The sequence below is a fragment of the Taudactylus pleione genome, unplaced genomic scaffold (genome assembly GCF_031769625.1).
Source record: "Taudactylus pleione unplaced genomic scaffold, aTauple2 ptg000201l, whole genome shotgun sequence".
Classification (NCBI taxonomy): domain Eukaryota; kingdom Metazoa; phylum Chordata; class Amphibia; order Anura; family Myobatrachidae; genus Taudactylus; species Taudactylus pleione.
The window spans coordinates 63,868,958-63,941,046 of NW_028284603.1; the positions used below are offsets into that span (position 1 = coordinate 63,868,958).

The 72,089-nt window shown below is 48.8% G+C and overlaps 3 protein-coding genes across 3 annotated transcripts; all 3 read right to left on the minus strand.

Moving 5' to 3' along the window:
* Positions 1–943: 943 nt before the first annotated feature.
* Positions 944–5,038, minus strand: LOC148518675 (uncharacterized). Its single transcript, XM_088477461.1, has 2 exons — positions 5,020–5,038; positions 944–2,610 (listed from the first exon to the last, which is right to left on the minus strand). The coding sequence occupies exons 1-2, from the start codon at positions 5,036–5,038 to the stop codon at positions 1,718–1,720; spliced, it is 912 nt and encodes a 303-aa protein (XP_088333587.1). The 3' UTR covers positions 944–1,717.
* A 2,409-nt stretch (positions 5,039–7,447) lies between these two features.
* Positions 7,448–8,995, minus strand: LOC148518676 (uncharacterized; the record flags this gene model as incomplete). The annotated part of the gene is made up of 1 exon (XM_088477462.1): positions 7,448–8,995. A coding segment is annotated over one exon (918 nt), but the record flags the coding sequence as incomplete, so codon positions are not given.
* Positions 8,996–14,085: 5,090 nt separating this feature from the next.
* On the minus strand, positions 14,086–31,076 carry LOC148518677 (uncharacterized). The gene is made up of 2 exons (XM_088477463.1): positions 30,830–31,076; positions 14,086–15,993 (listed from the first exon to the last, which is right to left on the minus strand). The coding sequence occupies exons 1-2, from the start codon at positions 31,074–31,076 to the stop codon at positions 15,101–15,103; spliced, it is 1,140 nt and encodes a 379-aa protein (XP_088333589.1). The 3' UTR covers positions 14,086–15,100.
* Positions 31,077–72,089: the final 41,013 nt, after the last annotated feature.

Below are 72,089 nucleotides of genomic sequence, written 5' to 3' on the forward strand. Positions count from 1 at the left end.
AACAAAGAGGCTTTGGCCCTGACTTCTAGCTCCTTATATAATGTCTCTATTGAAAACCCGCCCCTGCTAACGATAGGCTAACTCTAAACAGTAATTTGCATACATGCCGGCCCCCATCCTAGAGGTTTAACACACCTCTTTTCTTATGCAATCTTTCGGTTTCACTAAACCTTCTATCGGATGAGGTGTTGTCATGTGTGCAAACCACTTATCATACTAACATAAAATAAAGACACTGAGACGTGGATTTGGCAGATAACTTGATGGCGATTTATTGGAGAAATTAATATTATTTATTAATTCTTAAATTAATTAAGGATGTATGGTGGCAAAGAAAGGACGGCCAGAAATCAGCCAGATCTGCTATGCCCACACACAAACAACAAAAGACATAGCAGGCGTAGATCGCCCAGAGTGCATACACATAACCATGTAAACCATGTCAAACACAAAAGGTAACGCTCACCCTCTAACTTGACTACCCACCCGTTTAGGTGATGATACTGCCCCCCGTTAGGTTGGTACAGCCAACTACCAGTCAACGAAGGGAACGCCCTTAACTCATAATTGCACCCGGACTGGTGAACTGCCGTTCTTTCCCGCCACAGCAAGGTTCTGCTTAGAAAAACCGCCGCACCGCCACCATACCAAGGACTACCCCAATAACGCCAACACCCTAAAAAGATCCACAAGAAATAATGACACACCTTCTTCTGTCAAATGAACTCCATCAGCCCTATATAAATGACTAAAACGAAATTGAATGCCCTTATGGTAAATGACACGGCCATCATTGGCCATCACAAATTTGGCTACTGCAAAGTTAAGCTTCTTCCTAGCCTCATCTATAGCGGGAAAACTCCTAACCCCACGCCAGACCTGTCGAGGCACAATGCAAGACCAAAGTAATGTACACGAGGGCCAGGCCGATAGTACCCTCGCCAAATCGTTAATTATATCAAGTCGCAATGCTAAAGAGGACCTCTGTCCTAAGTCGTTGCCTCCTAAATGGGTCACCAAAATACGTGGCCTGCCAAAATTTTTTGCGTACTCTAACAGTCTAGGACAAAAGGAATGCCATCTCATACCCCTGAAACCTATCCAACGGATCCTAGCAGAATGTTCACAAAGTGGAGCATGATCTGAACTCATAAAGCTAGCGGCCCAGAAAATATAAGAATGGCCTATAACCCAAATGTCCTGCGTGTCAAAGAGCAAACCTAAAAATGGAGAAAAGCAGTAAATACCAAATTAGTAGTTGTAATAAAACAATAACATTTTATGGTGTATTAGTGGGATCTGAAAGAACAATAAGTGAGTATCTGCCAAAAGAAAAAGTTTCTATTGGTTGCCAGCTTTACTATTTAAAGTGGCTAGGACAAACAAAAAGACACAAAGGGGAAGAATGGGTGGGGGGACATTGGGAAAAAACATGTGAACTCGGCAAGAGGTAAAATAAAAACCTGCTGAGGGATGGACTATGACCTAATTAAATGTTTTGAAATTAGCCGAATTGAATCCGTCAGATCAGGCAAAAATTGTAAAATCCCTCAAGACTCCCATTGCCAGCAATGGCGAGTAGCTAATCCCGAGTAGGGTAGACAGGGGTAACAGACGAGACAAGACGAGACGGAACTTGAGACAAAAACAAGAAAACCAGGCAAGCAATAAAACATAACATTGAAAATATTACATTGCCCTATGGTTCCAAACAATCTTAATGAGTAGGTCGGATGTAACTTTTATAAGTATCCGATTTCCAACGTCCCAGTGACTTAATTTCCGACGGTGAGAAACCCGCAGCAGCTGCCGAAGTTGCGGCGCCGATCCTAAATGAGTGCGTACCAAAATCCTGAGGTGAGAGGCCTAAACCCGATACACACCGCTTCAGAAACCAACCAAACTGGTATTTGGTAAGCGGAGTCCTGTTCAAGTGCATAAGCCATGAACCAGGTACATCCGGGCGTAACAATGCGTAACGCATCGCTAACGCCACAGGGCAGATCCGTTCGTCCTTAGACGGACTCAACGAGAACCACCTACCCCTACCAGTCTGGTCGGTCTTTGACCGCCGTATCCTACAAAGCAAAGCTCGATGAGTGACCGAGATATCCGAGCAGAGCATGGTGGCATCAACCCGTTTGGAAGATGCCACCAACTCCGATACGCGCAATGCGCCGTGAAAAGCCACCGAAAACGCCAGTTGGATCAGGATCGCCTCGTACTCGGTAAACGCCACTTCGGGGACTGCCCCCAGCACTGCCGGAAGCAAATGGGCGTCCACAGGTTTCCTACGGTCAGCAACTGGCCGAGAGACCCGCGCCCAACCCTTTAAAGCCTTCGCAATCAGAAAGCTTTTAGTAAAGTCAGGTTGTCCCTTTAATTTAACATAAAATGCAATGCCTGCCAAGGAGCGCGCCACAGAAGCCCTGGATCTACCCCCCAAACGGAGACTCCAAATAAAAGAAAGCATCGCACGATGCTGACCCTTACCTGCCTGCCTGCTGCTACGGGAATAGTCTTCCCATTCCTGCCAAGCCTGACGATAAGCTCGCAAAGTGGAGGGGGCTAGAGACTGCTCTGCTAAGCCCTCCATGCCGGCTCGATCACCTGCCAAACATAAGAGGGGCAAAGCACAGCATCAACGTCAGCACCAGGGGCCAAAGATCGGAATCTAGCCCACTGAAAACGTGATAACGCATCAGCTATCCCATTCTCTACCCCTGGCACGTGTCTTGCTTTAAACATGATGTTAAAACGCAAACATGTCAGCACCAGCTGCGCAAGCAAACGCAAAACCAGCAGGGAAGACGCGCGTTGACGATTAATCGCGTGCACCACGCCCAGGTTGTCACACCTGATCACGATGCTGCGATTGCGCAAGCGTTCACTCCAGATTTCTAAGGAAACCATTATGGGAAAGAGTTCGAGAAGGAGCAAGTCCCTGGTCAAACCCCTTCCTTCCCATTCCTCTGGCCAATGACCAACGCACCAGGAACCATCAAGGTAGCAACCGAATCCCGTGGCGCCTGCCGCATCGGTGAACAGCTGCAGCTGCAAATTGTCCGCGGGTGGAGGCAACCACAGCCGGACACCATTAAAATCCTGCAGAAACGAGACCCAGACAGAGAGGTCCCGCTTAATCTCTGAGGACAAACGGAGTAAATGTCTCGGCTTAGTGACTCCAGCCGTGGCCCTTTCTAGCTTGCGCGAAAAAACTCTGCCCTTAGGAATGACCCTACAGGCAAAGTTCAACAGGCCCAGGAGAGATTGCGCCTGCCGCAGGGTAATTTTATTGGAAGCCGTGCACTCCTCTATGGCATTACGCAATTTGTGAACCTTATCGAGGGGAAGGCGACAGGCGCCCGCCGAGGTATCGATCTCGATACCCAGGAATGACAAGCAAGAGGCAGGGCCCTCAGTTTTGTCCGCAGCAACTGGGACTCCAAAATGAAAAAACAGCGCTTGCAAAGAAAACAACAAATAACTACATCTATCTGAACCAGAAGGGCCGACGCACAAGAAGTCATCGAGATAGTGGGCTATCCCATGACCTCCGCAAGAAAATTCCACGCACCAGTGCAAGAAGGTGCTAAATCGCTCAAAATATGCGCATGACACCGAACATCCCATAGGCAAGCACTTGTCTATGTAATATTCGCCGTCCAAGCGAAAGCCCATAAACCGGAATGACTCTGGGTGTAAGGGAAGCAGACGAAAAGCCGATTCAACATCTATCTTAGCCATCAGCGCGCCTGGACCATAAAACCTAACTACGTTCAAAGCATCGTCAAACGACTGGTACACCACCGAGGAAACCTCAACTGGTATGGCATCATTTACTGATGAGCCTGGAGGATAAGACAGATGTTGAATAAGCCTGTACTTTCCCGGAATCTTCTTGGGGACCACTCCCACCGGGGAAATCACAAGATCCCTTATGGGAGGTTCTGCAAAAGGCCCTGCCATGCGTCCTAAGGTAACCTCGCTAGCCACTTTCTCCCTAAGAATGTGAGGCAACTCGAACGCAGATTTCAAATTCCTAGGCGAACCTGTGTCAACCTCTCTGCAAATAGGTAACTGGAAACCAAAGCTGAAACCTTTTAACAAAAATTCCGCGTCCCGGAGAACAGGGTACCAACGCAACCATTTTGCCATTGCGGCAACGCAGACGGGGGATGAAGCTTTACTTAGAACCAGCGCCTTTTGGCGGCTGAGCAGGCTGTTGCTGAGCACCCGCCTTGAAGCACTTGGCAACTGGGTGGCTGCCACTACATCGCAAGCAGAGGTGACGAAAACGACATTTCCGACCCTGCGTACAAGTGGAATTATTAAAAGCGAAACATTTTCCACCGGCCGCCTGCTGCTGGCCCCGGACGACCTGAACTAGCTGATTATTCACGTTGTACGCTTCAAACGCAGGACGCAAAGGCTGCGTGACCTCGAGCCAAACCTCTACGTCCTTCCAGCCTAGATCCATCACCCGTCTGCTGTCCTGCTTGCGACGGAATTCTTCGTCGTACGCTCGCCAAGCCATGCCCCTGGAGGACAACTGCATGCTATGAACTAAATGGAGGTACCTAATGACGTTCAGGTGCTCCTCTGGGCGCGTCTCCAAATAACAAGCCGAAAAAATGCAAAAACCGGCCAACCAATTATTGTAAGATTTGAAAGCTTACAAACCTATACCACCCTTTGCCCTAGCCGCCTTAAACGCCTTCTTAGCTTTTTCCGTAAGTGCAAAAATATCCACATAGTCACCTTTGCGGATCTTACTGCGGCAAGTCGCTCTTAAACCTCGCAATACAGCGGTGTTGTCACAATGTACCCCTGCAGAACCTTCTAAACCCTTCTCTATTGGCTTGCGCTTATGGGTGCTATGCTTACGCCTTGAGCGACGCTTTGCCTCCAATTTTGCATATTTAGCTGCTCTCTTGCGCGCTCTGCCCGCGCTGTCCGCGTTAGATATAGAGGAAGCAAAAGAAGACGTCAAGGAACTAGAGTCTGAGAAAGACCCACCTGAACCCTCCGATGTCATGGTATCAGACGAAAATCCAGACGGCCCCTCCCCGACATCCTCGTCAACCAGCTCTCCTTCTTCGACCACGTCATCTGAAAAAGAAGGAAAAACACCGGCCGCCACCTCTGCGGCAGGCAACCTAGCATCCATATTGCCATGCCTCGAGTCTTGAGTGATCGGAACTGAGGGCGCACTAGTGCCCACGCTATGCTGGGCCAAGCTAGGAGCAATGGCTCTCAATGCTTGCGCCAGCTGCTCTACCTCTGACCCCCCCTGCGCCCCTACAGGAATGACGTTAGCAGGCGCGACGGTTTGAGTAGGCAACGAGCCTGCCGGCGGAGCTGCCAAAAATGGGGCAAGCACAGCCGCCAGGGTTGACAAAGCAGATGCGATGGCTGAGGGATCTGGCTGCGCAGCAAAAGGGGGAGGGGTGGCAACACTCACAGATGCAGGGGATTGCACCCTATTACTGGTACTAGAATTCTGAGCCCCAGCCCTGGGAACATGAGCAGGGGACAGACTGGATGTGGAATGGCTGTAATGGCTAAGCCCCGCCCCCCGCTCACTAACATGGCGGGCGCCCCGCCGTGAGCGGGGAACGGGAAGGACCATGGGGACACTAGCATGGCCTTGGCTGCTCCTAGATGGGGCTCTATGGCCCCGCCGGGACCTCCGCCTTTTAGCGGAGGCTGTGACCTGGCCGCCGGATGGGAGAGCGCGCCCGCGTGTAGGTGTCGCGGCGCGATCCCGCCCGCTACCAGCCGCAGTGATCGCGGGAGCTCCGGCCGCGCCCGGAGTCAGCAGAGCCGGGCGCCGGCCTGAACCCCGCGCCTGCATAGCAGCGTCGCCGGAGGCACCACCCGCCACACACACGGCAGGGGCCACCCCGCGACGCCCAGCATGATTGGCGCCGGAGACAGGATCCGCCGCATCCGCGACGGAGGCTGCTCCTCCACGCCTGCGCAGGCCCCGCTCCGTAGCGGCGCCTGGAGAAGCACCCGCCGCGTCCGCAGCAGGGGCCGCCCCACGCCGCTGGCGTGAGCCAGTGTTCAGGTCAGTCTGGAGGAAGCGGGCAGGGGGGGGCGCAGAGCGGCGGGGACGGGGCATGGCTAATGACAAAAGCGAGGGTGGACAGGGCCAGGTAAAGGGACAATAATGTGCTGCTATTTATTTATATAGAGCCAGGAAAGTGAGGGAAAGCAAAGTGTTAAATGTAGAAAATAGGGGCAGGGATAAGAAGGGAAGAGAATCTAGTGATGAAAATAAAAAAGAAAAGAATTAACAGACCAATATAAGGTACAGACTATCACTGACCAACTCTGACACTGACCACAATCTGGAACAAAGAGGCTTTGGCCCTCACTTCTAGCTCCTTATATAATGTCTCTATTGAAAACCCGCCCCTGCTAACGATAGGCTAACTCTAAACAGTAATTTGCATACATGCCGGCCCCCATCCTAGAGGTTTAACACACCTCTTTTCTTATGCAATCTTTCGGTTTCACTAAACCTTCTATCGGATGAGGTGTTGTCATGTGTGCAAACCACTTATCATACTAACATAAAATAAAGACACTGAGACGTGGATTTGGCAGATAACTTGATGGCGATTTATTGGAGAAATTAATATTATTTATTAATTCTTAAATTAATTAAGGATGTATGGTGGCAAAGAAAGGACGGCCAGAAATCAGCCAGATCTGCTATGCCCACACACAAACAACAAAAGACATAGCAGGCGTAGATCGCCCAGAGTGCATACACATAACCATGTAAACCATGTCAAACACAAAAGGTAACGCTCACCCTCTAACTTGACTACCCACCCGTTTAGGTGATGATACTGCCCCCCGTTAGGTTGGTACAGCCAACTACCAGTCAATGAAGGGAACGCCCTTAACTCATAATTGCACCCGGACTGGTGAACTGCCGTTCTTTCCCGCCACAGCAAGGTTCTGCTTAGAAAAACCGCCGCACCGCCACCATACCAAGGACTACCCCAATAACGCCAACACCCTAAAAAGATCCACAAGAAATAATGACACACCTTCTTCTGTCAAATGAACTCCATCAGCCCTATATAAATGACTAAAACGAAATTGAATGCCCTTATGGTAAATGACACGGCCATCATTGGCCATCACAAATTTGGCTACTGCAAAGTTAAGCTTCTTCCTAGCCTCATCTATAGCGGGAAAACTCCTAACCCCACGCCAGACCTGTCGAGGCACAATGCAAGACCAAAGTAATGTACACGAGGGCCAGGCCGATAGTACCCTCGCCAAATCGTTAATTATATCAAGTCGCAATGCTAAAGAGGACCTCTGTCCTAAGTCGTTGCCTCCTAAATGGGTCACCAAAATACGTGGCCTGCCAAAATTTTTTGCGTACTCTAACAGTCTAGGACAAAAGGAATGCCATCTCATACCCCTGAAACCTATCCAATGGATCCTAGCAGAATGTTCACAAAGTGGAGCATGATCTGAACTCATAAAGCTAGCGGCCCAGAAAATATAAGAATGGCCTATAACCCAAATGTCCTGCGTGTCAAAGAGCAAACCTAAAAATGGAGAAAAGCAGTAAATACCAAATTAGTAGTTGTAATAAAACAATAACATTTTATGGTGTATTAGTGGGATCTGAAAGAACAATAAGTGAGTATCTGCCAAAAGAAAAAGTTTCTATTGGTTGCCAGCTTTACTATTTAAAGTGGCTAGGACAAACAAAAAGACACAAAGGGGAAGAATGGGTGGGGGGACATTGGGAAAAAACATGTGAACTCGGCAAGAGGTAAAATAAAAACCTGCTGAGGGATGGACTATGACCTAATTAAATGTTTTGAAATTAGCCGAATTGAATCCGTCAGATCAGGCAAAAATTGTAAAATCCCTCAAGACTCCCATTGCCAGCAATGGCGAGTAGCTAATCCCGAGTAGGGTAGACAGGGGTAACAGACGAGACAAGACGAGACGGAACTTGAGACAAAAACAAGAAAACCAGGCAAGCAATAAAACATAACATTGAAAATATTACATTGCCCTATGGTTCCAAACAATCTTAATGAGTAGGTCGGATGTAACTTTTATAACTATCCGATTTCCAACGTCCCAGTGACTTAATTTCCGACGGTGAGAAACCCGCAGCAGCTGCCGAAGTTGCGGCGCCGATCCTAAATGAGTGCGTACCAAAATCCTGAGGTGAGAGGCCTAAACCCGATACACACCGCTTCAGAAACCAACCAAACTGGTATTTGGTAAGCGGAGTCCTGTTCAAGTGCATAAGCCATGAACCAGGTACATCCGGGCGTAACAATGCGTAACGCATCGCTAACGCCACAGGGCAGATCCGTTCGTCCTTAGACGGACTCAACGAGAACCACCTACCCCTACCAGTCTGGTCGGTCTTTGACCGCCGTATCCTACAAAGCAAAGCTCGATGAGTGACCGAGATATCCGAGCAGAGCATGGTGGCATCAACCCGTTTGGAAGATGCCACCAACTCCGATACGCGCAATGCGCCGTGAAAAGCCACTGAAAACGCCAGTTGGATCAGGATCGCCTCGTACTCGGTAAACGCCACTTCGGGGACTGCCCCCAGCACTGCCGGAAGCAAATGGGCGTCCACAGGTTTCCTACGGTCAGCAACTGGCCGAGAGACCCGTGCCCAACCCTTTAAAGCCTTCGCAATCAGAAAGCTTTTAGTAAAGTCAGGTTGTCCCTTTAATTTAACATAAAATGCAATGCCTGCCAAGGAGCGCGCCACAGAAGCCCTGGATCTACCCCCCAAACGGAGACTCCAAATAAAAGAAAGCATCGCACGATGCTGACCCTTACCTGCCTGCCTGCTGCTACGGGAATAGTCTTCCCATTCATGCCAAGCCTGACGATAAGCTCGCAAAGTGGAGGGGGCTAGAGACTGCTCTGCTAAGCCCTCCATGCCGGCTCGATCACCTGCCAAACATAAGAGGGGCAAAGCACAGCATCAACGTCAGCACCAGGGGCCAAAGATCGGAATCTAGCCCACTAAAAACGTGATAACGCATCAGCTATCCCATTCTCTACCCCCGGCACGTGTCTTGCTTTAAACATGATGTTAAAACGCAAACATGTCAGCACCAGCTGCGCAAGCAAACGCAAAACCAGCAGGGAAGACGCGCGTTGATGATTAATCGCGTGCACCACGCCCAGGTTGTCACACCTGATCACGATGCTGCGATTGCGCAAGCGTTCACTCCAGATTTCTAAGGAAACCATTATGGGAAAGAGTTCGAGAAGGAGCAAGTCCCTGGTCAAACCCCTTCCTTCCCATTCCTCTGGCCAATGACCAACGCACCAGGAACCATCAAGGTAGCAACCGAATCCCGTGGCGCCTGCCGCATCGGTGAACAGCTGCAGCTGCAAATTGTCCGCGGGTGGAGGCAACCACAGCCGGACACCATTAAAATCCTGCAGAAACGAGACCCAGACAGAGAGGTCCCGCTTAATCTCTGAGGACAAACGGAGTAAATGTCTCGGCTTAGTGACTCCAGCCGTGGCCCTTTCTAGCTTGCGCGAAAAAACTCTGCCCATAGGAATGACCCTACAGGCAAAGTTCAACAGGCCCAGGAGAGATTGCGCCTGCCGCAGGGTAATTTTATTGGAAGCCGTGCACTCCTCTATGGCATTACGCAATTTGTGAACCTTATCGAGGGGAAGGCGACAGGCGCCCGCCGAGGTATCGATCTCGATACCCAGGAATGACAAGCAAGAGGCAGGGCCCTCAGTTTTGTCCGCAGCAACTGGGACTCCAAAATGAAAAAACAGCGCTTGCAAAGAAAACAACAAATAACTACATCTATCTGAACCAGAAGGGCCGACGCACAAGAAGTCATCGAGATAGTGGGCTATCCCATGACCTCCGCAAGAAAATTCCACGCACCAGTGCAAGAAGGTGCTAAATCGCTCAAAATATGCGCATGACACCGAACATCCCATAGGCAAGCACTTGTCTATGTAATATTCGCCGTCCAAGCGAAAGCCCATAAACCGGAATGACTCTGGGTGTAAGGGAAGCAGACGAAAAGCCGATTCAACATCTATCTTAGCCATCAGCGCGCCTGGACCATAAAACCTAACTACGTTCAAAGCATCGTCAAACGACTGGTACACCACCGAGGAAACCTCAACTGGTATGGCATCATTTACTGATGAGCCTGGAGGATAAGACAGATGTTGAATAAGCCTGTACTTTCCTGGAATCTTCTTGGGGACCACTCCCACCGGGGAAATCACAAGATCCCTTATGGGAGGTTCTGCAAAAGGCCCTGCCATGCGTCCTAAGGTAACCTCGCTAGCCACTTTCTCCCTAAGAATGTGAGGCAACTCGAACGCAGATTTCAAATTCCTAGGCGAACCTGTGTCAACCTCTCTGCAAATAGGTAACTGGAAACCAAAGCTGAAACCTTTTAACAAAAATTCCGCGTCCCGGAGAACAGGGTACCAACGCAACCATTTTGCCATTGCGGCAACGCAGACGGGGGATGAAGCTTTACTTAGAACCAGCGCCTTTTGGCGGCTGAGCAGGCTGTTGCTGAGCACCCGCCTTGAAGCACTTGGCAACTGGGTGGCTGCCACTACATCGCAAGCAGAGGTGACGAAAACGACATTTCCGACCCTGCGTACAAGTGGAATTATTAAAAGCGAAACATTTTCCACCGGCCGCCTGCTGCTGGCCCTGACGACCTGAACTAGCTGATTATTCACGTTGTACGCTTCAAACGCAGGACGCAAAGGCTGTGTGACCTCGAGCCAAACCTCTACGTCCTTCCAGCCTAGATCCATCACCCGTCTGCCGTCCTGCTTGCGACAGAATTCTTCGTCGTACGCTCGCCAAGCCATGACCCTGGAGGACAACTGCATGCTATGAACTAAATGGAGGTACCTAATGACGTTCAGGTGCTCCTCTGGGCGCGTCTCCAAATAACAAGCCGAAAAAATGCAAAAACCGGCCAACCAATTATTGTAAGATTTGAAAGCTTCCAAACCTATACCACCCTTTGCCCTAGCCGCCTTAAACGCCTTCTTAGCTTTTTCCGTAAGTGCAAAAATATCCACATAGTCACCTTTGCGGATCTTACTGCGGCAAGTCGCTCTTAAACCTCGCAATACAGCGGTGTTGTCACAATGTACCCCTGCAGAACCTTCTAAACCCTTCTCTATTGGCTTGCGCTTATGGGTGCTATGCTTACGCCTTGAGCGACGCTTTGCCTCCAATTTTGCATATTTAGCTGCTCTCTTGCGCGCTCTGCCCGCGCTCTCCGCGTTAGATATAGAGGAAGCAAAAGAAGACGTCAAGGAACTAGAGTCTGAGAAAGACCCACCTGAACCCTCCGATGTCATGGTATCAGAGGAAAATCCAGACCGCCCCTCCCCGACATCCTCGTCAACCAGCTCTCCTTCTTCGACCACGTCATCTGAAAAAGAAGGAAAAACACCGGCCGCCACCTCTGCGGCAGGCAACCTAGCATCCATATTGCCACGCCTCGAGTCTTGAGTGATCGGAACTGAGGGCGCACTAGTGCCCATGCTATGCTGAGCGAAGCTAGGAGCAATGGCTCTCAATGCTTGCGCCAGCTGCTCTACCTCTGACCCCCCCTGCGCCCCTACAGGATTGACGTTAGCAGGCGCGACGGTTTGAGTAGGCAACGAGCCTGCCGGCGGAGCTGCCAAAAATGGGGCAAGCACAGCCGCCAGGGTTGACAAAGCAGATGCGATGGCTGAGGGATCTGGCTGCGCAGCAAAAGGGGGAGGGGTGGCAACACTCACAGATGCAGGGGATTGCACCCTATTACTGGTACTAGAATTCTGAGCCCCAGCCCTGGGAACATGAGCAGGGGACAGACTGGATGTGGAATGGCTGTAATGGCTAAGCCCCGCCCCCGCTCACTAACATGGCGGGCGCCCCGCCGTGAGCGGGGAACGGGAAGGACCATGGGGACACTAGCATGGCCTTGGCTGCTCCTAGATGGGGCTCTATGGCCCCGCCGGGACCTCCGCCTTTTAGCGGAGGCTGTGACCTGGCCGCCGGATGGGAGAGCGCGCCCGCGTGTAGGTGTCGCGGAGCGCTCCCGCCCGCTACCAGCCGCAGTGATCGCGGGAGCTCCGGCCGCGCCCGGAGTCAGCAGAGCCGGGCGCCGGCCTGAACCCCGCGCCTGCATAGCAGCGTCGCCGGAGGCACCACCCGCCGCACACACGGCAGGGGCCACCCCGCGACGCCCAGCATGATTGGCGCCGGAGACAGGATCCGCCGCATCCGCGACGGAGGCTGCTCCTCCACGCCTGCGCAGGCCCCGCTCCGTAGCGGCGCCTGGAGAAGCACACGCCGCGTCCGCAGCAGGGGCCGCCCCACGCCGCTGGCGTGAGCCAGTGTTCAGGTCAGTCTGGAGGAAGCGGGCAGGGGGGGGCGCAGAGCGGCGGGGACGGGGCATGGCTAATGACAAAAGCGAGGGTGGACAGGGCCAGGTAAAGGGACAATAATGTGCTGCTATTTATTTATATAGAGCCAGGAAAGTGAGGGAAAGCAAAGTGTTAAATGTAGAAAATAGGGGCAGGGATAAGAAGGGAAGAGAATCTAGTGATGAAAATAAAAAAGAAAAGAATTAACAGACCAATATAAGGTACAGACTATCACTGACCAACTCTGACACTGACCACAATCTGGAACAAAGAGGCTTTGGCCCTCACTTCTAGCTCCTTATATAATGTCTCTATTGAAAACCCGCCCCTGCTAATGATAGGCTAACTCTAAACAGTAATTTGCATACATGCCGGCCCCCATCCTAGAGGTTTAACACACCTCTTTTCTTATGCAATCTTTCGGTTTCACTAAACCTTCTATCGGATGAGGTGTTGTCATGTGTGCAAACCACTTATCATACTAACATAAAATAAAGACACTGAGACGTGGATTTGGCAGATAACTTGATGGCGATTTATTGGAGAAATTAATAGTATTTATTAATTCTTAAATTAATTAAGGATGTATGGTGGCAAAGAAAGGACGGCCAGAAATCAGCCAGATCTGCTATGCCCACACACAAACAACAAAAGATAGCAGGCGTAGATCGCCCAGAGTGCATACACATAACCATGTAAACCATGTCAAACACAAAAGGTAACGCTCACCCTCTAACTTGACTACCCACCCGTTTAGGTGATGATACTGCCCCCCGTTAGGTTGGTACAGCCAACTACCAGTCAACGAAGGGAACGCCCTTAACTCATAATTGCACCCGGACTGGTGAACTGCCGTTCTTTCCGCCACTACATAATTAACTACAACAACCTGCCAATAATTGCAAAGGGAAGGGAGGGTGGGCAATCTGGAACAAAGAGGCTTTGGCCCTCACTTCTAGCTCCTTATATAATGTCTCTATTGAAAACCCGCCCCTGCTAACGATAGGCTAACTCTAAACAGTAATTTGCATACATGCCGGCCCCCATCCTAGAGGTTTAACACACCTCTTTTCTTATGCAATCTTTCGGTTTCACTAAACCTTCTATCGGATGAGGTGTTGTCATGTGTGCAAACCACTTATCATACTAACATAAAATAAAGACACTGAGACGTGGATTTGGCAGATAACTTGATGGCGATTTATTGGAGAAATTAATATTATTTATTAATTCTTAAATTAATTAAGGATGTATGGTGGCAAAGAAAGGACGGCCAGAAATCAGCCAGATCTGCTATGCCCACACACAAACAACAAAAGACATAGCAGGCGTAGATCCCCCAGAGTGCATACACATAACCATGTAAACCATGTCAAACACAAAAGGTAACGCTCACCCTCTAACTTGACTACCCACCCGTTTAGGTGATGATACTGCCCCCCGTTAGGTTGGTACAGCCAACTACCAGTCAACGAAGGGAACGCCCTTAACTCATAATTGCACCCGGACTGGTGAACTGCCGTTCTTTCCCGCCACAGCAAGGTTCTGCTTAGGAAAACCGCCGCACCGCCACCATACCAAGGACTACCCCAATAACGCCAACACCCTAAAAAGATCCACAAGAAATAATGACACACCTTCTTCTGTCAAATGAACTCCATCAGCCCTATATAAATGACTAAAACGAAATTGAATGCCCTTATGGTAAATGACACGGCCATCATTGGCCATCACAAATTTGGCTACTGCAAAGTTAAGCTTCTTCCTAGCCTCATCTATAGCGGGAAAACTCCTAACCCCACGCCAGACCTGTCGAGGCACAATGCAAGACCAAAGTAATGTACACGAGGGCCAGGCCGATAGCACCCTCGCCAAATCGTTAATTATATCAAGTCGCAATGCTAAAGAGGACCTCTGTCCTAAGTCGTTGCCTCCTAAATGGGTCACCAAAATACGTGGCCTGCCAAAATTTTTTGCGTACTCTAACAGTCTAGGACAAAAGGAATGCCATCTCATACCCCTGAAACCTATCCAACGGATCCTAGCAGAATGTTCACAAAGTGGAGCATGATCTGAACTCATAAAGCTAGCGGCCCAGAAAATATAAGAATGGCCTATAACCCAAATGTCCTGCGTGTCAAAGAGCAAACCTAAAAATGGAGAAAAGCAGTAAATACCAAATTAGTAGTTGTAATAAAACAATAAAATTTTATGGTGTATTAGTGGGATCTGAAAGAACAATAAGTGAGTATCTGCCAAAAGAAAAAGTTTCTATTGGTTGCCAGCTTTACTATTTAAAGTGGCTAGGACAAACAAAAAGACACAAAGGGGAAGAATGGGTGGGGGGACATTGGGAAAAAACATGTGAACTCGGCAAGAGGTAAAATAAAAACCTGCTGAGGGATGGACTATGACCTAATTAAATGTTTTGAAATTAGCCGAATTGAATCCGTCAGATCAGGCAAAAATTGTAAAATCCCTCAAGACTCCCATTGCCAGCAATGGCGAGTAGCTAATCCCGAGTAGGGTAGACAGGGGTAACAGACGAGACAAGACGAGACGGAACTTGAGACAAAAACAAGAAAACCAGGCAAGCAATAAAACATAACATTGAAAATATTACATTGCCCTATGGTTCCAAACAATCTTAATGAGTAGGTCGGATGTAACTTTTATAACTATCCGATTTCCAACGTCCCAGTGACTTAATTTCCGACGGTGAGAAACCCGCAGCAGCTGCCGAAGTTGCGGCGCCGATCCTAAATGAGTGCGTACCAAAATCCTGAGGTGAGAGGCCTAAACCTGATACACACCGCTTCAGAAACCAACCAAACTGGTATTTGGTAAGCGGAGTCCTGTTCAAGTGCATAAGCCATGAACCAGGTACATCCGGGCGTAACAATGCGTAACGCATCGCTAACGCCACAGGGCAGATCCGTTCGTCCTTAGACGGACTCAACGAGAACCACCTACCCCTACCAGTCTGGTCGGTCTTTGACCGCCGTATCCTACAAAGCAAAGCTCGATGAGTGACCGAGATATCCGAGCAGAGCATGGTGGCATCAACCCGTTTGGAAGATGCCACCAACTCCGATACGCGCAATGCGCCGTGAAAAGCCACCGAAAACGCCAGTTGGATCAGGATCGCCTCGTACTCGGTAAACGCCACTTCGGGGACTGCCCCCAGCACTGCCGGAAGCAAATGGGCGTCCACAGGTTTCCTACGGTCAGCAACTGGCCGAGAGACCCGCGCCCAACCCTTTAAAGCCTTCGCAATCAGAAAGCTTTTAGTAAAGTCAGGTTGTCCCTTTAATTTAACATAAAATGCAATGCCTGCCAAGGAGCGCGCCACAGAAGCCCTGGATCTACCCCCCAAACGGAGACTCCAAATAAAAGAAAGCATCGCACGATGCTGACCCTTACCTGCCTGCCTGCTGCTACGGGAATAGTCTTCCCATTCATGCCAAGCCTGACGATAAGCTCGCAAAGTGGAGGGGGCTAGAGACTGCTCTGCTAAGCCCTCCATGCCGGCTCGATCACCTGCCCAACATAAGAGGGGCAAAGCACAGCATCAACGTCAGCACCAGGGGCCAAAGATCGGAATCTAGCCCACTGAAAACGTGATAACGCATCAGCTATCCCATTCTCTACCCCCGGCACGTGTCTTGCTTTAAACATGATGTTAAAACGCAAACATGTCAGCACCAGCTGCGCAAGCAAACGCAAAACCAGCAGGGAAGACGCGCGTTGACGATTAATCACGTGCACCACGCCCAGGTTGTCACACCTGATCACGATGCTGCGATTGCGCAAGCGTTCACTCCAGATTTCTAAGGAAACCATTATGGGAAAGAGTTCGAGAAGGAGCAAGTCCCTGGTCAAACCCCTTCCTTCCCATTCCTCTGGCCAATGACCAACGCACCAGGAACCATCAAGGTAGCAACCGAATCCCGTGGCGCCTGCCGCATCGGTGAACAGCTGCAGCTGCAAATTGTCCGCGGGTGGAGGCAACCACAGCCGGACACCATTAAAATCCTGCAGAAACGAGACCCAGACAGAGAGGTCCCGCTTAATCTCTGAGGACAAACGGAGTAAATGTCTCGGCTTAGTGACTCCAGCCGTGGCCCTTTCTAGCTTGCGCGAAAAAACTCTGCCCATAGGAATGACCCTACAGGCAAAGTTCAACAGGCCCAGGAGAGATTGCGCCTTCCGCAGGGTAATTTTATTGGAAGCCGTGCACTCCTCTATGGCATTACGCAATTTGTGAACCTTATCGAGGGGAAGGCGACAGGCGCCCGCCGAGGTATCGATCTCGATACCCAGGAATGACAAGCAAGAGGCAGGGCCCTCAGTTTTGTCCGCAGCAACTGGGACTCCAAAATGAAAAAACAGCGCTTGCAAAGAAAACAACAAATAACTACATCTATCTGAACCAGAAGGGCCGACGCACAAGAAGTCATCGAGATAGTGGGCTATCCCATGACCTCCGAGAGAAAATTCCACGCACCAGTGCAAGAAGGTGCTAAATCGCTCAAAATATGCGCATGACACCGAACATCCCATAGGCAAGCACTTGTCTATGTAATATTCGCCATCCAAGCGAAAGCCCATAAACCGGAATGACTCTGGGTGTAAGGGAAGCAGACGAAAAGCCGATTCAACATCTATCTTAGCCATCAGCGCGCCTGGACCATAAAACCTAACTACGTTCAAAGCATCGTCAAACGACTGGTACACCACCGAGGAAACCTCAACTGGTATGGCATCATTTACTGATGAGCCTGGAGGATAAGACAGATGTTGAATAAGCCTGTACTTTCCTGGAATATTCTTGGGGACCACTTCCACCGGGGAAATCACAAGATCCCTTATGGGAGGTTCTGCAAAAGGCCCTGCCATGCGTCCTAAGGTAACCTCGCTAGCCACTTTCTCCCTAAGAATGTGAGGCAACTCGAACGCAGATTTCAAATTCCTAGGCGAACCTGTGTCAACCTCTCTGCAAATAGGTAACTGGAAACCAAAGCTGAAACCTTTTAACAAAAATTCCGCGTCCCGGAGAACAGGGTACCAACGCAACCATTTTGCCATTGCGGCAACGCAGACGGGGGATGAAGCTTTACTTAGAACCAGCGCCTTTTGGCGGCTGAGCAGGCTGTTGCTGAGCACCCGCCTTGAAGCACTTGGCAACTGGGTGGCTGCCACTACATTGCAAGCAGAGGTGACGAAAACGACATTTCCGACCCTGCGTACAAGTGGAATTATTAAAAGCGAAACATTTTCCACCGGCCGCCTGCTGCTGGCCCTGACGACCTGAACTAGCTGATTATTCACGCTGTACGCTTCAAACGCAGGACGCAAAGGCTGCGTGACCTCGAGCCAAACCTCTACGTCCTTCCAGCCTAGATCCATCACCCGTCTGCCGTCCTGCTTGCGACGGAATTCTTCGTCGTACGCTCGCCAAGCCATGCCCCTGGAGGACAACTGCATGCTATGAACTAAATGGAGGTACCTAATGACGTTCAGGTGCTCCTCTGGGCGCGTCTCCAAATAACAAGCCGAAAAAATGCAAAAACCGGCCAACCAATTATTGTAAGATTTGAAAGCTTCCAAACCTATACCACCCTTTGCCCTAGCTGCCTTAAACGCCTTCTTAGCTTTTTCCGTAAGTGCAAAAATATCCACATAGTCACCTTTGCGGATCTTACTGTGGCAAGTCGCTTTTAAACCTCGCAATACAGCGGTGTTGTCACAATGTACCCCTGCAGAACCTTCTAAACCCTTCTCTATTGGCTTGCGCTTATGGGTGCTATGCTTACGCCTTGAGCGACGCTTTGCCTCCAATTTTGCATATTTAGCTGCTCTCTTGCGCGCTCTGCCCGCGCTGTCCGCGTTAGATATAGAGGAAGCAAAAGAAGACGTCAAGGAACTAGAGTCTGAGAAAGACCCACCTGAACCCTCCGATGTCATGGTATCAGAGGAAAATCCAGACCGCCCCTCCCCGACATCCTCGTCAACCAGCTCTCCTTCTTCGACCACGTCATCTGAAAAAGAAGGAAAAACACCGGCCGCCACCTCTGCGGCAGGCAACCTAGCATCCATATTGCCACGCCTCGAGTCTTGAGTGATCGGAACTGAGGGCGCACTAGTGCCCACGCTATGCTGGGCCAAGCTAGGAGCAATGGCTCTCAATGCTTGCGCCAGCTGCTCTACCTCTGACCCCCCCTGCGCCCCTACAGGATTGACGTTAGCAGGCGCGACGGTTTGAGTAGGCAACGAGCCTGCCGGCGGAGCTGCCAAAAATGGGGCAAGCACAGCCGCCAGGGTTGACAAAGCAGATGCGATGGCTGAGGGATCTGGCTGCGCAGCAAAAGGGGGAGGGGTGGCAACACTCACAGATGCAGGGGATTGCACCCTATTACTGGTACTAGAATTCTGAGCCCCAGCCCTGGGAACATGAGCAGGGGACAGACTGGATGTGGAATGGCTGTAATGGCTAAGCCCCGCCCCCCGCTCACTAACATGGCGGGCGCCCCGCCGTGAGCGGGGAACGGGAAGGACCATGGGGACACTAGCATGGCCTTGGCTGCTCCTAGATGGGGCTCTATGGCCCCGCCGGGAACTCCGCCTTTTAGCGGAGGCTGTGACCTGGCCGCCGGATGGGAGAGCGCGCCCGCGTGTAGGTGTCGCGGCGCGCTCCCGCCCGCTACCAGCCGCAGTGATCGCGGGAGCTCCGGCCGCGCCTGGAGTCAGCAGAGCCGGGTGCCGGCCTGAACCCCGCGCCTGCATAGCAGCGTCGCCGGAGGCACCACCCGCCGCACACACGGCAGGGGCCACCCCGCGACGCCCAGCATGATTGGCGCCGGAGACAGGATCCGCCGCATCCGCGACGGAGGCTGCTCCTCCACGCCTGCGCAGGCCCCGCTCCGTAGCGGCGCCTGGAGAAGCACCCGCCGCATCCGCAGCAGGGGCCGCCCCACGCCGCTGGCGTGAGCCAGTGTTCAGGTCAGTCTGGAGGAAGCGGGCAGGGGGGGCGCAGAGCGGCGGGGACGGGGCATGGCTAATGACAAAAGCGAGGGTGGACAGGGCCAGGTAAAGGGACAATAATGTGCTGCTATTTATTTATATAGAGCCAGGAAAGTGAGGGAAAGCAAAGTGTTAAATGTAGAAAATAGGGGCAGGGATAAGAAGGGAAGAGAATCTAGTGATGAAAATAAAAAAGAAAAGAATTAACAGACCAATATAAGGTACAGACTATCACTGACCAACTCTGACACTGACCACAATCTGGAACAAAGAGGCTTTGGCCCTCACTTCTAGCTCCTTATATAATGTCTCTATTGAAAACCCGCCCCTGCTAACGATAGGCTAACTCTAAACAGTAATTTGCATACATGCCGGCCCCCATCCTAGAGGTTTAACACACCTCTTTTCTTATGCAATCTTTCGGTTTTACTAAACCTTCTATCGGATGAGGTGTTGTCATGTGTGCAAACCACTTATCATACTAACATAAAATAAAGACACCGAGACGTGGATTTGGCAGATAACTTGATGGCGATTTATTGGAGAAATTAATATTATTTATTAATTCATAAATTAATTAAGGATGTATGGTGGCAAAGAAAGGACGGCCAGAAATCAGCCAGATCTGCTATGCCCACACACAAACAACAAAAGACATAGCAGGCGTAGATCGCCCAGAGTGCATACACATAACCATGTAAACCATGTCAAACACAAAAGGTAACGCTCACCCTCTAACTTGACTACCCACCAGTTTAGGTGATGATACTGCCCCCCGTTAGGTTGGTACAGCCAACTACCAGTCAACGAAGGGAACGCCCTTAACTCATAATTGCACCCGGACTGGTGAACTGCCGTTCTTTCCGCCACTACATAATTAACTACAACAACCTGCCAATAATTGCAAAGGGAAGGGAGGGTGGGCAATCTGGAACAAAGAGGCTTTGGCCCTGACTTCTAGCTCCTTATATAATGTCTCTATTGAAAACCCGCCCCTGCTAACGATAGGCTAACTCTAAACAGTAATTTGCATACATGCCGGCCCCCATCCTAGAGGTTTAACACACCTCTTTTCTTATGCAATCTTTCGGTTTCACTAAACCTTCTATCGGATGAGGTGTTGTCATGTGTGCAAACCACTTATCATACTAACATAAAATAAAGACACTGAGACGTGGATTTGGCAGATAACTTGATGGCGATTTATTGGAGAAATTAATATTATTTATTAATTCTTAAATTAATTAAGGATGTATGGTGGCAAAGAAAGGACGGCCAGAAATCAGCCAGATCTGCTATGCCCACACACAAACAACAAAAGACATAGCAGGCGTAGATCGCCCAGAGTGCATACACATAACCATGTAAACCATGTCAAACACAAAAGGTAACGCTCACCCTCTAACTTGACTACCCACCCGTTTAGGTGATGATACTGCCCCCCGTTAGGTTGGTACAGCCAACTACCAGTCAACGAAGGGAACGCCCTTAACTCATAATTGCACCCGGACTGGTGAACTGCCGTTCTTTCCCGCCACAGCAAGGTTCTGCTTAGAAAAACCGCCGCACCGCCACCATACCAAGGACTACCCCAATAACGCCAACACCCTAAAAAGATCCACAAGAAATAATGACACACCTTCTTCTGTCAAATGAACTCCATCAGCCCTATATAAATGACTAAAACGAAATTGAATGCCCTTATGGTAAATGACACGGCCATCATTGGCCATCACAAATTTGGCTACTGCAAAGTTAAGCTTCTTCCTAGCCTCATCTATAGCGGGAAAACTCCTAACCCCACGCCAGACCTGTCGAGGCACAATGCAAGACCAAAGTAATGTACACGAGGGCCAGGCCGATAGCACCCTCGCCAAATCGTTAATTATATCAAGTCGCAATGCTAAAGAGGACCTCTGTCCTAAGTCGTTGCCTCCTAAATGGGTCACCAAAATACGTGGCCTGCCAAAATTTTTTGCGTACTCTAACAGTCTAGGACAAAAGGAATGCCATCTCATACCCCTGAAACCTATCCAACGGATCCTAGCAGAATGTTCACAAAGTGGAGCATGATCTGAACTCATAAAGCTAGCGGCCCAGAAAATATAAGAATGGCCTATAACCCAAATGTCCTGCGTGTCAAAGAGCAAACCTAAAAATGGAGAAAAGCAGTAAATACCAAATTAGTAGTTGTAATAAAACAATAAAATTTTATGGTGTATTAGTGGGATCTGAAAGAACAATAAGTGAGTATCTGCCAAAAGAAAAAGTTTCTATTGGTTGCCAGCTTTACTATTTAAAGTGGCTAGGACAAACAAAAAGACACAAAGGGGAAGAATGGGTGGGGGGACATTGGGAAAAAACATGTGAACTCGGCAAGAGGTAAAATAAAAACCTGCTGAGGGATGGACTATGACCTAATTAAATGTTTTGAAATTAGCCGAATTGAATCCGTCAGATCAGGCAAAAATTGTAAAATCCCTCAAGACTCCCATTGCCAGCAATGGCGAGTAGCTAATCCCGAGTAGGGTAGACAGGGGTAACAGACGAGACAAGACGAGACGGAACTTGAGACAAAAACAAGAAAACCAGGCAAGCAATAAAACATAACATTGAAAATATTACATTGCCCTATGGTTCCAAACAATCTTAATGAGTAGGTCGGATGTAACTTTTATAACTATCCGATTTCCAACGTCCCAGTGACTTAATTTCCGACGGTGAGAAACCCGCAGCAGCTGCCGAAGTTGCGGCGCCGATCCTAAATGAGTGCGTACCAAAATCCTGAGGTGAGAGGCCTAAACCCGATACACACCGCTTCAGAAACCAACCAAACTGGTATTTGGTAAGCGGAGTCCTGTTCAAGTGCATAAGCCATGAACCAGGTACATCCGGGCGTAACAATGCGTAACGCATCGCTAACGCCACAGGGCAGATCCGTTCGTCCTTAGACGGACTCAACGAGAACCACCTACCCCTACCAGTCTGGTCTGTCTTTGACCGCCGTATCCTACAAAGCAAAGCTCGATAAGTGACCGAGATATCCGAGCAGAGCATGGTGGCATCAACCCGTTTGGAAGATGCCACCAACTCCGATACGCGCAATGCGCCGTGAAAAGCCACCGAAAACGCCAGTTGGATCAGGATCGCCTCGTACTCGGTAAACGCCACTTCGGGGACTGCCCCCAGCACTGCCGGAAGCAAATGGGCATCCACAGGTTTCCTACGGTCAGCAACTGGCCGAGAGACCCGCGCCCAACCCTTTAAAGCCTTCGCAATCAGAAAGCTTTTAGTAAAGTCAGGTTGTCCCTTTAATTTAACATAAAATGCAATGCCTGCCAAGGAGCGCGCCACAGAAGCCCTGGATCTACCCCCCAAACGGAGACTCCAAATAAAAGAAAGCATCGCACGATGCTGACCCTTACCTGCCTGCCTGCTGCTACGGGAATAGTCTTCCCATTCATGACAAGCCTGACGATAAGCTCGCAAAGTGGAGGGGGCTAGAGACTGCTCTGCTAAGCCCTCCATGCCGGCTCGATCACCTGCCAAACATAAGAGGGGCAAAGCACAGCATCAACGTCAGCACCAGGGGCCAAAGATCGGAATCTAGCCCACTGAAAATGTGATAACGCATCAGCTATCCCATTCTCTACCCCCGGCACGTGTCTTGCTTTAAACATGATGTTAAAACGCAAACATGTCAGCACCAGCTGCGCAAGCAAACGCAAAACCAGCAGGGAAGACGCGCGTTGACGATTAATCGTGTGCACCACGCCCAGGTTGTCACACCTGATCACGATGCTGCGATTGCGCAAGCGTTCACTCCAGATTTCTAAGGAAACCATTATGGGAAAGAGTTCGAGAAGGAGCAAGTCCCTGGTCAAACCCCTTCCTTCCCATTCCTCTGGCCAATGACCAACGCACCAGGAACCATCAAGGTAGCAACCGAATCCCGTGGCGCCTGCCGCATCGGTGAACAGCTGCAGCTGCAAATTGTCCGCGGGTGGAGGCAACCACAGCCGGACACCATTAAAATCCTGCAGAAACGAGACCCAGACAGAGAGGTCCCGCTTAATCTCTGAGGACAAACGGAGTAAATGTCTCGGCTTAGTGACTCCAGCCGTGGCCCTTTCTAGCTTGCGCGAAAAAACTCTGCCCATAGGAATGACCCTACAGGCAAAGTTCAACAGGCCCAGGAGAGATTGCGCCTGCCGCAGGGTAATTTTATTGGAAGCCGTGCACTCCTCTATGGCACCTTATCGAGGGGAAGGCGACAGGCGCCCGCCGAGGTATCGATCTCGATACCCAGGAATGACAAGCAAGAGGCAGGGCCCTCAGTTTTGTCCGCAGCAACTGGGACTCCAAAATGAAAAAACAGCGCTTGCAAAGAAAACAACAAATAACTATATCTATCTGAACCAGAAGGGCCGACGCACAAGAAGTCATCGAGATAGTGGGCTATCCCATGACCTCCGCAAGAAAATTCCACGCACCAGTGCAAGAAGGTGCTAAATCGCTCAAAATATGCGCATGACACCGAACATCCCATAGGCAAGCACTTGTCTATGTAATATTCGCCGTCCAAGCGAAAGCCCATAAACCGGAATGACTCTGGGTGTAAGGGAAGCAGACAAAAAGCCGATTCAACATCTATCTTAGCCATCAGCGCGCCTGGACCATAAAACCTAACTACGTTCAAAGCATCGTCAAACGACTGGTACACCACCGAGGAAACCTCAACTGGTATGGCATCATTTACTGATGAGCCTGGAGGATAAGACAGATGTTGAATAAGCCTGTACTTTCCTGGAATCTTCTTGGGGACCACTCCCACCGGGGAAATCACAAGATCCCTTATGGGAGGTTCTGCAAAAGGCCCTGCCATGCGTCCTAAAGTAACCTCGCTAGCCACTTTCTCCCTAAGAATGTGAGGCAACTCGAACGCAGATTTCAAATTCCTAGGCGAACCTGTGTCAACCTCTCTGCAAATAGGTAACTGGAAACCAAAGCTGAAACCTTTTAACAAAAATTCCGCGTCCCGGAGAACAGGGTACCAACGCAACCATTTTGCCATTGCGGCAACGCAGACGGGGGATGAAGCTTTACTTAGAACCAGCGCCTTTTGGCGGCTGAGCAGGCTGTTGCTGAGCACCCGCCTTGAAGCACTTGGCAACTGGGTGGCTGCCACTACATCGCAAGCAGAGGTGACGAAAACGACATTTCCGACCCTGCGTACAAGTGGAATTATTAAAAGCGAAACATTTTCCACCGGACGCCTGCTGCTGGCCCTGACGACCTGAACTAGCTGATTATTCACGTTGTACGCTTCAAACGCAGGACGCAAAGGCTGCGTGACCTCGAGCCAAACCTCTACGTCCTTCCAGCCTAGATCCATCACCCGTCTGCCGTCCTGCTTGCGACGGAATTCTTCGTCGTACGCTCGCCAAGCCATGCCCCTGGAGGACAACTGCATGCTATGAACTAAATGGAGGTACCTAATGATGTTCAGGTGCTCCTCTGGGCGCGTCTCCAAATAACAAGCCGAAAAAATGCAAAAACCGGCCAACCAATTATTGTAAGATTTGAAAGCTTCCAAACCTATACCACCCTTTGCCCTAGCCGCCTTAAACGGGTATTGGCTTGCGCTTATGGGTGCTATGCTTACGCCTTGAGCGACGCTTTGCCTCCAATTTTACATATTTAGCTGCTCTCTTGCGCGCTCTGCCCGCGCTGTCCGCGTTAGATATAGAGGAAGCAAAAGAAGACGTCAAGGAACTAGAGTCTGAGAAAGACCCACCTGAACCCTCCGATGTCATGGTATCAGAGGAAAATCCAGACCGCCCCTCCCCGACATCCTCGTCAACCAGCTCTCCTTCTTCGACCACGTCATCTGAAAAAGAAGGAAAAACACCGGCCGCCACCTCTGCGGCAGGCAACCTAGCATCCATATTGCCACGCCTCGAGTCTTGAGTGATCGGAACTGAGGGCGCACTAGTGCCCACGCTATGCTGGGCCAAGCTAGGAGCAATGGCTCTCAATGCTTGCGCCAGCTGCTCTACCTCTGACCCCCCCTGCGCCCCTACAGGATTGACGTTAGCAGGCGCGATGGTTTGAGTAGGCAACGAGCCTGCCGGCGGAGCTGCCAAAAATGGGGCAAGCACAGCCGCCAGGGTTGACAAAGCAGATGCGATGGCTGAGGGATCTGGCTGCGCAGCAAAAGGGGGAGGGGTGGCAACACTCACAGATGCAGGGGATTGCACCCTATTACTGGTACTAGAATTCTGAGCCCCAGCCCTGGGAACATGAGCAGGGGACAGACTGGATGTGGAATGGCTGTAATGGCTAAGCCCCGCCCCCCGCTCACTAACATGGCGGGCGCCCCGCCGTGAGCGGGGAACGGGAAGGACCATGGGGACACTAGCATGGCCTTGGCTGCTCCTAGATGGGGCTCTATGGCCCCGCCGGGACCTCCGCCTTTTAGCGGAGGCTGTGACCTGGCCGCCGGATGGGAGAGCGCGCCCGCGTGTAGGTGTCGCGGCGCGCTCCCGCCCGCTACCAGCCGCAGTGATCGCGGGAGCTCTGGCCGCGCCCGGAGTCAGCAGAGCCGGGCGCCGGCCTGAACCCCGCGCCTGCATAGCAGCGTCGCCGGAGGCACCACCCGCCGCACACATGGCAGGGGCCACCCCGCGACGCCCAGCATGATTGGCGCCGGAGACAGGATCCGCCGCATCCGCGACGGAGGCTGCTCCTCCACGCCTGCGCAGGCCCCGCTCCGTATCGGCGCCTGGAGAAGCACCCGCCGCGTCCGCAGCAGGGGCCGCCCCACGCCGCTGGCGTGAGCCAGTGTTCAGGTCAGTCTGGAGGAAGCGGGCAGGGAGGGGCGCAGAGCGGCGGGGACGGGGCATGGCTAATGACAAAAGCGAGGGTGGACAGGGCCAGGTAAAGGGACAATAATGTGCTGCTATTTATTTATATAGAGCCAGGAAAGTGAGGGAAAGCAAAGTGTTAAATGTAGAAAATAGGGGCAGGGATAAGAAGGGAAGAGAATCTAGTGATGAAAATAAAAAAGAAAAGAATTAACAGACCAATATAAGGTACAGACTATCACTGACCAACTCTGACACTGACCACAATCTGGAACAAAGAGGCTTTGGCCCTCACTTCTAGCTCCTTATATAATGTCTCTATTGAAAACCCGCCCCTGCTAACGATAGGCTAACTCTAAACAGTAATTTGCATACATGCCGGCCCCCATCCTAGAGGTTTAACACACCTCTTTTCTTATGCAATCTTTCGGTTTCACGTTTATGAAATAACATATATGTTATATAATATATGTTGTGGTTTGACACGTGCCTTTACAAACAAATCACCTTCTACCCTTGTTGTATGTAATGGATGTTCAGTGAAAGAAGAAACACACAAATATAAATTGCTCAAATGTTTCCTCCTCAATATCCTTGCTCTTGTCATATATCTATCAACCTAACACACCAGTCACAACACGGGACCCATTACATGCAATGGCTCCTATATGCTCTTGAAAAGTCAGGATTTTCCAATATCTCTGAAGAGTGGCCATAAGGGTACAATAAAAGGCATGACAGCCTGTCTTATTCAGTCCTGACACCTCTAATGACTAAACTCCTCTAAGATTATCCTCTCACAACTCAAACGCCAACAGCACTGCTTCAATTTCTGGCAGAGTTAACGCTCTGTAATATAGCTGTAGCCACAGCTGTCACTCCAGCACTGCAGATGTACTGTATGTACATTTCACATTCTGGATTTTAATGCTTCATTTGAGAACTATATTTTCCTGACCATTTAGCACACAGCCACATATATTTTATTTTAATATTTCACGGTGACAATCCATACAAACAGATGGACAAAATAAAAGTTACAGAGTCCTCTAACCAGATGAGGGCTGGCAACTTTTGCCTGGGAGGCAAAGCCCAGAGAGAGACCCATGTTCTCCTACCAATAAAATATCAACAGAAAAATGGGCTTTTATGAAAACGTGCAGTAATGTTTTGTTGAATGTAGGTGTGGTTATATATAGCCAATAGAATATAATAAACATTATATGTCATAGAACAGAACTATAATCAAATACTTTGAACAGCCCCGTCAGAGTAGTACTGTATTTAGCACCTCAGAATACAGAGAGCAGTCTTAGCAATACCAAGCAATAGAGATAGCATTCTTGTCAATGCAGCACAACACCAAAGGCATTCATGTAAAAGCTCCACAATACAGAGAGAATTCTTTTAAAGGTCACTCAATACAGAGAACATTCTTGTGAACGCCACACAATGTTAGACTGGTTCATCAGGGGCCCACTGGGGGAATGAAATGGTAGGGGCCCATGAAGTAGAGTGTGCACTGCGATTAAAGGGATTGCAGCCAGCCGCATGTGAGGTTATCTGTCTGATCTCATGGCCATACATGGTAGTAGGCGCATGCTGACCATAGGGGGGCAGGAAGGGGGTATTGCTACTACATCGCAGTGTTCTCCCCAGAAATTTTTTCCAGCCAGGTGGCATCAAGAAGTAGCCGGGTGGGGGCCTTCGCAATTATGAACGTGCTGGGAAAAGGGGTATGACCCTTTTCATCAGTGTAGTGTACCACACCGTAATACCCCTTATACACATTACGCCACACAATAGTAGTGCCCCTTATAACCCATTATGCCATGCTGTAGTAGTGTCTCTTATACATTATGCCACCCAGTAATGCCCCTTACACATTATGCACATTGAATTCCCCCCCATATGATTCACATAAAAACACACACACACACGCACACACACACACACACACACACACACACACACACAAACACAAATAAGCCCCCATTGGAATACATACAAACATAGGTCCCCACTGGAAAACACACACACGTGGGCAACCTGGATGTATTGCTCACCATATGCTTCTGTAACCAGTCAGTAGAGCTGCATAGACGTGTTTCAGGAGCAAGGAAGGATAGGCACAGAGGGAGATGTGGTTGGGAGCAGGGACCGGAGTTCCACTCAGCAGCAGCCCGCACTCCAGCGGGAGCCAGGAGCAGTAATTTGAGGGGGCGGGAAGAAGAGGCACAGAGGGAGTGAGACCGGAGTCCAGACCGGGGGACAGGAGAGCTATCCAGCTGCAACCCAGGAGCAGCAGCAGTTAAGTGCCACCCAGCCTTCGGCCCTGAGAGCAACAGAACTTCAGGCGGGAATCACATACAGGAGAGCGACACTGCAAGGTATGTGTGAGTCACATGCAGTGTTAAAGCCACTCCCGTGCTGTACAGCCACTCACTGTACAGACACAGCAAGTCCCGGGTCAACAAGGACATGTTGAGGGTGACAGGGGTTGCCGTGCATAGAGGCGGGGGGAAGTGCCAGACGGCAGCCTGTTTCTGCCGGGCGATGCGCCCGCAGAAATCAGCCTGGGGAGAACACTGCATCGATTAGTATGAGTTAGGATGATTAACACACAAGCTGCCCAGATTTATTACTCTGCAAGATAGCAAGCATATTCTGTTTGTGTTGCTGAAGGGGAACCATGATGTTACCCAAGGGTGAAGCTAGCCTTTCTGACACCTGGGGCAAGGACTCATCACGCCCCCCAGGCAGCAGCAACAGCCTGTCAGGTAGGCAAAGCTGCTGCGCTCAGTGACAAAGAGGCGGGGCCATGCAGCCAATTGCTGCAGAGCACGGTCCATGAAGGCTAGCCAGCTCTCTGACATCGCACCTACAACTCTGGATCATCTACTGATGCTTCCCTCCCTCTTTCACCTAGGGCATATGCCCCATCTGCCCCCTCCCAGATATGCCCCTGTATTATCATTGGTTTAACATCTCTCTTTAGCAAAACATTTCAATCTCATTCACTGGTGTACTCTATTACTAGTTCCCACCCTATTACTAAGTCACTATCTTCAGCTCTTCCAATGTGCAAGATTCAGGCACTAGGAAAATGGCAGCCAAAGTCCACAGATTTGGGAACAGCATGTCTACTTAAAAGCAACCCCTTAGATAGTACTTTTTTTTAAATACAAAATGGTCAACTAAATATTCAATTTCCCATTATTGCAACTAGACTAATATTGATCCAACACACATAGGACGATTCGTAAATATCTTTCCACAGTTGCACATGATAGCTATATGACATGTGTGTTGTTTTTTAAATTTCTACCGATACAGATTATTTTTTTTAAATGGGGACATGGATTGGAGCTAGGGGGTAAATTTACTAAGAAACTTCTACCTATGGTGTCCACATCCTGTCATTATTTAATTTTTTCTTTACAGTGGGACTACAGGTGCCACCAGGAACTTACTGACTGGCTATGCCCAGGGCTGGTTGTTCCTTTGGTGGGGGGACCGGCTTTCCGAAGGAATTCCAGCCCTGGGCTGATGAGTTTGGTGCTGGTTAATGTGATGGCAGGGGGACCCCATGCTGTGTGTCCCCCTGCAATGGCATTGCACTCCAGACTGGTTGAGCCTGGTGCTGGTTATCAGAAAATATCAGGAACCCTACGCAGTTTTTCCCCGAATTTTGTACCAGCCTAAACTGAGAGGTCCAGGGCTGATTATTGATTTGGGGCAAGGACCACATGCATTTTTTTTAAGATTAACCATTTAGTTACTGCTTTACACAACAAAGCCTGCGCAGAACATACTGATCTGTGCAGTGCTTCGGCCACACCAACCGCTCATTCTTTCTAAAACTCACGCTGGGTGTAACTTAGGTGCTACACTGTAATTACTAGTTTAGCTGCACCTCATCTTCCTTACTATGTTAGCTGGTAAAATGTGAATTTCACAGACTATCACCTTCTGACCAGGCATACTCATGTGGGCAGGGCTGCAGCTGCGGATGTGGACGTCGACCCTGCTTCTGTCTCAGATGGGAGGCGGGCGGCGTTCTCCACCGTTTTTGCCTCCCTATCTAGTGCCTGGCGCGGCCAGCATGCCCCGGTCTGAGATAGACCTGGGGCTGCGGCAGGTGCAGTGCAGTCAGATGGAGCCACGGCTGAGCCTGTTGATGCTGGCTCTGCATCTAGTTTAGTGGATCAGCGGTGTGCAGCAGTAGCTGCTGATGCTGATCGGTGTACTGTGAGGTCTGGTCGCGGGCAGTCGCTCGCCCGCGACTCAGGCCATGGGGGGTGTGTGGCTTTGGAGCGAGTCGTGGCAGCCATTTTTATACAGGACACTGCTGCTGCACGCTCAAGGTGCAGTGGGCAGCCCTCCATAGTGCCCCCACACTGCCCCATATGTATTAGGGGTCAGGAGGAGGGTTTCTGTTCATAGGCTCTCAGCTGTAGCACACTCCAGTGAGGCAGTGACAGTGCCTGTTGCACTAGGTGATGGGGCCCATGCTAATGTAGTTGATCCCTTTGTGGTGGCTGGATCTGGTAGGGGCATGCGGAAGGATAGCAGTCTTAGGACCCCTCTCTCCAGGTAGGTTGCGGAGTTGGCATCCAGTCGGGGAGTCGGTCCGGCTGCATCTATGTTAGCGGTTGGCCTTTCTCCTCTGCGTAGAGCTTGGCGGTCATGTCTGCAGCGGGCTCGATTGCTCCCTCGGCGGCTGTCCACCATTTCCGCTGTCATTCAGCTTCCATTAGGAGGATATTAGAAGGATGGCAGTGCACTCGTGCGCAGCGGCTGTGGACACAGACACTGGTGGACATAGAAGTACAAGCAGCACTGCATTTGTCCCAGGACTGGGGGCTGCAGGAGCGCTTTGAGCGTATGGAGACTGCAAAGCAGCCGTGGCAGCGGCTGGAATCTAGCGTTGGCGGGTATAATTATAGCCACAACAGTGGCAGAAATGAGCACCGGACAAGGTATGGGGGTCGCAGTTGTGGCCTGGCCTGGCAAGTGCTTATAGCTGGAAGCGACATCCATGGAGAGAAAGGCGGCAGAAGCAGGGGAAGAGGGCTTTAGTTAAAGTTAAACTAGCTTTTTCCCCTAAATTCCTTTTCTACTTCAGGGTCCATAGTGTATCCACAGGATACCTTGGGGTATAGGTGTGACGTCAGTCATCGGGCACCATAGAGTTAAGCTTTCAGCCTCCCAGGATGCACTAGGGTCCCCCTCCTATACCCCGCCCCCGAGCCAAGGCACCTCAGTTTCGTTTGGAGCCCGGCCGGAGTCGGGTGCACCTGTTGGAGAGGGGGCTAGAAGAGCCCCTGAAGCTTTTTCTTCATGCAGCTGTGGCTGCACATCTGGATGAACAGCATGGACAGTCAGTCCTGACGTTCATGCTGTCTTCCCTACACCCCCGCCGGTACCAGAACGCCGGTACCGATCTGGGGATGCTGGTGAGCATCTGGGGTCACAGCTAGCGGTGACCCCAGATGTTCCGGACCATGGCCGGATTAAAGGGGGACAGCAGGTAAGCAGCGGGGTCCCGTGGTGGGTCCCCGCTGTTACATAGTCCAGAGTCCCCAGGCAGGGGGCTCCCTGGGGACTGGCTGCAGCGTGGAGCCAGGTACTGAACCTGCGCTTCCACTACCCCCGGGACAGCGGACCGCAGCAGAGCGGTAGCGCTGCGGCGTCCCGGGGGTTAAATGCATGCCAGGGGAGCGCGCCTTCCCTGTCTCACAGCCGGCGCCTCCCCCGCTGCACACAGCCCTCTCTGCACACTGCCGACTGGTCCTGTAGCAGCGCTCCTCCCCCATGCCAGCCTCCTCTCTGCTCCTCGGCGGCCATCTTTCCAACGCATGGTGAACGCTGCTGAAAGCGCTGGACGGAAGCATCGTGGTCTGGGTCCCCCCACATACCTCTCCTCCGATTTGGGTCAGGTCTGTTTATGCTGCGCTGTGTCCTACCAGGCCCTGTGTCTGCGTAGTTGAGTGATCAGCGCTGTTAGTGCAGGAATTGATTTTTCTTTGCATTGTATGTGACTGTGCTAGCGCTGCTGCCTGTAACTTTTCTTCTAACTGTCAGCTTTATTACTGTCCCTGTCCTTTCTGCTAAGCCCTTGCGGTGCGGTGCTGCAGGGTGGTCTCTCGCTTATTTAATATATAATTGGTGAGAGGGGTCACATACTTGGTGCCATCATGTCTGAAAGTGATTTTCCTCTCCGCCTACAGTGTACTACGTGTAAGGTACCGTTAGCGGAGGGGGAGGGTAGCGCGGAGGGCCTCTGCCGGCAGTGTTTGTCTATGGCGCGGCCTATTACGGTTACAGCACCGGTACAGGAGCCGCCCTGGGCTTGTTTCGCTCAGGCGCTTACAACCTTAGTGGGCCAGTTAGCTCCGCAGCCCGCGTTTACGCCGATGGGTTTATCCCAGCAGTCAGTGGTGTCGTCACCCATGCAGGGTTTCCCACGACAATTGGTGGTACCCCACAGTCTCCCTATTTCCCCGCTCCCGGTTTCTCAGGAGCCGGCGTGGGTTAACTCCCTGACGAGTTCTGTACAGCACTTGTCAGATGTGTTGCAAGGGGAGTCTGTGATGCGGCCACATAGACGGCCGGTGGCGTCTCTGTCGGCTCCTAATGAGGATGACGAGGGGACGTCTGATGATGGGGAGATTCTGGATCCTTACGATCAGGAACCTCTCCATACTAAGGACGCTGACGCTAAGTCCAAGGTATATATTCCTGGACTTATTCAGGCAGTCCGCACAGCCTTGGTGATTGAGGACGAAGTTTCCGCAGCGGCTAAATCCAAATATGCCTTTTTTAAAGATGTGAAGGGCAATGCCACAGTCTTTCCTCTTTTGGGTCAGTTAGTGGACCATTTAGAGGCGGAGTGGAAACAGCCTGGCAAAAGATACCAGCCGCAGAGGCGCCTGGCAGTGGCTTATCCGTTCGCGGATAATTATTTTGCAAAGTGGGAATCCCCTCCACAGGTGGATTCTCACGTGACCCGTCTTGTCCGTAGTGCCACATTGCCGATGCCATCCATGTCCTCCCTTAAGGATGCTACCGACCACAAGGTGGAGATCTGCCTGAAGTCTGCTTATTCCCTTGCGGGGGGGGCAGCACGGCCAGCTATGACTATTTGCTGGGTTGCCAGAGCGATGGAGCGCTGGGCGGATTCATTAGAGGCGTCTTTTGATTCCGACTGTCCGGCCGAACAGTGATTCGGCCACTTATATCAACGAGGCGGCCTTGGACATTGGTACTCTGGTGTCTAGAATTTCTTCAGCAGCGGTGGCTGCTCATCGCACCTTGTGGCTGCGATCCTGCAAGGCGGACGCAGATTCCAAGAAGGGTTTGGAGGTGTTGCCATTTACCGGAGAAGTTCTCTTCGGTCCGGATCTGGACAAGATTGTGGCCACGCTGGCGGCAGCCAAATCGGCTTGTCTCCCGTAGGCCGCTGCTCCTTCTGGTTCTGGACCATTGTCCTTTCGGTCTTATAGGGCCCAGGGCAGGCCCAAACCACAGTCTTTTCCTCGACAGGCTGGCCCTAAGAAATCGGCCAAGCCCCGGAAGCAGGCATGGAGTACCAGACGTCCGGTCCCTAAGCCAGATGACAAGCCTGCGGCCTGACGGTCCAGGCCTCCCTTTGGGGGATCCCAAAGTGGGAGGCCGCCTGCTGCAGTTCGCCCAGTGTTGGTCGGTCACTACGACAGACACTTGGGTTCTCGAGGTGGTCTCCCACGGGTACGCCCTCTCTTTCCGGCACAGACCCCCGGCTCGATTCTTCACCATGGGTCTACCATCAGACTGGAACAAGGCTACGGAGCTGCGGAAGGTATTGCACACTATGCTCCAGGCTGGAGTTATAGTGCCTGTTCCATTCTCCCAGAGGGGCCAGGGTTTCTATTCAAATCTTTTTTTGGTACAGAAACCCAATGGGTCGTATCGTCCGATTCTCAACCTCAAAGCTCTCAACAAGTCTTTGCGGGTACCGAAGTTTCGGATGGAGACCCTACGGTCCATCATTCTGGCGCAGGAACCTGGGGACTACATGGTGTCATTTGACATACAGGACGCTTACCTGCATGTCCCTATTCTTTTGCGCCATCAACAGTTCCTCAGGTTTGCAATCCGCAGCGACCACTTCCAGTTTCGGGCGTTACCTTTTGGCCTGGCGACAGCACCATGTGTGTTCACCAAGGTGATGGCGGTCATGGCGGCTTCTCTGCGGCTGCAGGGAGTCCGCATGTTGCCGTACTTGGACGACCTTTTATTGGTGGCGGGTTCTCCAGAGCTCCTTCTACGCCACTTGGACCTGACCATTGCACTACTGCAACGGCACGGCTGGCTAATCAACTGGCAGAAGTCCACTCTAATCCCGTCTCGGCGGATTCTGCACCTCGGAGCATTATTGGACTCGGAACAGCAAAGGATCTTCATGACGGGGGAAAAGATCTCTGCTTTACAGTCGAGGGTGCGCAGTTGTCTGCACAGCCGCCGGGTGTCTCTACACTCGGCGATGAGGTTACTGGGCTCCATGGTGTCGATATTCGACATGGTGGAATATGCCCAGTTTCACTCCAGACCTCTGCAGCACCTGATCCTGTCAAAGTGGAACGGGCTGCCTCAGTCTCTGAAGTCCCAGACGATTGTGCTCACCCCGGAGGTTCACCTGTCCCTTGCCTTGTGGTTACAGACGTCCCATCTCAGCAAGGGACGTCCGTTCTGGGTTCCAAATTGGGTCCTGTTGACAACGGATGCCAGTCTTCGGGGCTGGGGAGCAGTTTTGGGTCCACACTTGTTCCAGGGCAGGTGGACGCCGACAGAAGCGGAGCTTCCAATCAATATCTTGGAACTCCGTGCGGTCTTCAATGCTCTCCAGCAGGCACATCAGGTTCTCCAGGGTCGTCCGGTACAGGTCCAGTCGGACAACGCTACCACCGTGGCCTACATAAACAGGCAAGGAGGAACCCGAAGTCGGGCGGCTCTCGTGGAGGTCTCTCGGATCCTGGTATGGGCGGAGCACAATCTTCCGGCCATGTCAGCGGTCTTCATTCCGGGAGTGCTAAATTGGGAGGCGGACTTTCTAAGTCGCCAGGACGTTCATCCGGGGGAATGGTCCCTGCACCCAGACGTTTTTCAACTGCTGGTGGACAGATGGGGTCTTCCAGAGATCGACCTCATGGCGTCCCAGCACAACAACAAGTTGCCGGTGTACGGGTCTCGCACAAGAGACGAAGGGGCATCTCTGGTGGATGCTCTGTCCGTCCGGTGGACGTTCCGGTTTGCATACCTGTTTCCTCCGATTTCCCTTCTTCCATGGGTAATCCGGAAATTCAAACAGGAAGGAGGGACGCTCCTGTTGATAGCTCCCGCATGGCCCAGACGGCACTGGTTCTCAGACCTTCAAGGTCTGTCCGTGGACAGTCCTCTGCGGTTGCCGCTACGACCGGACCTTCTGTCACAGGGTCCCTGTCTTCACCCGGACCTGACTCGGCTGTCTTTGACGGCGTGGCTGTTGAGACAGCCATGCTGAGGTCCCGGGGGTTTTCCAGCTCTGTGGTGCGTACCATGTTACGAGCTCGGAAGCCGTCTTCCGCGAGGATATACCATCGCGTGTGGCATACGTTCTTCCAGTGGTGTCGACCGAGAGGTTATGCACCGCGGGAATTTCATCTGTCTCGGATACTCGCCTTCCTACAGGCGGGACTAGATCATGGGCTTCGCCTTGCTTCTTTGAAGGTACAGGTTTCGGCCCTGTCTGTCTGGTTTCACCATAGGATTGCTACAATCCCGGATGTGCGCACCTTTATGCAAGGTGTTCTCCGCATTCAGCCGCCCTTTGTTCCACCTGTGGCGCCTTGGGATTTGGCTGTGGTCCTGAGGGCTCTCCAGGGACCGCCGTTTGAACCACTGGGCTCAGTGGATCTTAAATGGCTAACAGCTAAGACTGTTTTCCTTCTGGCTATTGCTTCGGCCAGACATGTTTCTGATTTAGGGGCTCTCTCTTGTAGACCCCCTTTCTTGGTTTTTCATGGGAACAGGGCAGTGCTCCGCACTCGGCCCGAGTTTCTTCCCAAAGTTGTTTCCCAGTTTCATGTTAACGAGGAAATCGTTGTTCCGGCCTTTAACTCACCTGGTCTTTCCGTGGGTGAGGCCTCTTTGGATGTTGTGCGGGCCTTAAGGACTTATGTTGACCGCACTTCTTAGTTTAGGAAGTCGGACGCCTTGTTTGTCCTCTATGGCTTCCGTAAAAAGGGTTGGCCTGCTTCAAAGCAAACTTTGGCAGCCTGGATCCGTATGGCTATTTCTGAAGCTTATCTTCATGAAGGCCTGCCGGTTCCTCCTTCTGTGAAGGCTCATTCCACTAGGTCTGTGGGTCCTTCATGGGCAGCTCGACGTGGTGCCTCTGCAGTCCAGATCTGCAAGGCTGCTACGTGGTCCTCTGTCCATACCTTCGTGAGGTATTACAGGTTTGACACCTTCGCCTTCGGGCGGCGGATTCTCCTTTCTGCACAGGAGCGTCCCCACCCTTAAAAGGATACTGCTTTGGGACATCCCCAAGGTATCCTGTGGATACCCTATGGACCCTGAAGTAGAAAATATGAGATATGGTAAGATCTTACCTTTGTTATCTCTATTTCTATGAAGTCCATAGGGTTCCACAGGACTCCCGCCCTGTCGCACCTGTGCTGCAGATGGGCTTTGCTCTGGTCACCGGTTTTTCCGTCTCCCTCTGGTGAGAATGTGATTCTTGTGTGTGTCCAGATCTTTTTTCTCTCTCTTCCTTCTCCTCCTCCGGGCCTATGGCTTGGTAACTAACTGAGATGCCTTGGCTCGGGGGCGGGGTATAGGAGGGGGACCCTAGTGCATCCTGGGAGGCTGAAAGCTTAACTCTATGGTGCCCGATGACTGACGTCACACCTATACCCCAAGGTATCCTGTGGAACCCTATCGTAGAAATAGAGATAACAAAGGTAAGGTCTTACCATATCTCATATTTTTGCCCAGTTTATTTTTAGCAAACATTCAGTCTCTTTCCAATGAATTGGATGATATACAAGTGGATCTTGCAAGCTAGTACCATTTAAGAAATTGTTCCGTTATAATTTTTACTGAGACTTGGTTAAACAGCTTGGTCCCGGATTCCGCTGTATGTCTTATAGATAGGACATTATTTAGGGCAGACCGGACTAAGGACTCAGGTAAGCTCAGAGGCGGCGGACTCTGTATATATGTGAACAATACGTGGTGTTCTAATGCGTCTCATAGGGAGTTTTTGTTCAGTGGACTTAGAATATTTATTGATCAAATGCAAGCCATTTTATTTGCCTAGAGAATGTTCAGTTGTTATAGTGATGGCTGTTTATATCCCCCCACATGCAAATGTGGGCTCCGCACTCGACTCTTTATATGATGTTTTAACTAGATTGCAATCTATTCATGTGAATTATGTATTTATTGTGGCAGGTGATTTTTAACCAATTAGATTTAAAAGTGGTACTGCCAAAGTTTTTTAAGAATGTTATGGTGAGGGGAACATTCTGGATCAAGTCTATATAAATTTTAAATTGGCCTACTAGACCGATTTCCCCATATTGGAAAATCGGACCATATCTCCTTGTTCAGACCTATGTATAAGCCCTTGGTCAGTTGTGTTAGGCCTACTAGGAGATCAATCTTAGTTTGGCCTAAGGGGGTGAATGAGAGGTTACAGAACGATCTAGCATTTACAAATTGGGAAATATTAATTGAGGAATCCATGGTAGAAGGGTCTATCTACTATATAAAAGCGAAAATTTGTCCCTCTGTCTTTCTATACAAATCCACATTTTACAAGCCACGATCGAGAAATTTTACATACGAGCATATTAAAACATGGCGGAGGCAACTAAAATTTTTTTAAATCAAAATTAATTACTGTTATATTTTAATTAATGAAGAAACACAATTTTTGCATAGCATTTGCCCTCTACAGGTCAGGTACAGAATTACAAAAGGATTTAGCTTATCTACTATTTTTTCTTTTCTATCTTCTCTACTAAATTGAAATTAATTACTGTACCTTTTTACTTAATTAAAAAAACACAATTTTTGCATAGCATTCGCCCTCTACAGGTCAGGTATGGAATTACAAAAGGATTTAGCTTATCTACTAATTTTTATTTTCTATCTTCTCTACTATATCAAAGCGAAAATTTGTCCTTCTGTACTTCTGTCTTTCTATACAAATCCACAGTTTACAACCGAACATCGTGACATTTTACATGCGAACGTATTAAAACATGGCGGATTTAATTAATTTAAAACCACAATTTTTGCTGGACGCTCATTGAGGGGCCTCACAGCATATGGGTAGGGCCTTGGAGCAAGCGTTTTGTGTTGTCATGTTTTGTCATGATCTTAATGTTTATTATCGAAGAGAGCTGTAGCAGGCTTTGCCAGCATTCTCAGCTCTCTTACTATACCAAAATACACAACAACATTGACTTCTTTCTTCCAACTGTGTCAAAATGATGACTTTGCAAGGACCCTGCTGTACTGTCAGCTGCCAAAATATTACGCATGGAATGCTTCTCCCAAAGTTTTTCTGCGCAGAAAACAGGGAGTCGCTGTAGATGGTCATCCTGGTATCAGAGCAACAGAAGCTCTTGGCCATGTTTACACTGTACATCTGACAAATTTTGAATGCTTCAATCTCCAAAGTTTGCTTTACACCGTTACAGGTCCTACTTCCTTCAAAGACCTTAGGACTGTTGATGGGGAAGTTTGGCACACTTTCATGAGGCCTGCCTAAGGAGAGGTTGGTTGAAGGATGATGTGTAAACAAACATTCTTAAAATCCTGCGGAACGCAAGGTACTAACTCTATAAATATTGATCTTCTGGCCACTATGGTTTGGGGGCTATATTAGTTGTTGTGTAGAAAGTGTGACATTAAGGAAAACTTTTAGGGTATTCTCAACTGAGAAGCCCTGGTTAAATAGCGAGGTACGTTCCCTATTTAAGGCTCGGGAAAGGGCATTTAAATCCGGTAATAGGGAAGTGTATATAAAGGCAAGGTCTGACTTGAGGAGGGGCATTAAAAGGTCTAAAATAGAGTACTTGACTAGGATGGAGTATAAATGTAATCAATGTAAAGATCAGAGGAGTAGGCGGCAGGGTCTACGTGATATTACTGATTATAAAAGATATATAAGAGTTAATAGTGCTTTGGTGGAAAACCTGAATATATTTTTTTCTAGGTTCGATAGGGAAAATGTGTCTGAAATTAAGGCAGAGGAAACTCAACTTGAGGAGGTACCCTTAGTGCTAGACGAATTATCAGTACGGGACTGCTTGCATAGTGTAATTCCGGGTAAAGCTGCAGGCCCAGATGGGATTCAGGGGAGGAGATTGCTGTGACAAGTTAGCAGGGATTTTTACGTTAATATTTAATGTGTCCCTTGCATAATGTCAAGTTCCCAAATGTTTTAAAGCAACAAATATTGTCACTGGTTCAAAAAAGGGTGTGCCTAAATGACTAAATGATTATCACTCGATTGCTTTAACTTCCCTTGTCATTAAATGTTTGAGCATTTAGTGCTGAAACATATTAAATCCCACTCTGCTGCTGAATTTGAAAACATGTCAATTTGCTCATAGGATAAATCGTTCTACAGATGATGCTGTTTTAACAGCTTTAAATCAGGTGCAGAGTAGCCCCACTTAGAGCAAAAGAGGTCTTATGTTATAATTTTATTTGTTGATTTTCGTTCAGCTAATACTATTATTCCGGCTTCTTTGGTTTCTAAGCTGTCTCAGTTAGGTTTAAATTAGGGGTGAGCGGGTTCGGATTTCTGAAATCCGAACCCCCCCGAGCCCCCCCGATCCGAGTCCGATCCGAGTCAGGCTCGACTTTTCCCGCCTGACTCGGATCTGAAATCGAGGCAAAACGTCATCATCCTGCCTTCCAAGTCTCGCGGGTTTTGGATCCTATATAAGGTACCCGCGTCGGCGCCATTTTCTCACTCGGCTGTGGACAGTGAAGAGGGAGGGTGGGAGTTAGGGCTGTGTAGTGTAGTGTAGTGTAGTGCTGCTGTTGTCCACTACTTCAAAGTCCATAGGGGCTGGCTGTGTTGTGCTGTGCTGCTGTTGTTAATAGGGGCTGTGTCCACTACTTCAAAGTCCATAGGGGCTGGCTGGACTGTGTTGTGCAGTCAGTTCGCCATAGGGGCTGTGTCCACTCCAAAGTCCTGTGCAGTGTCCCAGTCCTAAAGGGGTGCTGTAGTGTTGTCCAGGGGGTGCTCTGTCCATCAGGGGTGCTCCCCCCAAGTGCTAAAAAAATAATATATTTTCTGTGTTTGTGAATTGTGTGCGCAGTAGCCGCACGTGCATCAACAAAGTAGTGCCAAGCGTGCGCCTGTGTCATAAGTAAAGGGCCGGCTGGCTTGACCGTTAAAGGGTGCTGTAACCCCCGAAAGTACACTCCAGTCCAAACCAAACAAAAAATTATTTTCTGTGTTTGTGAATTGTGTGCGCAGTAGCCGCACGTGCATCAACAAAGTAGTGCCAAGCGTGCGCCTGTGTCATAAGTAAAGGGCCGGCTGGCTTGACCGTTAAGGGTGCTGTAACCCCCGAAAGTACACTCCAGTCCAAACCAAAAAAAAAAATATTTTCTGTGTTTGTGAATTGTGTGCGCAGTAGCCGCACGTGCATCAACAAAGTAGTGCCAAGCGTGCGCCTGTGTCATAAGTAAAGGGCCGGCTGGCTTGACCGTTAAAGGGTGCTGTAACCCCCAAAGTACACTCCAGTCCAAACCAAAAAAAAAATTATTTTCTGTGTTTGTGAATTGTGTGCGCAGTAGCCGCACGTGCATCAACAAAGTAGTGCCAAGCGTGCACCTGTGTCATAATTAAAGGGCCGGCTGGCTTGACCGTTAAGGGTGCTGTAACCCCCGAAAGTACACTCCAGTCCAAACCAAAAAAAAAATTATTTTCTGTGTTTGTGAATTGTGTGCGCAGTAGCTGCACGTGCATCAACAAAGTAGTGCCAAGCGTGCGCCTGTGTCAAAAGTAAAGGGCCGGCTGGCTTGACCGTTAAAGGGTGCTGTAACCCCCAAAGTACACTCCAGTCCAAACCACAAAAAAAATTATTTTCTGTGTTTGTGAATTGTGTGCGCAGTAGCCGCACGTGCATCAACAAAGTAGTGCCAAGCGTGCGCCTGTGTCATAAGTAAAGGGCCGGCTGGCTTGACCGTTAAAGGGTGCTGTAACCCCCAAAGTACACTCCAGTCCAAACCAAAAAAAAATTATTTTCTGTGTTTGTGAATTGTGTGCGCAGTAGCCGCACGTGCATCAACAAAGTAGTGCCAAGCGTGCACCTGTGTCATAAGTAAAGGGCCGGCTGGCTTGACCGTTAAGGGTGCTGTAACCCCCGAAAGTACACTCCAGTCCAAACCAAAAAAAAATTATTTTCTGTGTTTAGCCGCACGTATATATCAAATCGATATAACATAAATGGAGGACCAAACTTTCTCCGATAAAAATAAAATAGAGAAAGATCAAGAACCACTTCCTCCTAGTGCTGAAGCTGCTGCCACTAGTCATGACATAGACAATAACATGCCATCAACGTCGTCTGCCAAGGCCGATGCCCAATGTCATAGTAGAGGGCACATACAATCCCAAATGGCAAAGTTCAGGAAAATGACCTTGAAAAAGACATTTAAATCAGCTGAAGAGAAACGTAAACTTGCCAATATGCCATTTACGACACGGAGTGGCAAGGAACGGCTAAGGTCAATCCCTAGTATGTTCATGACTAGTGGTTCAGCTTCACAAGACGATGGAAGCCCTCCTCCCACTAAAAAAATCAAAAGAGTTAAGCTGGCAAAAGCACAGCGAAGAACTGTGCTTTCTAAGAAGATATCACAAATCCCCAAGGAGAGTCCAAGTGTGGTGGTGGTTGCGATGCCTGACCTTCCCAGCACTGGACGGGAAGAGGTGGCTCTTTCCACCATTTGCACGCCCCCTGCAAGTGCTGAAAGGAGCACCCACAGTCCACTTGCTGATATGCAAATTGAAGATGTCACTGCTGAAGTACAACAGGATGAGGATACTGGTGTAGCTGGCGCTGAGGAGGAAGTTGGCGAGGAGGATTCTGATGGTGATGTGGTTTGTTTAAATCAGGCTCCGGGGGAGACAGTTGTTGTCCGTGGGATGAAAAAGCCCATCACGGTCATGCCTGGGCAGAAGACCAAACATTCCACCTCTTTGGTCTGGCAATATTTCTATCCAAATCCAGACAACAACTGTCTTGCCATATGTACCATATGTAAAGGTGAAATAAGTAGGGGTAGGGACGTCAACCACCTAGGAACATCCTCCCTTATACGGCACCTGCAGCGCGTTCATAAAAAGTTACTGTCAAGTTCAGAAACTTTGGCTAAGACCGTAAGCAGTCCAGGGACACCTAAATCCCATTGTCCTGTTGTATCCAAGCGCCTGCAAACCACACCGTCAACTCCCTCCTCGTCAATTTCCTCCTTAGTCAGGATCGGAAGTAGTCCTGCAGGCCATGTCACTGGCATGACTGACTCTCCTATCCGGGATTCCTCCGGAGGATCCTGCATTGCTACGCCTACTGCTGCCGCTGCTGCTGTTGCTGCTGCTGGGAGTCGTTCATCATCCCAGAGAGGAAGTAGGAACACCACTACTTTTACTAAACAATTGACCCTCCAACAGTCCTTAGCGAGGAGGATGAAGTACGACAGCAGTCATCCTGAAGCAAAACGTATAACTGAGGCCTTGACTGCTATGTTGGTGTTAGATGTGCGTCCGGTATCCGCCATTAGTGCAGTGGGATTTAGACAATTGATGGAGGTAGTGTGTCCCCGGTTCCAAATCCCGTCTAGATTCCACTTCACTAGGCAGGCGATACCGAGACTGTACAGAAACGTCAGAAAAAGTGTCCTCAGTGTCCTGAAAAATGCCGTTGTACACAATGTCCACTTAACCACGGACATGTGTACAAGTGGAACAGGGCAGACTAAGGACTATATGACTGTGACAGCCCACTGGGTAGATGTATCACCTTACGCAGCAACAGCAGCAGCGTCACCAGTCGCAGCATCTCAGAAACGCCAGCTCGTTACAAGGCAGGCTACGCTGTGTATCACCGGTTTCAGTAAGAGGCACACCGCCGACAACCTCTTAGAGAAACTGAGGGAAATCATCACCCAGTGGCTTACCCCACTTAGACTCTCCTGGGGATTTGTGATATCTGACAACGCCACCAATATTGTGCGGGCATTACATCTGGGCAAATTCCAGCACGTCCCATGTTTTGCTCACACAATAAACTTGGTGGTGCAGAATTTTCTGAAAAGCGACAGGGGCGTGCAGGAGACGCTTTGGGTGGCCCGAAAAATTTCTGGCCACTTTCGCCATTCAGCGACTGCGTGCCGAAGACTGGAGCACCAGCAAACACTCTTGAACCTGCCCCACCATCACCTGAAGCAAGAGGTTGTGACGCGGTGGAACTCAACCCTCTATATGCTTCAGAGGATGGTGGGGCAGCAAAAGGGCATACAAGCCTATACATCCACCTATGACATAGGCAAAGGAGGGGGTATGCACCTGACTCAAGCGCAGTGGAGAATGATTTCCGTGTTGTGCAAGGTTCTCCAGCCCTTCGAACTTGCCACACGTGAAGTCAGTTCAGACACTGCCAGCTTGAGTCAGGTCATTCCCCTCATCAGGCTTTTGCAGAAGCAGCTGGAGAAAGTGAAGGAGGAGCTAAGACGGAGCGATTCCACTCGGCATGTGGGACTTGTGGATGAAGCCCTTCATTCGCTTTGCCAGGATTCCAGGGTTGTCAATCTGTTGAAATCAGACCACTACATTTTGGCCACCGTGCTTGATCCTAGGTTTAAAGCCTATGTGGTGTCTCTCTTTCCGGCCGACACAAGCCTGCAGAGGTGCAAAGACCTGCTGGTGAACACACTGTCAGCTGAAGCGGAACGTGATACGTCAACGGCTCCTTCTTCATTTTCTCCCGCAACTGGGGCTGCCAGGAAAAAACTTAGGTATCCTAAGCAACCCGCTGGCGGTAATGCAGGGCAGGCAGGACCAAGTTTGGACATCTGGTCCGGACTGAAGGACCTGGCAACAATTTCTGACATGTGTACTGTCACTGCATATGATACTGTCACCATTGACAGAATGGTGGAGGATTACATCGGTGACAGCATCCAAGTAGGCATGTCAGACAGTCCATACCTGTACTGGCAGGAAAAAGAGGCAATTTGGAGGCCCCTGTACAAACTGGCTCTATTTTACCTGAGTTGCCCCCCCTCCAGTGTGTACTCCGAAAGAGTGTTTAGTGCAGCCGGGAACCTTGTCAGCGAAAGGCGTAGGAGGTTGCTTCCACAGAATGTGGAGAAGATGATGTTCATCAAAATGAATTATCAGCTCTTCCAGGGAGACCAGCCTCCAGAAGGTACAGAGGGACCTGTGGTGGTGGATTCAAGTGGGGACGAGTTAATACTTTGTGAGGATGAGGATGTACACACTGAAGAGGGTGAGGAATCGGTGGATGAGGAGGATGAGGATGACATCTTGCCTCCGTAGAGCCAGTTTGTGCAGGGACACATTAATTGCCAGCTTGTTTTGTGGGGGCCCAAACGAACCAATCATTTCAGCCACAGTTGTGTGGCAGACCCTGGCACTGAAATGATTGATTTGTTAAAGTGTGCATGTCCTGTTTATACAACATAAGGGTGGGTGGGAGGGCCCAAGGACAATTCCATCTTGCACTTCTTTTTTTTCTTTGCATTATGTACAGTTTGGGGCCTAGTTTTTCTAACTGCCATCCTGTCTGCCACTGCAGCGTCACTCCTAGATGGGTCACGTGTTTGTGCCGCCCACTCGTGTCGCTTAGCATAGTCATCCAGCTACCTCGGTGCAACCTTTTGGACATAAAAACACTATTGTGAGGTGTGAGGTGTGAGGTGTTCAGAATAGACTGGAAATGAGTGGAAATTAAGGTTATTGAGGTTAATAATAGCATAGGAGCAGAAAAACCTACAAATTCTGTGATTTTAGCTGTTTTTATGCTTTTTAAAAAAAAAATACAGATCCAAAACACAAAACCCAGAACCCAAAACACGGAAGGGTGGTTTTGGCAAAACCAATCCAGATCCAAAACACGAAGAAAGATCCAGATCCAAAACCAAAGCACAAAACACGAAAAGTGGCCGGTGCACACCCCTAGTTTAAATGGGTATATGTGCAATTGGGTCTTGAATTTTTTGACAGACAGGCTCCAAGTGGTTAAGTAACGGGGTGTGTTTCTGGGGAAATCTTGCTGTAAACCCGTGCTCCACAGGGGTGCGTTTTGAGCCCACTACCATATTCATTATTTGCCTATGATTATCTATCAACTTCACAGTCTGTTAAGATTGTGAAGTTTGCAGATGACATTGCCTCTGTGGGTTTGATAGATAATGAGGGGGAGGAAACCTATCGGTATGAGGTGCAAAGATTGCTTGAATGGAGTAAGGGCAATTGTTTACTCCTAAAAACCACAAAAACTAAAGTGATGGTAATTGATTGACCAGTAGTTTTAGATGATATGATTATTGAGGAGGTGGATGCCTTTAAATTTCTGGGAATTCATATTTCAAGGGATCTGATGTGGTCTCTAAATTCTACATTTGTAGGGAAAAAGGCACAGCAATGCCTTTTCTTTTAGAGGAGACTGAAGGCAGCCTGTTTGAGTATGGAGACACTCCTAAGTTTATTTCGTTGCATAATAGAGAGTGTCCTGATTTATGGGATTATTATATGGTTCTGGAATTGTACTGCTGCTGATCGGGGTGCTCTTGAAAGTGTGGTCAAGACTGAAAGCAATATAATAGGTATAAAATTGCCCCAATTTCAAGATCTCTATGAGAGAAGAGTATTAAAGCAGACTAGATATATTTTATATGATCCTAGTTACCCAAATTATACAGTTTTCGAATGGTTACCATCAAATAAACGTTTTAGGAGTGTGCACACACATACAAAGCGTTTATATAATAGCTTTTTTCCAGTAGCTGTTCGTCTATTGAACTGTCAAAATGCACTGACTGGAGTACTATGGAAATGTTTTACTTGTTTGTTTTAATATGCTGGAGTGTTTGTAATTGACATTTAGCTGACAATTCAATGTTGTTGTTTTGTTGATGACAATAAAGTATATTGTATTGTTGTATTGTATTGTGTTGTATTGCATCACCCCCGTTAGCTCCCGCATTGCCAGAAAGTTCTCCGGATTCTGGTGAGGCGTTGACCACACTACATACACTGACTTCTCTGGCTGGCGGTCTCTCCTGGTGCACCTACACTGCAGTCGTTGTCCCTGCTGCCCTCTCAGGTTACAGCACAGCTGGGCCCTTTGGCTGCCCAGCTCCACACTGCGCTGGGGAAACAGACTCTCGTACTCCCACCTCCTCCGGTTCCCCCCTCCATCTATGCCTGTTATGTTTTTTGTAGCTGGTGTTGCTGCTGTTCCCACAGGTACCCCTTCGACGGCCACGGCAGACAAGCCTTCTGCAGTGAGCAATGTGTCAGCTGCTGGCACCTGTTCCGGTCCTCCCGGTAAGTCCATTGCTCCTGCTCATAAGGGTAGTAAGCTTGGGGGATACAGGAGGCGCTCACATCACCGCCTGCCATTCCCGTCGTTGGTCCAGGCATAGGGCTGCGTCAGAGGATTCATGAGAGGATTCACAACGGCAAATATGTTAATGTTTTTGCCCTTACGACGAAAGCTAAAAAAGATTTCAGGCAGCTACACAACGCGGGGGTATGTGGGAGGAGTCATAATGCTCATACCATTATTATTTACAGATGCGTTTCTTTATATTTGCAGCGTGCTATCTGGAATCCTGCCCTCAGAAACACTTGAATGTCATCAGGTACCTTCATTTGATGCATTCTATGTTTCGTTCTGTGAGTAACTCCTACTGGAGGACATATAACGAGGAATTCCAGCATAAGCAGTCGGGATCCTCGATCATTCATTGTGGCTGCAAGGATGTGGAGGTTTCTGGAGGTGACTCAGCCGGGCCCCCCCCCCCTTCAGTACCTGCACCTAGGCGCCTGCAAGCTCCCAGTCGGGGGGCCCCCCGTTGCTCAACAAAGGATGGTACTATGCCTTCAACGGTTACAGATGCACGACAGGAGCCCATTGCAAATTCCGGCACGCGTGCCATCGATGTGTGGGGCCTCACCCTGCAAAGTATTGCTTCCATTCTAAATCTGGGCCTTCCAGCTGCCAATGGTACATCTAAGTAAGGCGGCATCCCCTATGAACCTCGGTTGTATGTTGCGCTGGCTACGGCTACATCCCCACAGGGAGTTGGCTGAGTTTTTGTTTTGGGTTTTTCACAACAGGTTTAGTTTGCTGATTTCTGGCCCTGTTTCTCATGGTTTCCCCAAAAATTTGAAGTCTGCATCGGAGCTGCCGCACATAGTGTTCGCGAAAGTCATAAAAAAGTTGGAGCTGGGTAGGATGACAGGTCCTTTCCTGACCCCTCCTTTGGCGTGCCTGGTTCTTTCTCCTGTGGGCATTGTCAAGAAAGAAACAGGTAACTTTAGGCTCATTCTGCACATGTCTTAGCAGCATGGAACCTCGGTCATTGACGTTATTCCTCCAGAATTGTGTCACATGCAGTGTCATGTGCAACTTTAGGAGCTGGTTCAGGCATCTGGCCTGGGATCTTTGTTGGCTAAGATTGATGTGGAATCAGCTTTCCACCTATTGCCCCTACATCCGAATTCTTTTATGTTGATAGGTTTTTACTGCAGGACGGTTTCTACATAGACAAATGGTTGCCTAGGGCTGTTCCATATTGTGCGTCTGCATTGTTGCTTTGTTGCTGGCACAGGGGAGCTTGGTGTGGTTCACTATCTCGACGATGTCCTGTGCATTGGTCCAGCTGATTCCCCTTGCTGCGTTAACCTTCGACTTTCAATGTAGTCATTGTTTGCCTTTTTCGGGGTCCCCGTTGTGAGCTAGAAAATGGAAGGGCCAGTGACAGAGCTCTGCTTCCTGGGTATCAAGATCGATGCCTTGGCGGGTTGTTATCGTCTCCCCCAGGACAAATTAGACAAGTTGCGCGGGGCGATTGTGTTTGCACTAGGCATGGGTAAACTCACCCTGCATCAGGTGTAGTCCATACTGGGACTTTTCCACTTTGCCTGCACGGTCATTCCTATGGGGAGGATCTTCTGCCGGAGTTTGGAAAGGTCTATTCCAGGCGTCCTCCACCCCCATTATCTTGTCAGTTTATCGGCCGAGATCAAGCGTGACCTACGAGTTTGGAATGTGTTCCTTTCTCAGTTCAACAGAGTGAGTATCTGGCCTATCCCATACTGCAGTAACACTCAGCTGCAACTTTTTCCTGATGCTGCTGGCGCGACTGGCTTTGGAGCTTACCTCAACGGTTCATGGTGCGCTGGCCATTGACGTTGGGAGCGGAAGGGTTCACTAAGAACATGCTGTTGCTTGAACGGTTTCCCATTGTGGTTGCTTTAGAACTCTGGGGGGATCGTTTGTGGAATGCTAGTATCATTTTTGATGCGAAAACCTGGGCGTAGTGCATGTGATTAACCATCAGAGTTCATCCTCTCTTCCAGTTGTTCGTCTGCTGGCGAGACTCATTCTGCGTTGCCTGCTGCTTACTGTCCATTTTGTTGCAAGGCATGTGCCTGTTGTATGGAATGGGATTGCAAATGCACTGTTGCAGTTTGGCTTCAGTCTAGGGAAATTGGCCTCTCAGGCCAATCTGTCTGGTGACCCGTGTCCTCCTTATGTTTGGTAGATCATCAGACCGGCATAGAGGAATTAGCTTTGAGGGCCATTGCCCCCAGGACATTACTTTGTTATCAGGCGGGTTGGATGGAATGGGAGCGTTTCCGGGTTTCGGTGGTTTCAGGCAGGTTAGACCTTGCAGGAAGTCATGCTGGATTTTATTTGAGATACAGTCAGGTGCATAAATATTGGGACATTGACAGAATTTTCATATTTTGGCCTCTATTCACCACCACAAATGGCTTTGAAATGAAACAAACAAGATGTGCTTTAACTGTAGACTTTCAGATTTAATTTGAGGGTAATTACATCCAAATCAGGTGAATGGTGTAGGAATTACAACGGTTTCTATATGTGCCTCCCACTTTTTAAGGGGCCAAAAGTAATGGGACAAAACGAAACAATCCTAAATCTAACTTTCACTTTTTAATACTTTGTTGCAAATCCTTTGCAGGCAATTACAGCCTGAAGTCTGGAATGCATAGACATCACCAGATGCTTGGTTTCATCCCTGGTGATGCTCTGCCAGGTCTCTACTGCAAATGTCTTCAGTTCCTGCTTGTTCTTGGGGCATTTTCCCTTCAGTTTTGTCTTCATCAAATGGAATGCATGCTCAATCGGATTCAGGTCAGGGGATTGACTTGGCCATTGCATAACATTCCACTTTTTAGCCTTAAAAAACTCTTTGGTTGCTTTTGCAGTATGCTTCGGGTCATTGTCCATCTGCACTGTGAAGCGACGTCCAATGAGTTCTGAAGCATTTGACTGAATATGAGCATATAATATTGCCCGAAACACTTCAGAATTCATTCTGCTGCTTTTGTCAGCAGTTGCATCATCACCAGATGCTTGGTTTCATCCCTGGTGATGCTCTGCCAGGCCTCTACTGCAAATGTCTTCAGTTCCTGCTTGTTCTTGGGGCATTTTCCCTTCAGTTTTGTCTTCATCAAATGAAATGCATGCTCAATCGGATTCAGGTCAGGGGATTGACTTGGCCATTGCATAACATTCCACTTTTTAGCCTTAAAAAACTCTTTGGTTGCTTTTGCAGTATGCTTCGGGTCATTGTCCATCTGCACTGTGAAGCGACGTCCAATGAGTTCTGAAGCATTTGACTGAATATGAGCATATAATATTGCCCGAAACACTTCAGAATTCATTCTGCTGCTTTTGTCAGCCGTTGCATCATCAATAAATACAAGGGAACCAGTTCCATGGGCAGCCATACAAGCCCACGCCATGACACTACCACCACCATGCTTCACTGATGAGGTGGTATGTTTTGGATCATGAGCAGTTCCTTTCCTTCTCCATACTCTTCTCTTCCCATCACTCTGGTACAAGTTGATCTTTGTCTCATCTGTCCATAGGATGTTGTTCCAGAACTGTAATGGCTTTTTTAGATGTTGTTTGGCAAACTCTAATCTGGTCTTCCTGTTTTTGTGGCTCACCAATGGTTTACATCTTGTGGTGAACCCTCTATATTCACTCTTGTGAAGTCTTCTCTTGATTGTTGACTTTGACACATATACACCTACCTCCTGGAGAGTGTTCTTGATTTGGCCAACTGTTGTGAAGGGGGTTTTCTTCACCTGGGAAATAATTCTTCTGTCATCCACCACAGTTGTTTTCCGTGGTCTTCCGGCTCTTTTGGTGTTGCTGAGCTCTCCGGTGCGTTCTTTCTCTTTAAGAATATTCCAAACAGTTGATTTGGCCACACCTAATGTTTTTGCTATCTCTCTGATGGGTTTGTTTTGATTTTTTAGCCTAATGATGGCTTGCTTCACTGATAGTGACAGCTCTTTGGATCTCATATTGAGAGTCGACTGCAACTGATTCCAAATGCAAATGTCACACAGAATCAACTCCAGACCTTTTACCTGCTTAATTGATAATGAAATAATGAGGGAATAGCCCACACCTGTCCATGAAATAGCTTTTGAGTTGATAGTCCCATTACTTTTGGCCCCTTAAAAAGTGGGAGGCACATAGAGAACCCGTTGTAATTCCTACACCGTTCACCTGATTTGGATATAATTACCCTCAAAATAAATCGTTAAGTCTGCAGTTAAAGCACATCTTGTTTGTTTCATTTCAAAGCCATTGTGGTGGTGATTAGAGGTCAAAATATGAAAATTCTGTCAATGTCCCAATATTTATGCACCTGACTGTATGTATTCACTGTGGTACGTCGTATTCTAGCAGGCATGTAGTTTTTTTCTCTGCGTTATATGACAGGTCCAATTCCTCCAGGTCCTTCATAGTTTTGAGGGCCTTGAGGGGTTGGTCCAGGTTAACCCTTACAGCGGTTGACTGCAGATGTAATTGATATTTTCATGTTGCCTGATTTGTTGGCTGTGGTCCCTTCGGTTTGCTTTTCGGGTTTTGAATGCTTGCTGGTTTAGTTAAGTTTTGCTATGGCATTTCGGGACTGCGAGTTCATTGCCCCCTTAAGGGGGCTGACCCACCACTCACTGTTGCGGACGTAATTGTGTGCCCGGACACGGTGCTATGCCTTATATGATGCTCCAAGATGGACCAGTATGGTAGAGGGCGCTGGCTTTCCCTTCAATCATGTCCCATTCCTGCAGTTTGTATGGTGTTGCTGGTGCGCGCCTTTGAGCAGGTGCATGGCGAACGGGATGGGGCACGGCTGATACACAAGGATGGGTCCCCGGTTACGAAATACCCGTTTTGTAATATTTTGAAGCATTGTTTGGCATCTTTAGGACTCGAGCCGGGTGAATTCAGTAGAATTGGAGCTGCTACAACTGCGGCTTCTGCTGGCTGATCCAATGGGGATATCCAATCCCTTAGTTGGTGGCATTCTGCTGCGTTCCGATGCTATATTCATCCGGGTTTATCTGTTTTGTTCCAACGTAGCTCACCGAAGGCCTAACCACTCGCCGACTTATTGTGGGATTCTATGAGGATTTTTTCTATTTTCCTCCGGGGGCTCAATTGGCTTCTGAATTATACTACACGTCGTGATTGTTAGTTTGCTCTGGGGGGGTTTCTGTTTTTTTTCCCCCCAATTTTGGTTTGCTACGTTGTTCCCCTTCCCCTTTTTGTTTTATGCTTCCATGTCTTGTCAGTGTGGTGTGTCTGTGGTTCAGCTGCTTTGTATGTTTTTCTTTCCGTGCTGACCTTTCTTTTTCATATGTTTTCAGGTGGATGGGTCTGGTGCGCGGCTAGATGTGGCTAGGAGGAAAATCAATACTGCAGTGGCTAGGCACATACTGGAGGGTGGGGGTGGTGTAGTGGAACATGTTGATACAATTTCACAATGTCCATTTATATCGTGGAGATGGTGTGCAGGTTTGGCCATTTTTTCCGGAAGGCATATTCTGCTGGTTAAGGTGTTTTTGGTTAGAGGTTTGAGCTATGTTGGAGGTGTATCGCTTTAGGCCTCACTTGGCAGAAAAGAACGCCACTTGGAGTTAGTGTATGTTAATAGTTAGGCTTAGTGGGTGCGCTCTCCTTGTAGTGGAGTAAGGCGACAGCCAATTGTCCTGGACCTGAAATGGCTATACCACCCGGACAGGTGCTTAGATGAAAAGGAGAGTTGATCACCAATGCTTGGCTTGTGTGTGTGTATTTGTTTGAACTATTTGGTTGTTACTGTCATGTGTGTTCTTTTTGTGCCGTCACCATTATTAGGATTAATTTATAGTCAAAACTCTAGTTAATTGTCAAAAAATAAAATTGAAGATATTAAATGCCAACATTGTTGTCTGTGTCTTTATGTTTAGGAGTTAAGTTGCACTGTATGGGAATCTGTGCATGCACAAGATCCGTTCTAGGAATGTGCAGAACAGGTCCTGATTGACAGGCAGAAGCATTTAAGGGGCGGTGCGGGGATGGCCGGCGTTCTCGGAAACGGGGCGTGTCGGCCCCCTTTTGCTACAGTGGTAAGGCCAGGGGCTGCGTCCATGGATGCATTTTCCTGGCCTCACAACCCGGCCAGCCTGAGTTTGCAATTCCGTCCTAAGCTGAATCACAGCTTCAGATCTTTGAGAAACTGAGCAAGCATCTTACGCATTGGGGAAAAGTGAATCAGCATGCTTTGAAAAACTATTTTAGTTATATATAGTTATATTTTCAAGGAATATTGTATTTAGCTTGTAGCCAGCAGTAAATAAATGGGCCTACATTTGTAATCCAAAGTGGAACTAAGGGCCTGATTCAGACCCACTCGCAAGCGGCTGTCCGCTCGCAAGTGGGTCGATGGTGTGCACTGCGCATGCGCACGACGGAGGGAGCTCCGTCGTGCGCATGCGCGAGATGAGACGAGCGAAGGACTTTCCTTCGCTCGTTGTGTCTGATCAAAGGGGGCGTGCTGTCGATGTTGATTGACAGCACGCCCCCTTTGGTGGGCGTGCCGGGGGCGTGCCTGCCAGACGGAGGCGTTCCCAAGGGAACGCCTACCGTCAGAAGCCGGCCCCACTGACATCACTAGTGATGTCAGTGGGAGTGATTTTGGCTCTGATAGAGCCAAAATCACTCCTGGCCTTGCGGTTGAGAAACTCAACCGCAGGCTTCTGCTCGCACTGGCGATGGTCGCGATGGTCAAGACCATCGCGACCATCATCCTGCACGCTCGTATAGGCTGTGGGTGGTGACCCACAGCTATACGAGCGTCCAGGAGGACGCTCCATATTTATGGAGGTGGGCCCTGATTCAGAGCGAGCGCTCTGGTCAGAGCGTCTGGCTCTGAATCAGGGCCTAAGGGTCCTGAGTCTCAAATGTATTTAGTGTCCACATATAAATAAAAGGTAAAGAAGCCTACCACTAAATGATAGAGTAACTGCTTCCCAGGTAAGACAATGACAGCTGTCCAGTGTTTAGGACCCTAAATTAAAGAGAAATTTCTTCCCCAACTAGAAAGGTACCCATTCCATCTGTGCTTCTATTCTACATCCTAGAAGTGTTTGTACTATAATTCAGTATACTGCTCCTTCCTCATTCAGGAAAAATGTCAGTTAAATAAGTATAAAATTCCCTATCTGTACCTTTAGAAATTAAAAATACAATAAATACTACAAATGAATTTACATGACTACTCCTTGTTTACTTTAACCGAAAAATGCACAGTTTTCTTATGTTCCCCTATGTCCACTCAGCTGTAAGCATATGCTAACTCTATGCAATCTCAAAAATATTTTTAGGGGTAAATTTACTAAGAATCGTGTTTGCTGTCAAATCCGATTCGCTGGACATCACCGGAACATTTTACGCTCCAAATCTCAAATTTACTATGAATCGTATTTGTGTCTGTTTTGATTTGATAGTGATCCTCTGCAAATTGTGGCGTCTGCAGTTTGATTGTGATTTAATGCAATTTCAATCGTAATTAGTGTTTTTCGTTTGAAATCGCAAATTTAGTATGCTCCTGAAAGCGCATTGGCATTCTCGATACACAGAAAACGCCTCTGCAGCACCTCTACCTGCTAGTTATTTTGTTCTGCTTATTTCTCTAGAGTCCTTTCAGCCACCGGGGAAAAAGCAAAAGAAAAGCAGCTATGCTCCAACACAGCAAAAAAAACCCCACATTCTGCCATGTTGAAATCACACACAGTGCTGCAGTCATGTTTGAGCCTGGACGAATAGAAACAGTTTTCACATCCAAACACGCCACTGATTTGGTAGTATATTGATTTTGTGCATTGAGCTGCACAAAATGGTGCACTGTGTGTCGAATTTGAGGTGTTTTGTCATGTAGGAGGAGCAATTTGGGTGTAAATTTGCCATTAGTAAATCCCCGATTTGCTAAATTGCTCCAAAATCTAAAAAATAAAACACCAAATCGATCAAAAAAGATTATTTGTATATTTACCCCTTATTGTGACTAGAAAATAACATTATATATTAGGGATGAGCGGGTTCGGTTCCCTGAGAACCGAACCCACCCGAACTTCGGGGATCCGGGGCGATCCGAGCTCAAGCTCGGATCTCCCTGTCTGCCCCGGATCCCTCTCCCGAGGCAAAACCTCGAGATCTGCTGTCGGATCTCGAGGTTTTGCCTCGAGCGGGCATTTAAAAAAAAATGCCTTTGCCTTTAATGGGCAAAGTGCTGATTGGCTGACAGAGCCGTCTGTCATGGCTCTCAGCCAATCAGCATTATGGTGCTCATTTGCATGTAGCACTGACTCGTGAGATCCGTGCTACATGCATCTGTGTGATTGACAGTGACACAGAGCACAGATGGGTCAGTGAGACCCGTCTGTGCTGCTGTGTATTTCAATGACACAGATGCACGCACGGACCAGGAGATCCGTGCTACTTGCATCTGTGTCATTGACACAGAGCACTGACGGGTCCATGAGACCCGTCTGTGCTGCTGTGGTAAAAAAAAAAAAAACCTGTGTAAAAAAAGAAAAAAATGGCGTGCCCCCCCCCCAAAAAAGAGCAACCAGCCCCGGGCATTAGTAACCCAGTGCTGGGTGTGCTTAAATACAGGGGACAAATGACGTAGGGGTCCCCTGTACTTAAGCACAACCAGCACCGGGCTAGTCAGAACCAGTGCTGGTTGCCAAAATACGGGGGACAAACGACGTAGGGGTCCCCTGTATTCTGCGCAACCAGCTCTGGGCTCTGATCCGGTCCTGGTTCTGGAAATACAGGGGAAAAAAATTTGTAGGGTTCCCCTGTATGTTCCAGAACCAGCAGTGGACTTTTTCTAGCGGGGGGCTGATGCCACAGCCAGGGGAGCCCTTTCACCGGGCCCCCCAGCCGCAGCATCAGCCCTGACCGCTAGTCAGCCCAGGCCGGGGATCCCTGGAGAGCTGGGGACCCCCCCAATAAAGGGGTCACCCTCTCCAGGGCACCCCAGGCCCAGGCTGATAGCCCGGGGCTATCCCCGCCACCCCTGGTGGCGGTGGGTGGCGGGTTGATTGTGTGGTGTGGTGTAAATAAAGAATATCAAACATTGTCTTTACAAGTAGAACTGCAAGTCCCAGCAAGCCTGCCCCGCATGCTGGTACTTGGAGAACCACAAGTACCAGCATGCAGAGCATTAAGGGCCCACTAGTACCTGTAGTTCACCTGTAAAAAAATGTTTAAAAAAAACACAGGATACACACACCGTGACAGTATAAGTTTATTAAACATACATACACACACACACGTACACATACTCACCTATGTAACCCTGTAGCATCGGTCCACTTGTCCGGTAAAGTATCCATAGGGGACCTGTGAAAAAAAACATACTCACCATCTCCTATGCGAGGTTCTGTCCTCTTCGTTCCAAAGTAGGCATCCCCGGACTTGGCAAAAAAAAAAAACGAGAACGCGATCCACGAACTTAGTACCGTTCTATAGAACGGTACTTCCCGAATGAGAGCTTAGCGGCGGGGTATCACCATGGAAACCCCGCTGCTAAGCGTTCATTGGCTGAGAGAGGTCATCTCCCGTCACTCAGCCAATGAACGAGTCTCTCCATTGTAGTCAATGGTGGGAGCCGCAAGGTTATTAAAGTTTACCCTGCAAAAAGTGCCCTGCCCTAACAGCCTGCGGGAGCCGTTCTCACCCGCGGGACGCAGTGTCCCGCGGGTGGACAAACATGCAGTGACCCGGTCACCGCCGGAGAATAGACGCCGGGCGCATGCGCCCGACATCTATTCTCCTTTTCTGCAGCGCTTGGGGGCTGCCCGGCATGTCCGTAAGCGCCGGGCACGCCCCCAAGTATGACGAAAAGGGGACGCGTCTTATAGACACGCCCCCTTTTCATAACCACGCCCCTTTTCAGCCGCGCGCGCCCTTTCGCACGCGCACAAGATTGCCCTCTCTAGGTCCGGCGCCCTGCCTGCCGCCGGAGCTAGAGGGAACACTATATATATATATATATATATATATATATATATATCATTGGAGCTCTAAGTGGAGCCAGGGGACACATAAATTAGACTAATTTGGTGGAAATTTAACCTCAAGTACCGTACAGTAGCAGTGACAAATGCAGCATTTTTAGAGGAGTTTTGATTTTAGAGCGAGTGTGGCCAGTAAATGAAGAGGGCACCATTAGCACTTAGGCCCCTATTAACTACAATCCGTATTTAAAATGTGGTTGTAGTGTGATATTTTCGACAAAATGTGCACTGTGAATTTAGGAAATATCACATGGATGTACTAAAATCCGCATGCAGGGTCAGAGCTTGTAATAAAGCTCTGTCCCTGCGAATCCCATCCGCACAATTCTCTCTGTATTTTTCAGACAAAATACTGAGAGAATGTGTCTGAGCATGCGCCGACGACGACTACTACTTAACCCCCCCCCACAATTGGAAGGTGCTTCGTGAATCCAGACGCAGCGAAAGCTACTGAAACTAGTGCTTGGGAGTGGTACAGGAGAAGACACAGGGCGGGGTGTACTAACCTTGCGAAGTACATCCCGCCATGCCTCGCTTTCCTACTGATCGCATATGTACTAATATATGCGATCAGTAGTGCAAAGGACAGCTCTTCCGATAAGAGCTGTACTTTGCAATGTCCTCTGTGCCATGGACTTCCGGGTTTATGCACCGGAAAGCCATCTGCACATGTGCAGAGTGAACCGGCGGCCGTGGGGCATGCTGGGAGGGATCAGATCGGATCCCTCATAGCAGCGCGATGGGGTAGAAGCCCGTAGGCTTCTATAGGGTAACGCCAGCAAAAGCTGCCGTTACCCTCCGCATCAGAGACCCGGCGGCCAGCTGATGATACATACAAAAAATGCGTTAAAACCCCAGAAACTGGGTTTTTACTAGGGGTGTGCACCGGCCACTTTTCGTGTTTTGTGTTTTGGTTTTGGATCTGGATCTTTCTTCGTGTTTTGGATCTGGATTGGTTTTGCCAAAACCACCCTTCCGTGTTTTGGGTTCTGGGTTTTGTGTTTTGGATCTGTATTTTTTTTTTAAAAAGCATAAAAACAGCTAAAATCACAGAATTTGTTGGTTTCTCTGCTCCTATGCTATTATTAACCTCAATAACCTTAATTTCCACTCATTTCCAGTCTATTCTGAACACCTCACACCTCACAATAGTGTTTTCATGTCCAAAAGGTTGCACCGAGGTAGCTGGATGACTATGCTAAGCGACACGAGTGGGCGGCACAAACACGTGACCCATCTAGGAGTGACACTGCAGTGGCAGACAGGATGGCAGTTAGAAAAACTAGGCCCCAAACTGTACATAATGCAAAGAAAAAAAAGAAGTGCAAGATGGAATTGTCCTTGGGCCCTCCCACCCACCCTTATGTTGTATAAACAGGACATGCACACTTTAACAAATCAATCATTTCAGCGCCAGGGTCTGCCACACAACTGTGGCTGAAATGATTGGTTCGTTTGGGCCCCCACAAAACAAGCTGGCAATTAATGTGTCCCTGCACAAACTGGCTCTACGGAGGCAAGATGTCATCCTCATCCTCCTCATCCACCGATTCCTCACCCTCTTCAGTGTGTACATCCTCATCCTCACAAAGTATTAACTCGTCCCCACTTGAATCCACCACCACAGGTCCCTCTGTACCTTCTGGAGGCTGGTCTCCCTGGAAGAGCTGATAATTCATTTTGATGAACATCATCTTCTCCACATTCTGTGGAAGCAACCTCCTACGCCTTTCGCTGACAAGGTTCCCGGCTGCACTAAACACTCTTTCGGAGTACACACTGGAGGGGGGGCAACTCAGGTAAAATAGAGCCAGCTTGTACAGGGGCCTCCAAATTGCCTCTTTTTCCTGCCAGTACAGGTATGGACTGTCTGACATGCCTACTTGGATGCTGTCACCGATGTAATCCTCCACCATTCTGTCAATGGTGACAGTATCATATGCAGTGACAGTAGACATGTCAGAAATTGTTGCCAGGTCCTTCAGTCCGGACCAGATGTCCAAACTTGGTCCTGCCTGCCCTGCATCACCGCCAGCGGGTTGCTTAGGATACCTAAGTTTTTTCCTGGCAGCCCCAGTTGCGGGAGAAAATGAAGAAGGAGCCGTTGACGTGTCACGTTCCGCTTCAGCTGACAGTGTGTTCACCAGCAGGTCTTTGCACCTCTGCAGGCTTGTGTCGGCCGGAAAGAGAGACACCACATAGGCTTTAAACCTAGGATCAAGCACGGTGGCCAAAATGTAGTGGTCTGATTTCAACAGATTGACCACCCTGGAATCCTGGCAAAGCGAATGAAGGGCTTCATCCACAAGTCCCACATGCCGAGCGGAATCGCTCCATCTTAGCTCCTCCTTCACTTTCTCCAGCTGCTTCTGCAAAAGCCTGATGAGGGGAATGACCTGACTCAAGCTGGCTGTGTCTGAACTGACTTCACGTGTGGCAAGTTCAAAGGGCTGGAGAACCTTGCACAACACGGAAATCATTCTCCACTGCGCTTGAGTCAGGTGCATACCCCCTCCTTTGCCTATGTCATAGGTGGATGTATAGGCTTGTATGGCCTTTTGCTGCTCCTCCATCCTCTGAAGCATATAGAGGGTTGAGTTCCACCGCGTCACAACCTCTTGCTTCAGGTGATGGCGGGGCAGGTTCAAGAGTGTTTGCTGGCGCTCCAGTCTTCGGCACGCAGTCGCTGAATGGCGAAAGTGGCCAGAAATTTTTCGGGCCACCCAAAGCGTCTCCTGCACGCCCCTGTCGCTTTTCAGAAAATTCTGCACCACCAAGTTTATTGTGTGAGCAAAACATGGGACGTGCTGGAATTTGCCCAGATGTAATGCCCGCACAATATTGGTGGCGTTGTCAGATATCACAAATCCCCAGGAGAGTCTAAGTGGGGTAAGCCACTGGGCGATGATTTCCCTCAGTTTCTCTAAGAGGTTGTCGGCGGTGTGCCTCTTACTGAAACCGGTGATACACAGCGTAGCCTGCCTTGTAACGAGCTGGCATTTCTGAGATGCTGCTACTGGTGACACTGCTGCTGTTGCTGCGTAAGGTGATACATCTACCCAGTGGGCTGTCACAGTCATATAGTCCTTAGTCTGCCCTGTTCCACTTGTCCACATGTCCGTGGTTAAGTGGACATTGTGTACAACGGCATTTTTCAGGACACTGAGGACACTTTTTCTGACGTTTCTGTACAGTCTCGGTATCGCCTGCCTAGTGAAGTGGAATCTAGACGGGATTTGGAACCGGGGACACACTACCTCCATCAATTGTCTAAATCCCACTGCACTAATGGCGGATACCGGACGCACGTCTAACACCAACATAGCAGTCAAGGCCTCAGTTATACGTTTTGCTTCAGGATGGCTGCTGTCGTACTTCATCCTCCACGCTAAGGACTGTTGGAGGGTCAATTGTTTAGTAAAAGTAGTGGTGTACCTACTTCCTCTCTGGGATGATGAACGACTCCCAGCAGCAGCAACAGCAGCAGCGGCAGCAGTAGGCGTAGCAATGCAGGATCCTCCAGAGGAATCCCGGATAGGAGAGTCAGTCATGCCAGTGACATGGCCTGCAGGACTACTTCCGATCCTGACTAAGGAGGAAATTGACGAGGAGGGAGTTGACGGTGTAGTTTGCAGGCGCTTGGATACAACAGGACAACGGGATTTAGGTGTCCCTGGACTGCTTACGGTCTTAGCCAAAGTTTCTGAACTTGACAGTAACTTTTTATGAACGCGCTGCAGGTGCCGTATAAGGGAGGATGTTCCTAGGTGGTTGACGTCCCTACCCCTACTTATTTCACCTTTACATATGGTACATATGGCAAGACAGTTGTTGTCCGGATTTGGATAGAAATATTGCCAGACCAAAGAGGTGGAATGTTTGGTCTTCTGCCCAGGCATGACCGTGATGGGCTTTTTCATCCCACGGACAACAACTGTCTCCCCCGGAGCCTGATTTAAACAAACCACATCACCATCAGAATCCTCCTCGCCAACTTCCTCCTCAGCGCCAGCTACACCAGTATCCTCATCCTGTTGTACTTCAACAGTGACATCTTCAATTTGCATATCAGCAAGTGGACTGTGGGTGCTCCTTTCAGCACTTGCAGGGGGCGTGCAAATGGTGGAAAGAGCCACCTCTTCCCGTCCAGTGCTGGGAAGGTCAGGCATCGCAACCACCACCACACTTGGACTCTCCTTGGGGATTTGTGATATCTTCTTAGAAAGCACAGTTCTTCGCTGTGCTTTTGCCAGCTTAACTCTTTTGATTTTTTTAGTGGGAGGAGGGCTTCCATCGTCATGTGAAGCTGAACCACTAGTCATGAACATACTAGGGATCGACCTTAGCCGTTCCTTGCCACTCCGTGTCGTAAATGGCATATTGGCAAGTTTACGTTTCTCTTCAGCTGATTTAAATGTCTTTTTCAAGGTCATTTTCCTGAACTTTGCCATTTGGGATTGTATGTGCCCTCTACTATGACATTGGGCATCGGCCTTGGCAGACGACGTTGATGGCATGTTATCGTCTATGTCATGACTAGTGGCAGCAGCTTCAGCACTAGGAGGAAGTGGTTCTTGATCTTTCTCTATTTTATTTTTATCGGAGAAAGTTTGGTCCTCCATTTATGTTATATCGATTTGATATATACGTGCGGCTAAACACAGAAAATAATTTTTTTTTTGGTTTGGACTGGAGTGTACTTTCGGGGGTTACAGCACCCTTAACGGTCAAGCCAGCCGGCCCTTTACTTATGACACAGGCGCACGCTTGGCACTACTTTGTTGATGCACGTGCGGCTACTGCGCACACAATTCACAAACACAGAAAATAATTTTTATTTGGTTTGGACTGGAGTGTACTTTCGGGGGTTACAGCACCCTTTAACGGTCAAGCCAGCTGGCCCTTTACTTATGACACAGGCGCACGCTTGGCACTACTTTGTTGATGCACGTGCGGCTACTGCGCACACAATTCACAAACACAGAAAATAATTTTTTTTTTGGTTTGGACTGGAGTGTACTTTGGGGGTTACAGCACCCTTTAACGGTCAAGCCAGCCGGCCCTTTACTTATGACACAGGCGCACGCTTGGCACTACTTTGTTGATGCACGTGCGGCTACTGCGCACACAATTCACAAACACAGAAAATAATTTTTTTTTGGTTTGGACTGGAGTGTACTTTCGGGGGTTACAGCACCCTTTAACGGTCAAGCCAGCCGGCCCTTTACTTATGACACAGGCGCACGCTTGGCACTACTTTGTTGATGCACGTGCGGCTACTGCGCACACAATTCACAAACACAGAAAATAATTTTTTTTTTGGTTTGGACTGGAGTGTACTTTGGGGGTTACAGCACCCTTTAACGGTCAAGCCAGCCGGCCCTTTACTTATGACACAGGCGCACGCTTGGCACTACTTTGTTGATGCACGTGCGGCTACTGCGCACACAATTCACAAACACAGAAAATAATTTTTTTTTGGTTTGGACTGGAGTGTACTTTCGGGGGTTACAGCACCCTTTAACGGTCAAGCCAGCCGGCCCTTTACTTATGACACAGGCGCACGCTTGGCACTACTTTGTTGATGCACGTGCGGCTACTGCGCACACAATTCACAAACACAGAAAATAATTTTTTTTTTGGTTTGGACTGGAGTGTACTTTGGGGGTTACAGCACCCTTTAACGGTCAAGCCAGCCGGCCCTTTACTTATGACACAGGCGCACGCTTGGCACTACTTTGTTGATGCACGTGCGGCTACTGCGCACACAATTCACAAACACAGAAAATAATTTTTTTTTTGGTTTGGACTGGAGTGTACTTTCGGGGGTTACAGCACCCTTAACGGTCAAGCCAGCCGGCCCTTTACTTATGACACAGGTGCACGCTTGGCACTACTTTGTTGATGCACGTGCGGCTACTGCGCACACAATTCACAAACACAGAAAATAATTTTTTTTTTGGTTTGGACTGGAGTGTACTTTCGGGGGTTACAGCACCCTTAACGGTCAAGCCAGCCGGCCCTTTACTTATGACACAGGCGCACGCTTGGCACTACTTTGTTGATGCACGTGCGGCTACTGCGCACACAATTCACAAACACAGAAAATAATTTTTTTTTTGGTTTGGACTGGAGTGTACTTTCGGGGGTTACAGCACCCTTAACGGTCAAGCCAGCCGGCCCTTTACTTATGACACAGGCGCACGCTTGGCACTACTTTGTTGATGCACGTGCGGCTACTGCGCACACAATTCACAAACACAGAAAATAATTTTTTTTTGGTTTGGACTGGAGTGTACTTTCGGGGGTTACAGCACCCTTTAACGGTCAAGCCAGCCGGCCCTTTACTTATGACACAGGCGCACGCTTGGCACTACTTTGTTGATGCACGTGCGGCTACTGCGCACACAATTCACAAACACAGAAAATATATTATTTTTTTAGCACTTGGGGGGAGCACCCCTGATGGACAGAGCACCCCCTGGACAACACTACAGCACCCCTTTAGGTCTGGGACACTGCACAGGACTTTGGAGTGGACACAGCCCCTATGGAGAACTGACTGCACAACACAGTCCAGCCAGCCCCTATGGACTTTGAAGTAGTGGACACAGCCCCTATTAACAACAGCAGCACAGCACAACACAGCCAGCCCCTATGGACTTTGAAGTAGTGGACAACAGCAGCACTACACTACACTACACTACACTACACAGCCCTAACTCCCACCCTCCCTCTTCACTGTCCACAGCCGAGTGAGAAAATGGCGCCGACGCGGGTACCTTATATAGGATCCAAAACCCGCGAGACTCGGAAGGCGGGATGATGACGTTTTGCCTCGATTTCAGATCCGAGTCAGGCGGGAAAAGTAGAGCCTGACTCGGATCGGACTCGGATCGGGGGGGCTCGGGGGGGTTCGGATTTCAGAAATCCGAACCCGCTCACCCCTAGTTTTTACCGTGTTTTACGTTTAGTACATCCCGCCCCCACTGTAAACTGGTGAATGAGCCAGAGCTGGGTAAACAGTAGAGGATTAACTGAAGCAACACTTGAGGTTAAACAAAAGTAAGTCACTAATAATCCAGACGCAGATATGCTCGGGATGTCACAGATGATGGAGACGCAAGCTGACTTCAATAGTACTAAAGAGCCAGACGCAGACTACTGTAGCTGTGGAAAGTAACCTGGAGCCTGGAACAAATACTGGCATCATAGTCACTGGGAAAGCAAAGTTGAACAGCAACTTCCTGTTCCTGGAGTCAGACTAAATACCCTTAGCTAGTTGGTCATTAGATCAGAGGATCAGCTGTGTGACCGCAGGACTACCATTGGGAGAGACTATTCAGGTGATATGGACCAACATGGCTGCACCCATGCCTGCCACCGCGGGAACCAGGACGCATGCACAGAAGCCCTAGCAGACCCCAGGCAGAATACCACTCACCTCCACTCCTGGCAACTGAACACCTAAGCCCAAGGACGCCGGCACAGAGGTGAGTAGCAGCTGATCCCAGGCCGCATCCTGACAATCAGCTTGTAGTCTATTTAGACCACAAAACTGATCACAGGGGTTTGCTCCCGGCACTGCTCTGCCTGTCAGAGTAGAGCAGTAGTCGGGGAACCGGGGGAAGGCCCAAAATAACGCCATCTGAAGGTGGCATTATCATAGGGCTTCCACCTGTATTTTTTAACAATATATTTTTAGTAAATCTGGGCCGATCACATTTCGAAATACAAGTATGGGAAATGTGATCTACTTACTAAAACAATATGTGATAATTAGGGTTTTAAGCAGAATTTTTGCTAATTCTACTACAATTGTCCTTTATAAATTCATGTGATATTAAAATAATATGAAAAGGGTGTGAAAACACCCGTTTTCACTTATTGGGCCCTATTTACTACAATCCGCATATTGAATGCGGATTGTAGTGTGATTTTACCTAGTGAATTCGCATTGCGAATTCAGGCAATATCTCAGGGATTTACTATAAATCCCTTGCAGGGACAGAGCTTGCGATAAAGCTCTGTCCCTGCGGATCCCATCCGCACTCTAGTCGCGGTATTTTTGGGAAAAATACCGCGACTAAGAGCCCGCGCATGCGCCGACCGATCACCGCTACTACCCCCCCACCGACGCTAAGCCCCGCCACCCGGCGCTAAGGCCCTCCCCCCGTGATCGCGGACCCCCGCGACCCCCCCTCCCTTCATTACACTTACCTGCATCCTCCTGGCCTCCGGTGATCTTCTCCGGGCTTCCCGATCAGGTGATCTCCCATACTGCACTGATCACCTGATGACCGGGCCCCAGTGCACTGTGGGAGACTAGCTGACCAGAGGGGAGACATCTCCGGAGGCCCGATCACCGGTCCCTGGAGTCAGGTAAGTAAAAAAAAAATGTTTAATTTTTTTTTTTCATTTTTTTTACAGCAATCAGCTTGCGGTCTGCTTAAACCACACAGCTGATTACTGGTACCGGCTCCCGCCTCTGCTCTCCCCGTTAGAGCAGAGTGGGAGCCCGGTAACCGGGGGAGACCCTGGATAACGCCACCTCCAGGTGGCGTTATTATCACAGGGCTTCCCCCGGTATTTTTTTACTATTTATTTTTAGTAACTATGGTCGGATCACATTTCCCATTACAATTATGGGAAATGCGATCTGCTTTACTAAAAATAAGTGATACTGGGGGTTGGAGTAGAATTTTACTAATTCTACTCCAATTGCCCTGTAATAACTACAGGTGAAACTAAAATAATGTGAAAAGGGTGTGAAAACACCCTTTTTCACTTTATTTTAGTAAAAATAATGTTAATAAATAGAGCCCATTGTAGTAAAAATAATGTTAATAAATATGCCCCATTAACAGCTATAACATGTGTCATGCAAAGTGCAGTGCATCATAATTCTGACATACAGGGCCAGCAAACCTAGTTAACACTTTAGATGTGGTGGAGAGCATTGGAGAAAGTCCAGGAGTCTGGGGGAGCAGCAGAAGAACCTAGCACTGCCCTGGATATATATGTACGCATTGGTTTCCTTGTGCACTGGATAGTGTATGTTATATAGTACTAATAGTTATCCCTATAGATTGTCTATAGTAGTGCACCCTTAACAGTGCATGTTTTCCAGATCTCCTAGTTGGTGCACATGTGTATTATTACTAGAGATGTTCGGATTCCAGAGATCTGAACCCACCCGAATTTAGCAGAACCGAGTCGGATCCAAGCAGGCTCAGAGTTTCCCGCCTGAATCGGATCTCGAAACCGAAGCAAAACGAGAGAGTCTGAAATCTCGCGGTTAACGAGCTTTCGTGTCTATGATCAATGTAGTATATAAGGGACCACGCAATGGACGCCATTTCACTCTGGCTGTGGAGACTGAACAGGGAGGGTGGGTAGTGTAGGGCTGGGAGAGGTGCTGTCTGCTGTGTCCTGGGCTGGTTGCTGATCCATTCTGGGCTGGTGCTGTCACTGTGCTGTCTGCTGTGTCCATCTGGGCTGTTGCTGATCCATCTGGTCTGGTGCTTTGCTGTCTGCTGTGCCCATCAGGGCTGGTGCAGTACTGCAGATACATCTGGGCTGGTGCTGTGTCCATCTGGGCTAAAGTTCTGGACTCAAAAAAAAAATAAAAAATATATAGTAAAAAAAAAAATCAATCAAAGTGTCTCTTATATTTTTCTGTGTGTGTGCTTGGTGTTAGGCTTAACCGCAGTACTGCACAAGATCCAGCCAGCAACGCAAGTTGCAAGCTAGTGCTGCCCTACTCCAGTCGTGCTAAAAGAAAAAAATCAATAAAAGTGTCTTTTATATTTTTCTGTGTGTGTGCGTGCGTGTTAGGCTTAACCGCAGTACTGCACAAGATCCAGCCAGCAACGCAAGTTGCAACCTAGTGTTGCCCGACTCAAGTCGTGATTAATCTGTGCTCTGGGCCCAAGTTCTGGAGCTGAGAAAAAATAAAAATCAATTGTTTTTTTTTCTAATAATTGTCTTTGTGTCTGTGCGTGTTAGGCTTAGCCGCACAAGATCTAGCAAGTTGGCAATGCAACCTAGTGCTGCCTGACTCCAGTCGTCATCAATCTGTGCTCTGGGCCCAAGTTCTGCACCTGAAAAAAAAAATGTCTTTTGTTTACTTTTTTCTGTGTGCGCATGACTGCACGTATGTGAATTTTGTAACCGCACCTTGGCTACACTATTGGTGCTTGTGACACTGCTTCAAGACTGCAGAAAATATGGAAGGCTGTCACATGACAGGAGAGCAAGGCCAAGAACCACATGTTGTAGCTGCTGCCAGCAGTCATCATGATAATGCAAGGCTGTCAACTTCCTTGTCCCCTATGAAGGCCCATGCATTCAATCCTCAAGGGTATTCCAACCATCATCTTTGCACAGTCCTCAACTCTATTAATAATTATTTAATCAGTTTTGAGCCAGCAAGCTGGATGCAACCTTTTGGCCCTTTAACTAGATGAAAAAAAAATCAATACTGTGAGCTGTGAGGTAACCAAAATTGACTGTAAACGAGTGGAAATAAATGTTATTGAGGTTATTAATACTGTAGGAACAAAAAAAGGCACATTTTATGTGATTTTAGCAGTTTTTCTTTTATTTTTTAAGAAAAAAATCCAGATCCAAAACCAAAGCACGAAAACAAAACACCAATGAAAAAAATCCAAAACCAGATTCATATCCAAAACCAGGGGAGATCCAGATCCAAAACCAAAACACGAGGGTCGGCGCACATCTCTAATTATTACTGGCTGACACATGTTAAAAGATCCACAGGTGATGCTGATTATTTCATTTGTGATACTGATAAGAATATGCAGCCTAGTAAAATTCTATTATATTACTATTTCTATTGTGGTCAAGGTGTGGGCTGGGGAGGGTTTTTTTCAGGCAACCGGAACTCCCCCTGCATTTGCCTATGAGTAGGTTGCACAAAAGACTGGAGAGTATAGGGAATGGTCCATTCCAATATATAGGGTTTTGCAGAGATATTTGTCCTTTTGATGGCTTCATTTGCCAAATGAAAACACATCTGTGTTGTTGGCAGACAGGGAATGATTACACCGTGTTTGTCTAGTTCAATGGTTATAAAACTGTGCCTCGAGTAATTTGCAGGGGTGTCATGGGTTGATGGTGCAGGACCAAATTTAATTATTTATGGTCACTGTGATAGGCAAAACCAGTGCTGGTGGCGGACAGTCATAAAATATGTAACAAACAGAAGCACAACCCTGTCTACAACCACATAACTTAGCCTAAGGATGACAGGTAAACACAACTTACTTAAATTATAAATTTTTGCTGAAATTTCCTATAAGAAACTGTGGGACTAGGGGTGCGTGAAAATTGTTTTTCATACTTTAGGACATCGTGATTCAAGAAAGTTTGTGAACCACTGGTCTAGTAAATAAGCACTATGACAATAAATACATTTAGGGCTCTATTTATTAACATTATTTTTACTAAAATAAAGTGAAAAAGGGTGTTTTCACACCCTTTTCACATTATTTTAGTTTCACCTGTAGTTATTACAGGGCAATTGGAGTAGAATTAGTAAAATTCTACTCCAACCCCCAGTATCACTTATTTTTAGTAAAGCAGATCGCATTTCCCATAATTGTAATGGGAAATGTGATCTGTGTGCAAGTTACTAAAAATAAATTGTAAAAAAATACCGGGGGAAGCCCTGTGATAATAACGCCACCTGGAGGTGGCGTTATCCAGGGTCTCCCCCGGTTACCGGGCTCCCACTCTGCTCTAACGGGGAGAGCAGAGGCGGGAGCCGGTACCAGTAATCAGCTATGTGGTCTAATCAGACCGCAAGCTGATTGCTGTAAAAAAAAGAAAAAAAAAATTAAATCTTTTTTTTTTACTTACCTGAATCCAGGGACCGGTGATCGGGCCTCCGGTGATGGCTCCTCTCCGGTCAGCTGGTCTCCCACACTGCACTGGGGCCCGGTCATCAGGTGATCGGGCCCCAGTGCAGTATGGGAGATCACCTGATCGGGAAGCCCAGAGAAGACCACCAGAGGCCAGGAGGATGCAGGTAAGTGTAATGAAGGGAGGGGGGGTCACGGGGGGGTGAACGTTGGGTCGCGGGGGGCGGGGCTTAGCGTCGGTGGGGGGGTAGTAGCGGTGGTCGGTCGGCGCATGCGCGGGCTCTTAGTCGCGGTATTTTTTCCAAAAATACCACGACTAGAGTGCAGATGGGATCCGCAGGGACAGAGCTTTATCGCAAGCTCTGTCCCTGCAAGGGATTTATAGTAAATCCCTGTGATATTACCTGAATTCGCAATGCGAATTCACTCGGTAATATCACACTACAATCCGCATTCAATATGCGGATTGTAGTAAATAGAGCCCTTAGACCTCGTGCTTCTTTTAGTCATTTGCTGATTTTATTAGAACCAGGATAATCTATTTTAAGCGTGGTACACACTTGGCCAACAGATTGGCCATCTGGCTTACCTGCCGACCGACTGGTTTAGTAAGTATGTGCCTGTAATACATACTTGCCAATCAGCCGACTGATATGTCTGGCCATAGAAACCAGTGTTGATGCCATTGTCAGTGGTTCCTGCAGGCAGGATATGACAGATGCACACAATATATCTGTACTATATATTGTGTCTCCTGTGCTGTACAACTGACGCGATATGTCTGTGAACGACATTGGGCCTGATTCAGAGATATTAACGCTAATGCAAAAGTAACTGCATACTCTCAAGGATCGCAATTGCTAAAATATGCTAATGCCTTCCAAAGTACAGCCGAGCATAGGGACACCCACTGCTGTTTTCTCATACCAGTCTGATGACGTGCAACAGTGTAAACATCGACGTACATCGGGTAGCCATGCTGCATATGCATACCTCCCAACATTTCAAGTGCGTGACCGAAAAGAGGGTGTGGCTTAAGAAAAAGGGGCAGAGCTTACAGAAAATAAGGAGGAGCCCAGCACTCTCCGAGACGCTGGGCAGCCCCCAGGCTCTCCTTATACAAGAGAACAGTTGCCGTGCACATGCGCACGGCATCTGTTCTCCTCTTGCACACCCACTGCTCTGCTATGCAGGGCAGCGGTTTGTGCTCTCCCAACCTTCTCCCCACCGCGGGACACTGCGTCCCGCGAGTGGGACAGCGGGACAGTCCCATTAAAAGGGGACTGTCCCGCTGGAAATGGGACAGTTGGGAGGTATGCATATGCGGCAAGTCTGACCAGCCATAAACACTACAGCTCTCCTGACATGCAGAGAGCTCTGATGCTGCACAGGAGATCGCAATGTCTAATTTATTCATGCCCACGAAACGGAATTTAAACGGTCAGATGCACCTGTTTTCCCTAGCCATCTGCCATTACTTCTATGAAACGGTGACTTCCTGTCACTTACTCTGCGAATGGATCCTCTGTGTGGGTGTAATCGCAAAACAATCACTGCACGTGCGCAATGCGACTGACATGCATGCACAATGGCAAACAATTGCTTGATCTGCGTAAAAATCGGCATTGAATCCATCTCTGAATCAGGCCCATTGTTCACAGACATATTGTGTTTACACACCTGCAGGGCCGGCAACAGAAATCTTGGGGCACATGTTTGTCAAGCTGACCAACCACTTCACGGTCTTCCCATCTGGCCAGTTCCTACATAGACTCTCAGATATATGATCTCTGATCTTCCACATTTGGCTCATGCTTGCACACATTTTAAGCATGAATATTGATTAAAAAGACAGAACCACACCCAGGGATATCAGTTAATAAGCACCTGGTGACAAATTATTGCAATATTTTGGAACTAACATTTTCTGTATTCAAAGGAATTACAGTTTGAAAAGTGAGTGCCGAGATTGTATGATATTTCTTATGTGGATGGTGTGGCCATATACCAAGGGCACCCCCAAATGGTCAAGTGCCGTGGATTAAGCCTGATATATATATATATATATATATATTAGGGGTGTGCACCGGCCACTTTTTGTATTTTGGTTTTGGATCTGGATCTTTCTTCGTGTTTTGGATCTGGATTTCCACTCATTTCCAGTCTATTCTGAACACCTCACACCTCACAATATTGTTTTTAGGCCAAAAGGTTGCAACAAGGTTGCTGGATGACTATGCTAAGCGACACGAGTGGGCGGCACAAACACGTGGCCCATCTAGGAGTGACACTGCAGTGGCAGACAGGATGGCAGTTTGAAAAAACTAGGCCCCAAACAGTACATAATGCAAAGAAAAAAAAGAGGTGCAAAATGGAATTGTCCTTGGGCCCTCCCACACACCCTTATGTTGCATAAACAGGACATGCACACTTTTACAAACCAATCATTTCAGCGCCAGGGTCTGCCACACGACTGTGGCTGAAATGATTGGTTCGTTTGGGCCCCCACAAAACAAGCTGGCAATTAATCTGTCCCTGCACAAACTGGCTCTACGGAGGCAAGATGTCATCCTCATCCACCGATTCCTCACCCTTTTCAGTGTTGTGTACATCCTCATCTTCTCAGAGTATTAATTCGTCCCTGCTGGAATCCACCACCACAGGTCCCTCTGTACATTCTGGAGGCTGGTCTCCCTGGAAGAACTGATAATTAATTTTGATGAACATCATCTTCTCCACAGTTTTGTGGAAGCAACCTCCTACGCCTTTCGCTGACAAGGTTCCCAGCTGTACTAAACACTCTTTCGGAGTACACACTGGAGGGGGGGCAACTTAGGTAAAATAGAGCCTGTTTGTACAGGGGCCTCCAAATTGCCTCTTTTTCCTGCCAGTACAGGTACGGACTGTCTGACTACTTGGATGCTGTCACCGATGTAATCCTCCACCATTCTGTCAATGGTGACAGTATCATATGCAGTGACAGTAGACATGTTAGAAATTGTTGCCAGGTCCTTCAGTCCGGACCAGATGTCCAAACTTGATCCTGCCTGCCCTGCATCACTGCCAGCGGGATTTTAGGATACCTATGTTGTTTCCTGGCAGCCCCAGTTGCGGGATAAAATGAAGAAGGAGCTGTTGATGTGT

Excerpts from the sequence above, each read along its gene's own strand:
- LOC148518677 (XM_088477463.1), bottom strand. The coding sequence starts at position 31,076 with ATGGTGGACAGCCGCCGAGGGAGCAATCGAGCCCGCTGCAGACATGAC. Across the intron at positions 15,994-30,829 it reads CCCATCACCTAGTGCAACAG|GTGATCGAGCCGGCATGGAG; the intron begins GCACTGTCACTG and ends TATGTTGGGCAG.